Source organism: Tachysurus vachellii, chromosome 1, assembly GCF_030014155.1.
Source record: "Tachysurus vachellii isolate PV-2020 chromosome 1, HZAU_Pvac_v1, whole genome shotgun sequence".
Lineage (NCBI taxonomy): Eukaryota > Metazoa > Chordata > Actinopteri > Siluriformes > Bagridae > Tachysurus > Tachysurus vachellii.
This window is the reverse complement of record NC_083460.1, coordinates 35114720-35186808: the sequence shown is the minus strand read 5'-3', so window position 1 is coordinate 35186808 and position 72089 is coordinate 35114720. Positions and strand designations below refer to the sequence as shown.

General features: G+C 36.0%; 3 protein-coding genes across 3 annotated transcripts in view; 1 reads left to right on the top strand and 2 right to left on the bottom strand.

Annotated features, from left to right (window-relative positions):
- Nucleotides 1-8201, bottom strand: part of ntrk3b (neurotrophic tyrosine kinase, receptor, type 3b) — a 126039-nt gene extending 117838 nt beyond the window's left edge. The window contains exon 1 of the mRNA XM_060884619.1: nucleotides 7714-8201. Coding sequence (XP_060740602.1) covers nucleotides 7714-7952 — 239 coding nt within the window. The 5' untranslated portion in view covers nucleotides 7953-8201. The remainder of the gene's footprint in view (nucleotides 1-7713) is intronic.
- Nucleotides 8202-50474: 42273 nt separating this feature from the next.
- mrpl46 (mitochondrial ribosomal protein L46) lies at nucleotides 50475-57191 on the bottom strand. The gene is made up of 4 exons (XM_060884606.1): nucleotides 56923-57191; nucleotides 56145-56346; nucleotides 52985-53155; nucleotides 50475-51585 (listed from the first exon to the last, which is right to left on the bottom strand). The coding sequence occupies exons 1-4, from the start codon at nucleotides 57151-57153 to the stop codon at nucleotides 51338-51340; spliced, it is 852 nt and encodes a 283-aa protein (XP_060740589.1). The 5' UTR covers nucleotides 57154-57191; the 3' UTR covers nucleotides 50475-51337.
- Nucleotides 57192-57598: 407 nt separating this feature from the next.
- Nucleotides 57599-69930, top strand: mrps11 (mitochondrial ribosomal protein S11). Its single transcript, XM_060884591.1, has 6 exons — nucleotides 57599-57783; nucleotides 58838-58954; nucleotides 60034-60132; nucleotides 61215-61344; nucleotides 63737-63802; nucleotides 69612-69930. The coding sequence occupies exons 1-6, from the start codon at nucleotides 57695-57697 to the stop codon at nucleotides 69717-69719; spliced, it is 609 nt and encodes a 202-aa protein (XP_060740574.1). The 5' UTR covers nucleotides 57599-57694; the 3' UTR covers nucleotides 69720-69930.
- Nucleotides 69931-72089: the final 2159 nt, after the last annotated feature.

Below are 72089 nucleotides of genomic sequence, written 5' to 3'. Positions count from 1 at the left end.
AAGCAAGAATAGGGAATGCATCTCCCATTTCATATCTGTTCGTGTAAAAGACTGCATGTAACATGACAATATGATCATTTTTCCAAATGGGTCCATCATCTCACCTTTTTTTGTTATGACTAAGAGAAAATCTATGTTAACCATTATAACTATATGTTTATGCCAAATAAATACTGAAAATGTAGTTATTAGAGGACATTGTATATTGCCATGTATATTGCAGGGACTTAACACTCTGTGGTTAAAAATAAAAGCTGCTCGGCTTATGTAACATTTTTCAAATTCATTTGGAACAAATTAATGTGTTTTCCTGTACACTGACAGCTTGTGATTTTTTTGTACACCCACCTAGTCTTACAATAACCCTCACCAAGTGATTATTACTTTGGAGCTTAGAAATGTCAAGGCAAACCAAACAAATTTTCATAATTAAAAAGTGTCCCATCACACCTATTTGTAGTCCACAATATATCACTTATGCTACCTGTAGAGATTTACTTCCTGAAGATATTGCTAACATCAACACGTTATAATATTGGGTAAGGGTTGCTTAGATAGGCAGCATTTTTTGGTGGCAACAGTTCTTCTGAGATAAAGTATGCTCAGGGTAAATACCGCACATAATACCGTTACATAACACACTAGACCATCTATAGTTTATTCTTAAATGTTGCTATAAGAAGAATCAAATGAAACCTGACTAGAACGAAACAACATGATGAATTAATAGTATTTTGGGCAATGTTTTAAAATTTGGGGGGCATGGATTGGAGTTTGAATCCTGAATCTGCCCTGTGCTGCGAGCTTAGAAGGATTGGCCAGAGGCAACAGAAGTGGAATCCATATGTGGACTTCATTACAAAAGGCAAACAAACAAATCCAAACAACAGGCTGAGGCAAAATCGAGAAACGGGCAGAAATGTCCAAAACACTAAAGACAGTCCACATGGTAAACAAATCCAAATTGCAAATCCATACAGATAAGAAACAGGAAATAAAATAGCAATAATCAATACACAGAAAAATCAACAATGGAAATGAAAGACTTGGTAAGCAGATCATTACAATACTTTGCACCAACATGTGGCATGAATGTGGTTAAAATGGCCACTAAATCGGAAGTTTCCTGCGAGAAATAGATCAATATTACGGTGAGGGTTCTCTCTGGTGGAAAGGAGGGGGAAGTGCAGGTGGAGTCATGACAGAGGGTTTCCTCTAGTTACTCTGGTTTTCTCCCTCAGTCCAAAGGAATACATTTTCAGTTTATTGTCATATCTAAGTTGTCTATAGTGTGTGAGTGGATTATGTGTGATTGTATCCAGCGATGGTTTGGCACCCTGTCCAGGGTGTCCACTGCCTTGTGCCCTGATTCAAGCTCATTTTCTTATCCATTATTCGAAGAGATATGCAATGAAAGCATTCTCTTGTACTGAACAGTACAGTGGATACCCTTAATAGTGATATAAACCAAAATAAAAATGAAAATAACAAATTACAACAAGCAGATTGTATTTGTGTGAATCTCTCCTCACCAGTTCTTTGTTAAAGCACCTTTTACTTGTAATACAGCATTCCGTTTTTTTTTTTTTTCGTTAAGAGTCTACCAACAGCATATACTGCTTCAGTAATTTTATTTCACTCTTCCTTGATCCAGACCAATCAAATTGCAAAGGGATCTCCTGATACCCCAGCCTTCTTTCAAGTCATTCCACAGGTTTTCAATAGAATTTAGACTAGGCCATTCCAAAACAATGATCCTCTTCTTCTGAAGTCATTCCTTTGTAGACTTGGATTTGTGCTTGGGGTCATTAGGTGAAATTTCTAATCTTAGCTGTCTAATAGAGACCTGCAGAGACGTTTTATGGCAAAATAGTCTGGTATTTGGAGCTTTTCAAGATTCCTTCTTCTTGACTAAGCCCAGCTGAAAATAAGAAGCTTCAGCAACAAACTTTTAGAATTATGACCAAAAAGTTCTACCAGAGGGGGCACGGTGGCTTAGTGGTTAGCACGTTTGCCTCACACCTCCAGAGTTGGGGGTTTGATTCCCGCCTCTGCCTGGTGTGTGTGGAGTTTGCATGTTCTCCCCGTGCCCCGGGGGTTTCCTCCGGGTACTCCGGTTTCCTCCCCGGTCCAAAGACATGCATGGTAGGTTGATTGGCATCTCTGGAAAATTGTCCGTAGTGTGTGATGAGTGAATGAGAGTGTGTGTGTGCCCTGCGATGGGTTGGCACTCCGTCCAGGGTGTATCCTGCCTTGATACCCGATGACGCCTGAGATAGGCACAGGCTCCCCGTGACCCGAGGTAGTTTGGATAAGTGGTAGAAGATGAATGAGTGAGTGAGAAGTTCAACCAGATGGTTTTGGTTCTTGGAATTTTTTTCTATGAGACTTAGCTTCTGTTTAGTGATCCTACACCTTAGCCCAAATATCTGAAGATTATTAGATATTACAGTCACATGCAAGAGGTCCCAGATATAGGTTTCTATATACTGTATTCTTTTTGTCAATTTTGTCACAGTGGTGCCCCACTGTCTTCACTTCTTTATGATGGCAGTCAGTGTGTTTTTAGTACATATAATGTTTGGGAAATTCCCTTCTCCTAATTGATGACTTTTGTACATCCCGTACATGATTTGTAAGATCTTTGCAGATAATGAAAATGAATGTGAATGTGTATTTATTTCTAAACATACCCACATGCTCCATTATGTGGAGTGTGCACAGCTATGCAACCATATTATTGTAATATATTTTACTTTTCATTTTTCCCACACTGAAATGTTTCTATGTGTTTTTCATCTGGTAGAAACAAAATAATCTGACAAGATTTGGCTTGATTTCATTTTTTTAGTTCACAAATACAGTGGTGTGTATATCCACTGCATGTATATAATGACAGTCATTTGACACACAGTTTTATTACTTCAAAACCTCCGGCCTCATTCTCTGACCATAATCCCTTCCCTCTCAGATTGTGGTTGCTTCCCCTCCACACAGGTTATCAATGTGTCTTTTGATTGTTGCCTAAGAAGGTTCTTCATTTATATTCCTGAGTAAAAGTGGAGCCTCTGCAGATGGCTCATAGAAGGTCTTTCATACTGACGTAGGAGCAGCTTCCACCAGCCACGCTGTTACTTCGGCCATTATAACTGAAAATGCTTCAAGGCTGGGTTCATGAAGGCAACTTCTACCAGCACTCTGCAGATGTGTGTGTGTTTGTGTGTGTGTGTGTGTGTGTGTGTGAGAGAGAGAGAGAGATAGAGAGAGAGAGAGAGAGAGAGAGAGAGAGAGAGAGAGAGATAGTGCAGGGGATAAGCGGGGTCACATGTACAGGCAGTTTTGCTGCAGCTTGGCTTACTGGGGAGTTGAGCCCAATGCTCCTCCTAATTCTCAGATGGCAGCCCTGACCTAGTTAGCAAGCTAACACAAGGATCGACTTGAACAAACTTTTACTTCTACAGACAGTAGCAGGAGAAGTAATTACTGAACTTGGGTCTGACTTTCTTTTTGAGTTTGACTGGGCTTGTCTCCTAAATTGAATACGTGATTAAACACTTAAGGTCTGAGCTGAAAATACTTAATTGACATGGGTTTCTCTAATGCTGCTTTGTGATAATGTGCATTGTTTAAAGTGATAAATAAATAAATAAATAAGACTTCATAAAATAATTTAACCATTCTAGTTACAAATATTATTCATTAATTACTACAGTTGAATATGAAGTGAAACTAATAAAAAGGTATGTAGCTTGTGGACCATACGTTTGGATTTACTAAGTTGTCCAGGGAAATAGATTTAAGGAAAATACACTTGTTATTTCCAATGTATAAAGTAAAACTTTTCTCACTGAAGTGTCTTCTTGAATCTGGATCATGACAGCGGCCATATTTGGGCTGGTGTCTAGAACCAAAATCAGTGTTAAGCACAGAAATGAATGATACTGCAACAACGAGATATAATTTTGAACTGAAAGATGATCATAAAGGATGTATTTTCCAACAGAAGAATTCTTAAAGTTGTATTTCTTCACACATTTAAATGTCCAGACAAGCGCATCATGAATTAACACATGAATAGGCAAAAGTAGACATCTGGGGATGGTGGCATACTTGCAGTTTTACAAATTGTTTTATAACTCGCAGGCTGTTGCGTACGATTGCACTCAGCCATGCCAACACGCCAGACTCTATAATTCTAACACATCGCTCTTTATTCTCAAATACAGCACGGTAGTCCAAACAAAGTGTGTTCACAAGTACATAACTTTCATCATGAAGTACTGTAAAGTAAGGCACTGTACAGAGATAGATAGATAGATAGATAGATAGATAGATAGATAGATAGATAGATAGATAGATAGATAGATAGATAGATAGATAGATAGATAGTCTCTGTATGGGGGAGCTGTCCATGGTGTTGAAAGTACAGGCAAGCTCTAATTCTAACCCAAAAGTGTGTGGCCATTTATTAAAGGATGATTAATTACAGGCAGATTTTCAAAGTTCCTTTGACATGTTCATATTAAAAGGCCTAAATTACTCAGGAGCCATTTTAGTGATTTGTCATGACATTCATCAAACCACTCAGGGAACGACACCCACATAGGACAACAGCACTGGTTTAAGTTTTAGCTGTGGTTTGTTTAAAACTCACTAAACATTGTCTGTACTGAAAGGTTATTTTGCCATCCAAATGATCAGCAAACTCCAATGACACTCTCTCAGTCGGAAACACATTGAAGTGGCTTTGATAATAAATAGATTAGTTACTTAATAAAATAATAATTTACAATAAAGAATCAGGCATTCTAGTGGATAGAACTGGAGCTCCCAGATTAATTATATGGCTAACAAGCAACAACACTAACATCATGTTTATACTAACATTATGTTTATAAGCCTGGACAGCATAGTTAGAGCTCAATTTTCAACCCAAATTCACTTAATGTGTAATCACAATCAAAGCTGGTCTGGTGAGAATTATATCTTGACTAAACCATGTTGGATTGGAAAATTACGCTTTTCTACACATGACCTCTTTCAATCCAGTTACCCATTAACACGAGAGGTCCTGTCCTGTACAAACTGTAGAAGTCTTATACAACTGGTGTCTTCCAATTTAGATATTACTTGATAAAATGTATATAGTCTGCCGTGTTTGTCTCAAATTAAATTATATATTAATGCCTTTGTGAACAGTTGGACAACTGTTTTCATCCTTAATGCTACAATAATCCAATCACAAAATTATATATGGTTGTTAAATCATATAAATGGTAAGTGTATTTTATGTTACTATGAATGTTCATTTAGATATATTGCATTGTGAACATTACAAGGCTTACATATTGCACTGTGTATGATTATGACAAATCAATGTTTTTATCTTTACTGGATGTACAAATACAGTACTGTGTTATGTGTTAAAAAATAGTCTTCACCAAGTTCCTTTATTTTCCACTTAGATTTACTTCCTGAATTTACTAGTCCACCTGTTTGTAGCTCATCAAATTATATTTGACCTTTTCCTACCTGCTGTGACAGTGATTATGGCTTCCTGTCACCCTGTGTTTTGACCGTAGCCAAGCACTATGGCTATACCTAAAAAATGGTTCCCAAATGGCTCAGAGCACCTTATTTAAGTGCATTACCTCAGGAATGAAATAATAGCTTCAATTCCATATGTAGTTGACAATATGTCCAAACAGGAGCCATTTGGGAAGCTATTTCCTTTACAAGACTGGAAAGAAGGACAAAGCAAAAAAACCTAAAATTTAATTATGCTACATGGTATTGCTGACTGACCAAAATATCCTGTTTCTTTGTAAGATACTATAGGATAAACCCTAATAAAGAGAAATAGCAGTTGTTTCTTTGCGACTGGTACAGCTAGATATCATATTAGAATACACTCAAGATCCATTTTTATCATGTGGAACTACACTGAACTGCAAATGTATGCAAAATCTTGTAGGATTTCCAGATTTCAAACCAACAATATCACAGGCTCTTTTCTGACTTATCAGGTATTCCTGGTAAAAACTATATTCAGACTTCTCATGTCTTAAACTAGGTACGTTTGTTTTTCTCGTCTTCTAATGTTGCCTACAATCCTCAAAGACAGCCTGCAAATTGAACTGCAGCTGAGAGTCCTGAATACAGCCGCAGCATAAACTGCTGCTTTCTGCTCTCTTGCTGGAGATATGGGACTTGTTGCAGATTGGAACAAAAGCAGTGTCTACATACAGACAATGAACATTATGTAATGCAGTGCAATTTACCCATCTCAAAGCACACATTTTCAGCAGATGGTTCTGTTGCGTTATGTATAAAGGCAGCATACAGGAATTATGGGTTACCATTAAAACAGACACTGACTAACAAAAGACGTGTCGTTAGTCAATTTTATCACATTGGATAAGATTGAACTTTTATTTGATACTTCTACAGATATATTCCTGTCTGTGTGGATACCAATGTGCTGATTTTAACATATGAAAATGCCTACATTCATCTAATGCAGATTGAATACTAAAAATATAGGAATAGAAAATATATGGAGATGTTTGTTTTGTTGTTATGCATAATAATAATAATAATAATAATAATAATAATAATAATAATAATAATAATAATAATAATAATAATAAGCTTTTTAAGGATGGGTAAAAATATGTACTGATTTTTTGTCACATTGATATGATACATAAGTGAAAGCACAGATAATGGATAGCCTGCTGTGGTCAGGCTAAAAGCCTAGTGTTAATTTAACACCTATAATCCCAGTTTGACCCAGACTTTTTGAGCAGCAATAATTGCCGAATTATCACATTGAATAAAATGGAATAAATATATATAATTCCCTTAGCAATACTTTGTACCTGATTTACAAATAGCCCCTACCTCTCTGTATGAGAGCATGAAGCAGGGCATGAAATAATGGTTACTGCATCCTGCCTACTGAATTATATGTGCAACAGACATTTGGGATTCAGCAGTGAAATCACTCCAGGTTTGTTCTCAGAAGAGATGAGTATTTTTCCGCAGTGAGGAGAAAAAAATTGCACGTAGCGTTTACTATTAACCCAAAAAATCTGTTTTTTTTTTTTGTACCAAACTGTTCAGTTAAGAAGCTGAGCACTAAGTGATTTAACCAAGCAACCATAATAGTATATATTCATAAAATAATACTAAATTATTGCCCACTTGCCCAAAAATAATACTCAATAATGCCTAATAGCACACTTATATTTAACTTATATTTGACTACTTATTGTTTATATAGTAAATGAATTGTTTTGACCGAGTTACTTTGTTTAACCTTTGCTTAACTAGATGCTAATGGTTAATGATGTTGCTAATTATTTTCCCCTCAACATCACTACATGATGTCGAAAACCGACCAAAACTCGCTGACGGTTTAAATGTGTTATTTCTCTGGTACCTTTTTTAAAACTAAATATTAAGTATAAGTGTTTTTAATTTCCTCCTGAATAAAAAGAGAAATAAACTACTTTATGTAAGTAATTTCACCGCTGGTGTAAATCACAGCAGCAACCTAAATGTGTTGCTATAGTGACCAACCTGTCAGAAAAAGGACGGAAGAGAAGTTAGCACGCGCAGTCAGAGGAACCGTAATAAAGCCCAATGGAGTTAGTTATGGTTTGTGCGCAAATGAGAATTTCGATGGAATGCAAAGGAAGGGATAATTACATGGTGGTGATGTTTCTGAACAGGTCTTCGATGTCTCCGCCGCCGCTGCTGCCGTTGCTGCTGTCCTGCAGAGCGAGCAGAGGGAAGAAATTCCCCCCGTCCGATTTATTGCAGTAAATATCGGTGGAGGAACAGGTGCAGGCCGGCGGGCAGTCGAGCACCGACAACACACAGCCATGAAGGACGCTGGAAAACAGAAAAATCCTCAAAAGCACTACGAAACACAGCCCAACATCCATGGTCCAAAACCGAGTTAATGAATCCGGGGGGAAAAATAGGGAGAAATGTGCGGCGTGTCTGATTGCGTTCTGGGCTACATAAGAGCGCCTGTGTACATGATGAGATGAGTGAAAAACACTAGTGGGGGAAAAAAATCCTTAATGTCTTTTAGAAAGTATTCCGTTATGAAGACAAGGTGAAAGAATAGCACCGGCTTTTCTCTCCACAGTCCATGACAGGAGGAGGCTGAGGAGTGCAGTGTTGCTGAGAGTACTGACAGCAAGCAAGAGCATAAAGACCCACCTCCCGACCAGAGTGAGAGAGAGAGAGAGAGAGAGAGAGAGAGAGAGAGGAGGGGGTGTGAGAGAGGGAGAAAGAGAGAGGGAGAGAGAGAGAGAGAGAGAGAGAGAGAGAGAGAGAGAGAGAGAGGAGGGGGTGTGAGAGAGGGAGAAAGAGAGAGGGAGAAAGAGAGAGAGAGAGAGAGAGAGAGAGAGAGAGAGAGAGAGAGAGAGAGAGAGTGAGAGAGAGAGGAGGGGGTGTGAGAGAGGGAGAAAGAGAGAGAGAGAGAGAGAGAGAGAGGGAGGGAGAGAGAGAGGAGGGGGGTGAGAGAGAGGGAGAAAGAGAGAGGGAGAGAGAGGCAGGGAGGAAGAGAGAGAGAGAGAGAGAGAGAGGGAGGGAGAGAGAGGGAGAGGGAGAGGGGGGGAGAGGGTGAGAGGGAGGAGAGTGAGGGGGGAGAGCAAGAGAGAGAAAGAGAAAGAGAGAGAGATGCAGGGGGAGGGGGGAGTGAGAGAAATGCAGGGAGGAGAGGGGGGAGGAGAGAGAGAGAGAGAGAGAGAGAGAGAGATGGAAGCAGGGGAAAGGAGGTATAGAGAGAGATCGTGTCGAGAAATAGAAAGAGAGGAAAGGAAGCAGAGAGAGCGAGAGAGACTGGGATCAAGATCACGACTAATGTCGTGAGGGTCTAAAATCAGAACCAAAGCAAAAAAAATCTTGTTGAATAAACACCTGCTGCATATATATATTTCACATAAGGACACCCACCAAGAAGCACAGACTAAACCGAATTCAGATATTCATTAAGAGTTTAGTTTCATCTTCATGCAGACTCAAAATTATTGATTATAACCTGATTAATATCGGTAATTATTAAAGCAACAGTTTACTTTTGAAATCAATAAGAGTAAAACTTAAATGTAATAATTGATCTTGTTTTTACAGGCACTTTTTAGCTCTCCTGCATCCCAACACATCCCTTGAAGGTGCTGTGCTTTATGCATGCCTTATAACATTAACTAAACATTCATTCATTACCCTTGATCACAGCTGTTGTCTACTGTTCGTTTGTATGCAGCAAGATGTACTACCGTTTTCCTGTCCTATCTTTCCTCAAATACAAACCAAAAATCTGGACATTTAATATGATTTTTTAAGTTAAATTAAGTTTGATTTTTTTTAAGAAATGAATCGTTTGTTTTCATAATACTGTCTTATTTGTTAAAGTAATATATGGTTTATTTCAAACTTTGGTTTAAAGTAAATGAGCAGAAAGATTATACTTAATCTAAATGTGTTGTCTAATTTTAGTAATACATTTTCTGCTAATATTTTATTTTGTCTTTCAGGTGGTACCAGCAAGGGTAGACCTTTTGTTTGCATAGCATGTACAGTATCGTATAAGGTGTATGTGGTGTATGCTTAGTTGGCTTTTAAAGTAAAGCTGGTTAAGCTTTAGATTTACATAGGTCCTTATGGTCCAATTACCTACCTTGAATTATTGTCAAAGGTATAAGATGCGTCCTGAAGGTAAAAAAATTGAACATCAGCAGGACAAAGAGAAGGACAGTTTATTACCTTATTTCTGAGAGTGAATGGTGCTTTATAAAACAATACTTTCATGAAATTTTGGTAATTTTTAACAAGGTTTAATCTTTAGTACAAGCCTCTCTATAGTATCAGTAAATGAACATTAAATTCATCATGATGAAAGATTACTTATAGTTTTTTTATGCTCCAATCAGACCTTTTTATGCACAAGGAATTGTCATGGTGGCACTTGTTTGAGAAGGCAAATTGTTATGCTACACTATAGAAGATATCCTACACAATTCTGTGAGACAAACAGAGGTAGTACTGTAGATTGGGTAGGAACCACATATGGTTGTGATGATCAGGTGTCCAGATGCTTTTGCCCATATAGTATATCACTGACCAAGATAGGCTTATTTAGGTACTTTTGCTAGTGATCCTATATTGCAGTCATGAATTACCGTCTATAAACCTATATCAGATTTAACAGTGATTATTATTATTATTATTATTATTATTATTATTATTATTATTATTATTATTATTATTATCTGTGCTATGTAATTTAAAAGGAAATATATGTGGGTGCTATAGTTACGGATAGTGTGTTCAGTAAGAATTGATTTTATATAAAATATGCATATACATGTTTTGTGTGTGTGTGTGTGTGTGTGTGTGTGTGTGCGTGTGTGTGTGTGTGTGTGTGTGTGTGTGTGTGTGTTTTCGCATGTTGCATATTCCATATGCTTTTACTATGTCCCTGAACAGAATACTGTTAATTGGGTATTTGGGGATTACAGATTTCGTTGTGTGAGGCAGGGAGAAAGAAAAGAGGAATTTAAGCGCTATATTAAAATAGAAGAATTTCCATTGTAGCTTGACAATGAAATTGTAGTCAGCATGGTGTCTTGCAGACTCCTACACACAGTGGGATTTTTTTTCCAGTCATTTTCTGCAATCCACAAGTTGGGCCTGTCGGACTGACACCGAGGTTGTCTCTACAGCCTATAAATAAATCATCATGAATACATTTGCTGCTTTTAGGATATTCACACTCTAACTTACAGTAGAGCTGCAAAATTTCTGCAGAAGGGAATCCAAAGCTGCCAAACGTTATATGACATATTTCAAAATTGATAACTGCACACTATATAATGCTAACACAGTAGTATGTCGCTTATTTAGACTTTTCATGGCAAATGAATGTATTTACATCTCTGTTTCACGATAAATTTAACAAGTGGGACCATCCAATATGTGGCTGAAATGTTATCAGAATTATTAATGTTCAAAATATATTTCCTAACAAAAACACAATGTCACCTTCCAATAACTGAGTTTGAGTTTCAGTATTTTCAAATAAAATATCCATCAGAATTAAATTTCAGCATACCGTTTATAATTTGATAATATGAGAGAATTGGTCAGGGGTCTGAATACTTTTGCAAGGCACTGTATATCCTCCATATTATATATTAAAACCTTGTAATGCTTTATATGGATGGATCTATGACTCAAGAGCAGATTGACTATAAGTCATATTCAATAAAATGTACATTTTATTTTGTTTTATTTTTTATACCACATTGGCACAAAGCAGCTTTGCAGAACATCCCTAATATCCCTAATGAACAAGCCAACGGCAACACTAAGAAAGAATAAACTCCCTGAGATGGAATAAAGAAGAGCCCTTGAGAGAAACCAGACTCAAAAGAGAACGATCCTCTTATGACTAATGCCAGATGGTGAGATTTTAATAACTACTGCAAACAGTGATATAGTCAAAAGACAAGTACAAAATTTACTGAACGGGCAAAAAAGTATGAAACACCTTAAAATAAGTCTTTTTTAGAATGCTAATTATAAATACAATTGGCAAGTGTCTAATGCACCAAAGTAAATTTAAACTTCATCAGGTCATCAAGAAAGCAAAAAAAAAAAAAAAAAGCCATGGTCATGATTAATTGTGCTACCCTAACTATATTTTAGAAGCTGTACATGGACTTAGTTAATACTTTTTCAATCAGTATTCAAAGACTTGTTCATTAAGAAATGTGTGTTTATGGTGTATATCTGATCAAATGTATTTAGATCAAAACAAAGCATTTGTTCTGAAGAAAGACTGGATCATATACCTGAGCACAGCTCTATTGCCTCCTTTAGGTCACTCAGCACAGTGGTAGAAGTTTGGAATTGAGAGGTCCAGTTCATACAAACACAGTGAAAGAACAAAACTGAGCTTTTGATTTGGAAATAAACCCAGCCCCAGAAAGCTGAAAACCCAAAACCATCCTGTTTTCTTTATCATTTTATGGAAAGCTTGAATACACCTTCGATTTGACTTTTCAGCAATACCTGGTGTACGAGTTGATTTAAAAATGCCAATCACAAACTAGCAGGTTTGCTGATGCAATCTCTTGATAAGAACGTGAAAATAGCGAAGACTCTATCAGCCAATGCACCAGCTTGCTGAGAATGACATTGCACTTCTGGAGACTAAGGTAAAAGTGTTATTTTAGGGATGGTTCTACAGGAAATCTCACTTATATAACATAAAGAAAACACAATAGCATTGTAACAATCCTGGTCTTAAAAAGCGAGCAGGTCAGAATCAGCAGTGTCAATATTTCTGTTGGCGACCTACTGACACACGTATGGAATCCAGAGTAGGTTCCCCACCTTAGGTTGAATTGGAGTTATGACCACTGTGAAATATTCAGGCCTTATTCAACCAAGCCTTAAGGTGCACAGTGATAGCTTGGTCCTGGCTATAGTCTATCACACCTGCCAAACACGAGCAATAAGGTACGCATGCATGACACGGCAGCTGCTAACAACATGGCCTGGAGGTAATGTTCACACTTGGAAGAATCCCTTGCTGCTTATTTGGCACCCTCCATTAACTTGACTAACACTCCCGATGGTGTTGCCCATGTGCACGATTCGCTAACCTGACTGAATTCAAAAAAACCTTGTTGGTTTTTACCCTGCTGTATACTCAGTAAAATGTTTATATTGACTGTAAATACAGAGTTTAAATAAACAGGTTGTTTGCTTTTTTCACCTTGACATAAACAGGTATATGGTATGCAGTTAAAACCTGTAAGTGTTATAGGCAAGTATTATAGTCATGTAATTAAACAAATGTATGTAATATGACTAAGATGAAAAGTTTTTTTCTGGAACATCAATTCTGCTATTGTGTGGACTGAATGTTTATGGACATACATATTTTTCTGCTAGGCGCACATTGTAGTTTCCACCCCCATATTAACTCATTCAGCTACTATCAAAAATCGAGAGTAAACAACTGCAGCTGTTTGAGTCAATAACACATTGTACACACACTGCCATTTGGGTGTTGCTACTCTGATAAGCAGAGGATGATATTAGGATATGTTTCATTTCTTCTTTACATACCTGAGGCAACAGAAAACCTCGGGGAAATTACAGGAAATTGTTAAAACATCCGTCAGAAACATGGGCAAGTTTAAGTTGTTGAATAGTGACAGCATAGTGCCATGCTCCATTTACCAATGTTTATGAGACCTCAGAGTCAAGCTGAGACTGGAAATATGAGGTAATTGATAAAAATTGCATTTTCTGTTCCTCTGTTTGTAGCCAATTACAAGATGTGTGCAATTTATATGGCCACATTCAGTCTTATATTTAAGCCTTTGCAACCTTAAGCTTGCAACCAACATGTTGTCCAAACTGAGATGCATTTCAAGGAAGGTAAAGAAAGGTTATTTGAGTTATTGTAGTCTTCTTCAACTCCATTTTCTGCATTTTCTCTTGCAGACCTGCCACTCACTTGATCCTTTTTTTTCTTGCATCATTCTGTGTAATCTGTAATCTATAAACTGTTGTGTTTAAAAATCCCAGGAGATTTAGAAATACTCAAAACAACCCATCAGGCACCAACATTCACACCACAATCGAATTCACTGTTCACAGATCACTTTCCCACTTTCTAGTATATAATGTGAACATTAACTAAAGCTCCTGTTATAATTATATGGATTATGCCGCTACCATATAATTAGCTGAATGTATAATTGCATGAATGAACAGGCATGCAGGTGTTCTTAATAAAGTGGACACTATCTTTATGAGTATCACAGACTAAGATTTCCTTGTTATGTTATGAATTAACACAACAGTATTCCTTTATATTGTTGATCATTTAAAATGGAACTAAATGAAGGCATCTTTTAGACTGGTTTATTCTTTTCCCACAGGAGTATGGTACTCCTAGGTATGGTTTCATTACAATCACTGTTTTGTTCATCAGTTTAATTTCCTATTGTTCAGTCATTTATTATGGCATGTAATTATTTCTGTAAACATTTTTTATCACAATGCACCAAGGCACTCAACACTATAACATTGATCTCAGATTTTTGTACATTTGTATGCTATAGATCGTTCATTATATATATAGCGGGGGACATAACTCAAAAGCAGTAGTAAAATCAGCAATAACAATGCACAAAGCCCCAAAACAATATACCATTGATCTCAGATTTTTGCTGAATCTCTAACTAGATCCTATTTGTGCCTTAAAACAGCAGAGTTCTGATTCATAATAATAAAAGAATCACACATCTATTGTGTAAGTAAATGAATCAATGATTAATGATCAATACATCTTTAAACTGTTAACATTTAGTCTGGTGATTGTCAGACGTCAGTCAACCTATTCTTTCTAAGCAATATGTTAACGGTTCACGATTGCTGGTGTTTAATACATAATGTTTTCACACTCTAAAAAAATCAGCATCTTTTTTCCTTTTATTTACTTTGATGTTCATACTGTAGGTCTCGGGGCTATAAAATTCTACTGACTTTCCTTAAGCCTTTAGAGGAGAGATGTAAATCATTGTAACATTTGCATGGATTCTACAAGCCTGTTGGAATTGCCCTAGAAGAAGACAACCAATATTGAGTTTTGATGACGGTGTATAAAATAGCTGTTCAAAATCTCCCTTATTAAGAGATCCCAACTAGGTTGAGAGCTGGTGATTCTGGTGATTCAGTGACATCTTGAACCCTGCATTTGGGGACGGGGTCATCCTGTAAATGCCACTGCCGTTGGGTTATAAATGTTTCATCATAGGATAATGGTGATCAGTAAGGGAGAACTTTGTGAACTTAGAAAACAAGTGGAGCCAAAGTAGAACAATAAAACTCTTCCACAACACAACAAATCCACCTGCTTTCATTTGGCCAGCTATCTATATGTAAAGTATATAAACTGTGTTAGAAACAGAAGTTGAACCTGACATGGTCTTCTGCTGTTGTAGTCAATCCACCTCAAGGTTTGACATTTTGTTCATTCTGAGATTCTTAACTGCTGAACAAATTTGTATAGAATGGTTATCTGAGTTACTGTAACCTTTCTGACAGCTTGAATCAGGCCATTCTTCATTGTCCTCATCAAGTTTCAGTGCACAGAGCTGTTGCTCATTAAATGTGTTGTTATTATTGCAATATACTAGTAAACTCTAGAAGGAAATCAGTGTCTGCCAATATCTGCATGATTTTTACACATGCACTGCTGCTACATGATTGGCTGATTAGATAATTGAATGAATAAGTAGGTGTACAAGTAATAACATATATACTAACAATATTCCTCTGGTGTACGGATGATATTTTTGGCATTTTTACCTGTTCACTTGAAGACCCCGGTGTTCATTTCTCCTTCCTCCACATTTCACCAAGCCCTGGCACATACAGTACTGTACATGTACTGTAGCACCACAGACACTAGCTACAGCAAACATAAGTCTTCTGGACATGCATGCGAATACCTCTTTGAAAAGCTCCATTTATTATACATCTACAGGCTTCTGAAGCTGTGAAAACACTGCAAAAATTCCTTTCCTTGTTAATAACTACTAAGACTTAAACACATTGAAACTTATTTCTGTAAAGTGAGCAAATGCATGTATTTTTAATATATCCACAGTCCAGTAATTGATAATAGATGCATTAACCTTTCCTATGAATTGCACACTTACTGTATCATTATACAGATTATAACACTTGCACATTTAATAATAAAAGTGCAAGAATAAAATGGTTCCTACATCAGAACAAATCCACCAGTATTTTCTTTGGTCACCCATATACAGGTACAGTATATCTATATAAACTCAACAGCAGGGAAATTCAGGTTTAACCTATTACTGAAGGCATCACATTGGTTCTTTCAAATGTAATAACCCAGAAATCACATGAATGCATTTATGGTTTCTTAAATCATAACTTAAATGATGATAAGTAGGATTAACCCATCAGGAATTTTTCCCATTTTTTGTTTAAAAGCTGCTTCATCAGATAACTACATTAATGATTTAATGTACAGCAAATATAATAAATGTGTGAATTGAATGTGTGATTGTGGTCATTAATCGAGAGGACAAGAGAACAGAAATGTTAGTGGGTTCTATGCAACGTCATTGGAATATGGTTCCATATGCAACGTCATTTTTGTGCAATATATATCTTTGCCATGTTCTTCTTTATTTATAGTGTAATAGTTCTGTTCAGAGCAAACATGATACAATACCAGTGTAGTCCATATCCTTACTTTAGTTATTGTAATCTGTAAAGATTGTAAGCACAGCAAGAGGACAAGAAGAGCTCAACCACATTGTATACATTAGTGCACTTGCCATGATTCTGATTCTGACACTGACAAAATCATGACTATACTTTGACCTAAATGTACAGTGGAAAGGTGAAAGTTTTCAGCCACACCGGATAAATCATGGCTAGTTTCTAAACATCAGCACCCCAAAAGCATGAGCGTGTCACACTGTGCTATTTAATTTTACAGATCACCCAGTGATTTTATTTAGCATATTTCCTAATCCCCCTGAAATGAATTCCTGGCTACACCACTGCCATGAATCACAGCAGGAGTTGTTTATTTTCTCATTCTCCTCTTCTGCATCATCTGTACACTGGAGAAACCAAAAGGAGACTGGCTGATTGTGTTGTTGAGCACTTTCTTTCTATTAGAATGAAGGATTTCTCTTTTCCACTGGTGAGACACATCCAAGGACATACTGTTAATGCCACCTCTGTTTGCATTGCTGAGGAAAGTTAAGGAAATGAGCTCATGCCTTGACAACAACCGTTACATTATCAACCATTTTGAATAGTCACTGTTTTTTCCTTCTATGTAATTACCTCCTACTTTGCTGGCAGAGCTAACAGACGATCTTTGTCACAAAACAAAACTGTTTTTTTTTTTTTTTTTGTCAAAACATTTCGATTTTTAACTTTAAAAGCTTTTTCAAAAGATATTTTGATCCTTTATGCAGACCAAGACTATCTTTCTTTGGCTCTTTTGATGACTTAGACTGTGATACATGCTCATATTTTTTTTCATTTATAAAGTTTAAAAATTATATTATCTAATAAATCACTAGCAGCCATGTTAAAAGGGAATTCAAATGAAGAAAATATCACTGTGAATATCTAATTACTCTGTGTTCTTTTCTCTTATTCAGTTTCTCAGTGTTCTTAAATGAACTTTTCCCTTAGTGTTCAGCTGTCCATCCTACATACAAATGAAAATTATATATAGAATGTGGTTTGATGTGAACATCAAGCAGTGTATCACAATATGGATTTCCCACCGTTGCTTGGAAAGACAGTGTTCTGCACAAACCAATCTTTTTTTATAACTGTGCGAGATCTGTCCATCTCTCTCTGTCACTGTAGTCTGTCTTCTTTCATCTATAGAGCTTTATTCTGTATCTGAATGATCTACTGCAACTGCAGAAACTGAAGAGTAATGCTCTAAAAATTTTGCATTTTTTTGGTTTGTTTTATAAATAGTGGCATTTCACTTTATTTAGGTTGGCCCTTTCCTGTAGGATGTGAAAAGGAATGAACTGGATTAATAAGGAGGAAAAAACTGTAACATGCACTTTTACTTAAAAATGCACCTTACTGTACCATACCATTACATAATGAATGTGAATGTGACATGCGGTGAATTATACAGTTTTAAATAATAAATTAGGATATGTATGGGGATCATTTACAAGAAGTAAAACCAGACATTAAAAAAAGGTTCATCAAAAGTACTGTATACTTGAGCTGCATTTTAAATCAATTTAATGTTGTTGTTGTTGCTGTTCTTTCAGCCTCTCCCTGTTTGGGGTCACCACAGCAGATCATCTGGTCCGCATATTTGATTTGGCACAGGTTTTACACTGGTGCCCTTCTTGACACAACCCTCCCATTTTATCCAGGCTTGGGACCGGCACTGAGAGTTAGCTCCTCACTGGCTGGATTAGCTATCTGCACAGGATTTTTTTCCCAGGCTGCGTAATCAGAGCACTAGATCCTGCGGCTTGACCCCCAGAATCATTTTCAATAAATGTAATAAATTTTAACATTTTAACAACCAAATACATCTAGAATTATCTGTTACTGTATCTAATCTTCCAAAAATTTGATTTAAATTATTCCTAATATAAAGTACCAAATTTAAGTGAATTTATTTCCAAATTGGGGGCATGGTGGCTTAGTGGTTAGCACGTTTGCCTCACACCTTCAGGGTTGGGGGTTCGATTCCCGCCTCCACCTTGTGTGTGTGGAGTTTGCATGTTCTCCCTGTGCCTCGGGGGTTTCCTACGGGTTCTCCGGTTTCCTCCCCAGGTCCAAAGACATGCATGGTAGGTTGATTGGCATCTCTGGAGAATTGTCCGTAGTGTGTGATTGCATGAGTGAATGAGAGTGTGTGTGTGCCCTGTGATGGGTTGGCACTCCGTCCAGGGTGTATCCTGCCTTGATGCCCGATGAAGCCTGAGATAGGCACAGGCTCCCCGTGACCCGAGGTAGTTCGGATAAGCAGTAGAATATGAGTGAGTGAGTATTTCCAAATTTCTAAATTCTAGCTATAAAATTAAGCCATGCAACAATACAATTCTAAATATCGTATGCTATGATATACTTCAATGATGTCATCTAACTAAATATTTAAATATACCAATCGAATCTATAAATCTATGATTTACAAAATGCGTATCTGTAAATAGAATAATTTTAGGCAGTATTTTGAGGCAAGTTCCCATATCCCAGTGTCAGAAAATAGAAGAATAGAATAGGCCAAGGGAATTTTTTTTATGTCATACATAACAACTAGGGTTTTTGCACTTTTCCTTTGTTAAATGGAATTTTCATATTTGAAACATCAACCTGTGCTTGCTTTCATTCAAAATTAAATCAACCCCACCCTTTTAATGCAATATGAGATATATGTTTTAATTAAAGATAGACATTTACATTGAACATTCCTTAAAGCACATTCCTGTCTTCTTTGCCACTGTGTCTGCTAAAATTCATTTCCTGCATCATTGGTCCACCTGTTACTATGGTACAGCTCATGACCAGTGTTATCTATAAAAAACAGAAATGGTCAATGACATCCTCTTCATAACTGAGCCAAATAATTTTTCTGTGTCAAGGTTCTAAAAAAAACACGGGTTCCTGCCTGTATTTTTTGTATATTCTCTCCATGTCCATTTGAGTTTCCTCGGGGATCGCTGGTTTCCTCCAACATCCCTTATGAGCAAGCTGTTAAGTGGATCGTCTAACCTAAATTGCCCTAAGGGTAAATAATTATGTAAATGTATGCACACCTCATGCCCAGTGATCCCAAGACAAGCTCTGCATTCACCGTGACCCTGACCAAAGTGGTTACTGAGTGGTTATTTTACTGCATAAAATAAAAGTGGAATAATACATTATAAAAGGAAAAGCCATATCGCCTTCACAAATGAAATGTAGAATTTTATGTGGACCTCTTTCACTAAGAACAGCTTTGACAGTAGTCTTATATGAGCGTTCTAATCCATTATCATTTCTATAGTAACAGGAAATTCACAGGGACAAGTAAAAACACTCAATGTAGTTTTAGCCTGAAATATAAATTTATTAAAAAATAATCCAATGAAAATACAAAATTGCAATTTTTGGCAAATTGCTTCATCCCACCATCTTGATTTAATTTTCCGATTTGCCCTATCATTTGTTATTGCCTTCATGAAAAGTGTAGTACAATAGTCTTTTGAAATTACATAATTCGTATAAATGTATACTGTGTTTAATATTTAGATTTATGGGGTTTTTTTTATATATTATGGTAGCATTGCCTGTCCTGACTTCAAAATCTGAACAAATCCAAAGTTCTTTTTATGCTGTTGGAATAAAAAGTTCATAAATCAATACCAAATAACAATTACAGCATCCAATAAGGGACATTTGACATAACATTTAACAAAAATTCCTGAATCTGAAACACAAGTCTTGTATTTCCAGAAAATCTCCATAAGTCACCATTTTGGAGTGATTTCAAAACTCCTCCAATATTGGACTCAGTAAGACACAGTAACTTCCCTGTGAAGAGTATTTTCTTCCCTGAGCCTGACACCAGAAAATGGAGTCTGCTAGAAAACAAAATTACAATTGAGTGTCTTTACAGTATTTGTGCTTTTTATGCCCTTCCAGTTGGTGACCCATTTTACAGACAGAGAGAGAGAGAGAGAGACAGAGAAAGAAGAGCAGTGTTGGATGAAACATCCAGATTTTCAATGTGTCACCCTTAATTAAATATGGATTAATCAGAACTAGGTGGAGAATAAGTCCGAGGGGAAAGAAGAGTGGAGATCTTCAATTCATCATCCCAGTCTGTCTGATAAGTAATTATATAACAGTTCTCTTGTTCGCCCGAGGTCTGGGACTTCACATAACTGAAATGAGCTCCAGAAAGAAGCAAACCTTTTTGTGTGGTTGTGCTTTTTTTACAAAACAAAAAATACAAACACTTTTTTTTTTATCATCCATTCAGCGTTTCCATTTCATTAAGTACATTCTCAGAAACACTGAGTTGAAAGCATGAGCTTGTGTAGGCTTTTTACTAAACTTAGAAAAGTGCAGGCTGTTATGTAATGCTTGTAAGAGATTGCAGTATTGCGGTATCTTTCGCTTGGAATATTCATTTTTGTTGATGTTAACCATTGTTTTAATAAAAGTGCTGCGAGGAGGTCTGGCAGCAGATATGGGGCTGCTTCACATATCCGCTCCCACACAGCGGTTTAGAGAGCAGTGCTTTCTGGGAGTGGGCGTAGGGCTCTCTGCCGGAGGCCGCTGATTTCAGTGCCAGGAAGTACAGAATGCACTGAATGCTTAAAGGCTTATGTCAGAAGAGAGGATGCACAGATATGGCAATGTCATTTAATAGACATTGTTGGTTGTGGTAACTGAGACAAGTACATAAGTACATTGGAAAGGTGGAGCAGATCAGTTCTACAAGTATTAATCTTCATAAACTCCTCATTAACAACTGCATACAAGACTGTGTTACAATGATTAAAAAAAAAAAAAAAGAAAGATGTTCCCCTTGTCATCTTGCATTTCTAGATGTTTCCCAATTACTTCCATTGCTCCATTTTTCTCAAGTATTTTATTAGCATGATTATTGCCAAAACAATGAGATAGCTATAAAGTGATGCTCTTCATACCCAAATAAAATACTAGAACCACCTAGTGAGAATGTTGCATTAGTGCATATTATATAGAATTTAGTATTATTTTTTCTTTTTAACTAAGCTTAGCTTCTGGGAAGTGCATTTCAATGACTGTGTGATCTTTTTTTTTCTATTTTGTTTCTAAGGAGACTGCTAAAAGTAGAGCCCTTAAATATCAAAAGGGCCTTTGAGAAACACTTTTATTTTTCCAACAGGGCTAAGAATACAGCATGCAGTGTATAATTTGAGACAAAGCCAGTGACATGCCCTCCTACCTGTGTATGTTTTTTCTACATTCAATTACATATATACTTACTTTTTAAGGATAATGATTTCTGAGGTTTGTGTGTGTCAAGCCTCAACGACCCCATGCATTTTGGCATGATTGTTTCACACACACACACACACACACACACACACACACACACACACACACACACACACACACACACACACACACACACACACACACACACACTCTGAGAGAATTCTTTCAAAAAGTCAGGAAATCTTCAATATCCAACTACAATGTACTTTTCACAATTAGTTAAAATGTATGTTCATTCTAAGGGGGCACGGTGGCTTAGTGGTTAGTACGTTCGCCTCACACCTCCAGGGTTGGGGGTTCGATTCCCGCCTCCGCCTTGTGTGTGTGGAGTTTGCATGTTCTCCCCGTGCCTCGGGGGTTTCCTCCGGGTACTCCGGTTTCCTCCCCCGGTCCAAAGACATGCATGGTAGGTTGATTGGCATCTCTGGAAAAATTGTCCGTAGTGTGTGATTGCGTGAGTGAAGGAGAGTGTGTGTGTGCCCTGCGATGGGTTGGCACTCCGTCCAGGGTGTATCCTGCCTTGATGCCCGATGACGCCTGAGATAGGCACAGGCTCCCCGTGACCCGAGGTAGTTCGGATAAAGCGGTAGAAAATGAGTGAGTGAGAGAGTATGTTCATTCTGTTGGTCTGTATTGAAAAACATGTATTTCAGTCCTGGTCATCTCATAATGTTCTGCTGTTTAGTTATATAAATAAAATATATGCTTCAGGCCTTATTATTATTATTATTATTATTATTATTATTATTATTTCCAAAATGACATTCACTAAAAAAAATTGGCAAATATAGACTCTTTCTGGGATTGAGAAAAATTTGATAATCTATTACATATAATAGTACCCATCTGTTTTTGAGTACATTATTTCATATCAGTTTTTTGTCCATTACACAATATGTTTTAGTCTAATATTTTTTGCATGGCCACACGATACCTGTCTGAACATTTGTAGACCATGGGTCATATTCAGAGTCAGAACCTTACATCAGTATTTATGCAGAAGAAGTTGTTTCAATGTGTTTAATAGCATCTAAACTATAGTTTTTAAACACATGCACCTTTAGAAATTGAAAAAATCAGAGATATAAAATACAGAATAAAAAAGCATATAGATTTTTTCTTTGGTGTACGTATAATAACCTAATTCTAAATGCAACCTTATTTGAGAATGTAATTTTTATTACGACTCTAAGCATTAAAACATAAGAAGTTTGTGACAACTTTAACATGAAAAATTCGAAAATTTAAGAGAGAAAAATGTTCGAACATCTACCTCCATCTTGAGTCCTAGCATTAGAGACAGCCAGATTGTAGAGGATCAGCACTCGAACCATTTGTGACAGCTAAAGGTCACTTACAGTACTTGTCGCAATTGAGAACGCCAGACTTCATTTGTTATGTCTCTCTCAAACCATGCCCTGCAGAGAGCCACAGAGGAAAGACAACAAGGTTCCATGAGAAGATCCTGACTAAGTGCAGCTGGAGAGTCTTTCTCAATTTCTCTCAGCTTTTAAACTAACCACAATTTGTGCCACTTCAGCCAATTGAGAAGAGAGGTGCAAATGTTCCACCTATATTCCACTCTGAAATAAGCTGATCAAAGTGGGTACAAGATCGCCCTTGAAATGAGGGCTAGGACGTGTTCTGGGTTTAAAAGGCAAGCTGCAACCAACTGACTCTCTAATTTACAAGAATCACTATGTTCTCTTAGTCATTACATCCAGCAGCTTTCATTCATTTGCAGTAGAAACTGTTGAAGCGTTCACAGTGACTTTGTTCATTTGTTTAAAAAAAGAAACCAAAAGTAAATACTATTTTCAGTTAGAAGAAAAGCATTACTCTGATAAAATAAAAAAGTTGTATTTAAAAAGATTACTCATTCATTTCCATTTTCCTGCTATTGAAGAAAAATACAATTTTGTTTGTTTTTCTTACAGACAGAACACTTTCACTAGGTTTTTGGAGAATCATTGGGTACACTTGTGTTAGGAGGGAGTTCATGTGAGTTTTATTTTCCACTACTCTATTTCCACACATGCACTTTCAAGGGTCAGCAGAGCAGCTAGAGGAGACAGATAAAAGCTTCAGTCCCATTCTGTAAGCTTTGTACATACATACGGTACTCTCTCTCTCTCTCTCTCTCTCTCTCTCTCTCTCTCTCTCTCTATATATATATATATATATATATATATATATATATATATATATATATATATATATATATATGTGTATGTATATATACATATATATATATATATATATGTATATATACATACACATATATATATATATATATATATATATATATAGAGAGAGAGAGAGAGAGAGAGAGAGAGAGAGAGAGAGAGAGAGAGAAAGAGAGAGAGAGACGCGTACACAGTACTTTTAGTGATGAACCAGAAAACATGGTGCTGAACTCAAGAAGGTCAAGAGATTAGATATCTTAGAATTTATTCTGTTGAGTCACAACATGTGAGTGCAAGTCTTTATATCTAAACATGCCATTAATGTTATTTTTGTTACATGTCGTACAAAACAACCAGTTGGTAAAGGCAAATATTACTGATTCTTATTCAGTTTTCTGTCATTATATTATGGCTTTCAACTACTTACTGCTACTTGGAATTGCTATCTGATTGGATAACAATCTGCTGTACGGTTCTACATGTAATTCACATAATATATATAAATCAGCAATACATTCATCATTTAAAAGAAATAAGAGGGATCTTTTAAGTTGCAGTTTGTTTTTTATTTAGTTCTGCAATGAATAGGCTATTTCATATAACAGATGTTCACAAAATATTTACACAAATTAACTAGTTCAAAAGCTAATTTTGTAATTTAACTAATTAAGGTCATGGTTACAAATATATCTGGTCATATCTGCCCACATCAGCAAACGCCTCTTTAGAGCTATAAATTATATCAAATTATATAGAAAAAAATGCCCCCAGAAAATAAATTCCATATTGTCATGTAATTGTCTTCTCTTTCTTTCTTTCTTTCTTTCTTTCTTTCTTTCTTTCTTTCTTTCTTTCTTTCTTTCTTTCTTTCTTTCTTTCTTTCTTTCTTTCTTTCTTTCTTTCTTTCTTTCTTTCTTTCTTTCTTTTCACTTATTTTTTTGGTATTGGTGATATAAGGTGTTATGAACATTACCTATATATGCATTATAACTATTGTTGCATAATGTAATGCATTGTCAACATAATGCCTCATAAATCTATTATAAGCTCTTAGAAATGTATTCATAGGTCATTATAGTTCCTTTATAGAAAGCATTAATAACAATTCACTTAATCTCTAAATTTCTATTCATCTGTTTTCAATGTCTACATAATTGTTTTTAGTTCAAATAGAACTACAAAACCTTCATCATTTTATCAAGCGTGATAAAACTAGAACAGCTTATTTTCCTGTACCAGAGATGACATTTGAAACAGCAGCTTTTCAGGTGGCACTGTCAGGTTCTTTTTAATCAAATTGGGTATCAAACAGAGATTAAAGGGACTTAAAGTTGTCAGTTAATTGCTTTCCTTCAATATATTTTTTTTATCTTTTCCATTTGAAAGGAACCTGTAAAATTGTAGCAGTAACAGGAGGAAAAACTGTTTCTAATATCAGCAGATTTAGGTGTTGACACTGTTAGTGGCCCATTAGGAGCACTGTTCCATGTGGGATTATTTTTCCAGTATCTGTGCAACATTATAGGAAAGGTTAAGCATATTCATTAGGGTAAAGGTTAAAGGTTACATTTGAATACTGACATATGAATACAATACACAGCTGAGAAGCACTGGACTCTATGAAGCAATGCCCCTTGGTAAGCCAGTGACAATGAGATCATTTTGAATAGATGAATGCTTGGTGTGCATGAATTATGTATTTCGTAAAATGAACATTAAGCATTATGAACAGGAACGTACATCCTCTTAATTAAAGTGAAACAATTTTTTTTTTATCCGCCTTCATTGAGCACTTCAGCATCATCAATGCTAGATGTTGCATAACTGTGGATGAGTCAGAAGCTCAAGGCTGGTGCTTAATTCCTCTTTCAGACAGATCTCTCTGTGTATCTCAAATCTGTGATCAGAACTTAATACAGGCAGGTTGTGCTGGCGAAGGCTACATTTTCACCTTTCATTCACTCCCAGTCTTTAATTCGGAACAGTTCCAAGGACAGCATCCAAGTCTGCCACAGTTACTGCATCAGACTTGAGAAATTAGGCACTGAGGCATTTCTGGTGTGGTAAAGTCATGGCCATAAAAACAGAATGCTCCTTGATTTGCCAAGGAACTGTGACATAATGACAAAATCAATAACACTGAACAAAATAAAGGAAACAACGACTTGAGTGCACCAGAACCTATATTTTAGGTATAATGATGTAAAAGAGACATATATCACATATAGAATAAAAATGATTTCTTGGCATAGAAAGATGGTGTCAGAGAGACCACTTCTAAAGACTAGAGTCAACTAATAAACGCTTCATTTTTTTGTGAAAAGCGTTAGATTACACAGCTCATGCATGTACATGCTCCTGCTGGGTGAAAAGAAATAACTTTCTACCAACAGGGGCAGTAGCTTGTATTCCTGTGGGAACCCAGCAAATGATCTAGTTGAACAAATGGGAGCTGAGAAGAGCTTACTTGTGTCACTGAAGAGGAAATACTGCATGATGCCACTTGGTGTGTCAGAACCCTAACATTTAAGCCACCAGTATGCAGTCTATAGTTCTGATATGAAGTAAAACTTATCTAGTGTGTAATTTAAGTGTTCATCAGAAAAGGCACAGTACTCACTGCAAAAAAAATGTGTATCTCAGTGAGTTAAAATATAGTGAATGATCTAGTATTTCCTTTTAGATGATTACAAGACAGTAGGGGGTCACGGTGGCTTAGTGGTTAGCACGTTCGCCTCACACCTCCAGGGTTGGGGGTTCGATTCCCGCCTCCGCCTTGTGTGTGGAGTGTGCATGTTCTCCCCGTGCCTTGGGGGTTTCCTCTGGGGACTCCCCCAGCCTGAAGACATGCATGGTAGGTTGATTGGCATCTCTGGAAAATTGTCCGTAGTGTGTGATTGCGTGAGTGAATGAGAGTGTGTGTGTGCCCTGCGATGGGTTGGCACTCCGTCCAGGGTGTATCCTGCCTTGATGCTCTATGACGCCTGAGATAGGCACAGGCTCCCCGTGACCCGAGGTAGTTCGGATAAGCGGTAGAAAATGAGTGGGAGTGAATGATTACAAGACAACAAATCTATTATATTAAACCTTTATTTAGAAAGTGTTCTCATTTCAAGCTTGGAATAGTCTTCGCCTATTTGCAGATCATTTTGTTAATATTATGTAGAAGTTTATGTCTAGAAAGAAACAAAATGAAAAAAAAGTTTTTTGCCGTGCTCTGGAGTAATCTTTATAGCCTACTATGGCATGCAGATTACTATTTTATTCTAGGCTAATGTGACATACTACCAGTCTTCAAGGTGCTCTCCACTGTTCATTTTGGGGTTTGACCAATCTGTCATATCTCATCTTGGCAATAACCTTATTATATGAATCTGCTGTATTAGAGCAGGAAATTGGGTCATCAAGGATGGGATTGAAAAGTGCTACTCTACATTCTGTTCACAAAAAAACCAAATGACTAATACAACTGAAAGTTGCTAAAAAGTTAGTATAACCCTATGTGTAAAAGGATGCAGAGGGGAAATAGAGCTATAAAACAGAAACATTATTAGAAGCAATGGGAAATAAAGTCATGACAGCCATTGGCGCCAGGTCTGTGCAGAAGGATTTTCTTTGTACTTTTTCATTTTTATGGTATAGCTGTATATTATCTCCAGGGTTGCGATAAGTCTTGCCGTTTGCTTTCCTCCATCACAGCACATAGGCTCCACCTCCAGAAGAAAATGAGGAGAAAATCTCCTTCACAGCAACAAGAGTGGAGTTCAATTAGAACTCTATACTATATGCAAGTAAGGTCAGAACCTTGGCAGAGATTAGCGTGTGCAGGCAAACCGCAGTTCATCAGTGTCAAGCAGCTGAGTGGGATTAGGATGGAGGAAATGCTGAGTAGACAGAAATAACCTTCTGTCATTTAGGTGTCAGGGAGCAGCCCGTTTCAAATACATCATCTGCTCAGGGAGATATTAAGAAGCAAGGGTGCTGAGCCAGCCAAGAGATGATTATCATATTTCTGCATTAAGAGCTACATTCTTCCTTTGCTAAACATGTAATTTCCTGAGGGCATTTGACACATGGACGCTCTGTAGGTATTGGCTGAAAAGGAATGGGCATTAAAAGGTCTATTTCAACTATTTTTACACTACTTATATCTGAATTAAGAAAAAGTGCCAGTAGCAGAATGTGTGTTCGGAATGGCACATACAATATCAATACAATCCTTACCAAGGTGTATACGTTGGTACCCACATTATGTTGCATACCAGGACTAATTTAAACTATACATTGTTTAAGTCTCCTAATTAAAGCCGTTTATTATTATTAGCTTATTAGCTGTTACTCTGGATAACATGATCCCAATTAAACCTCACAAAAGATTCTGCTAGATTATAAGATTACAATCCTAAATTGCTAAGATGTACAATTCTAGACAAATTAATATGACCTGCTTACATCATCAATCAGCACAATCTAGTTTTTTGCAGAAAATGAGGACTTATATGCTGGAACATTCTACGTAGCCTGTATTTATGTATGTTTTGCTATTGCTGCTATTGTATTTGTTGATGTTCAGTGAATGGCACACAGTCCTATATCATTGTTACTGTATATGTCACTGCCAGAACTTTGTCATTGGTTATCTCTGATTGCCATGGCATTAAATTGGATGCAGATGATCATGTCAGGTAATGTACTCAATGGGTGTATTTTATTCTTGTAAACTCATCTTTAGCATATTGCATAGAGCTTCTAAATTGATTTGACACCCATGCTAGGAACACGTGTATCATGCACATGTATGTACAATAAAGGAAACAGTACACTGGAAACTAACCATCTATTCTACTTCCATCAAGTTATGAGTTAAAAGCATTTTAGATGTAGGGATGAGTCAGATGCCCAAGCCTTGTGCTTAGTTTCTCCCTCAAGCAAATCTCTCTCTGGATCTCAAATCTGTTATCAAAAACTTTATTCAGTCAAGTTAAACTGGCAAAGTATCCCCATTTATTCACTCCCAGTCTTTAAGCCTGGACAGCTCCAGGGACAGCAGTCAACTCTGCCACAGTTAGACTGCATCTAAGAAAGAAAAGAAAAGCAGACAGTGAGGCATTTCTGGTACGTTAGATCCACACCATTGACTCTTTTCAAAGGTTTGCATCTACCTTTATTCCTAAACTCTTTGTTCTAATGCTGCCAGATGCTTGACAATATTTGCCTCTCCTTCCTAAAATATCTGTTATATCTGCTAAGTCTTAAACACTAGCTTGTTTATTTTAAAATTATGGAATTACTTGTCTCTGGGGTGGAACCCTTATATTTGTACCTTCAAAATGGAAGGGAATGTGAATCTAACGGCCCATTAAAAAATGCAATGTACTTAATTGAACATGAATTTCCTTTCAGATTAAAGCATGATCTAATGTATCTGTCTAAGTAAATAAAATCCATACAACAGAGTCAATTCTCCAAATAAGTCTCACTTTAATATTGGTTGAATTCAGTGTTGTTTGAATTCAACCTATTTTTCAAAGCTCCTTATTAATCTAAGTTCATTTTGCATTTTACAACACAACATACTTTTCTTCAGAGAATGGAAGTTTTTGGTGTTAATTGCAAGGGATCAAATCCACTTCAACACTAATCATGAGCCACCAGAACATACAGCAGCAGAATGTGTGAGTGCATCATAATGACAGATGACTTGACCCAGGGGTTAGAAACTTGTGTTGATTGCTATAGTAAGTGGAAAACAAGATAATATCAAGGCTAACAAGGGTCAAACGTGGCATCCCACACATCATCAGCTGGGTTTGGCCTTAGGTGTGATTTCCACATGGACAGAATTTAATCCTGTTCTCCCAGTTGCTCTCTCTCTCTCTCTCTCTCTCTCTCTCTCTCTCCCCCGCCCTTTACATGCTCTCTCACGCACACTTTGAGGCCCTGCCAAATTCCTGAGGCCCATTTATTCCATCCTGCTTCCACCCCTCTGACCACCTGCACTCTTTATTGGGGAAAACAATGTTTACACAGGAAGTGAGTAAAAACCTCTTAATTGAGCATCAATTATAAAAGATTCAATTAACAATCCTGGCGCTGAGAGCACCACTGCATGCATCACGTGCATCCCTAATTAGGGAGTTTAGAGAACTCCTCCTTATAACGCACTGTCTCGTTATGGAATAATATTCATTGCTTAACGGTCGCCTATTAGGATACATCAATGAATATGACACTTTCAGTATAACATGCTTTTATAATAATGCAGCAAGCCATTTCCCAGAGCAATACACAACAAATGAGAAAGAGTTAAGATCTTAAATGCTTTCTTTATGAAAATTAAAGGTCATTTAGGAAACACAGTTTTAATTCCCTCTCTGATAGATTAAGCAATCGTTAGTAACGGCATCTTGAAAAATGTGACCCGAGCAAAATAGCATTTCTGTGGCTGACTTAATACTTATGACCTCTCTCAACCTGTAGCAGTGGTGCACTACAGGAGAAACACCATGAGTGTGTGGGAAGTAGTACACTAATGAGACATCACATGGCGTAGGAGCCTGAGGGTTGAAATTACACTGTAAGGGTACATGGGAATGCTATAAATACAAGCCCAGTTTCCAGATCCAGCAGGCTCACCAGAGCCTTTTTTCCACAGCTGAGTCATCTATGGTACTAAGAATAAAGCCTTGTTAATTCACTTTCATCACTGTAATATAATAATGTGGATTACTTTTGTTAGAAGAGGATGTGAATTAGTTATCTTTATTCCAGTTTATGAATATAAATCATGGCAGAATGATTTACATCTTGGACTGTCTGTAAAATTTATTTTATTAACAGGCAACCAAGATTTTTTTAGAAAACACTTTAAATGGGTGGGGGAAGAATGACCTTGTTAAAAAGAAAAGAAAAAAAAATCCATGCAAACAGTTCAACTAATCCTACAACACCAAAACTGTGGTATGGGAGGAAATTTAGAATTAATCCTGGTCAGGAGAAAACAAAGGAGGTAAAGAGAAAGAGAGAAATAGACCATAAGTGAGGCGAACGGTGCAGTGGATAATTAGCGCTGAATTGCCTTGTCAGAATGTGACCCAAGAGGTCAAGCACATGATGTGTTGAAAAACACCCAACAGTGCGCTAAATCTGGGCAGACAAGGGCCAAGAGACGAATCACGAGAGTTCCCATAAGCTCCCTGCCACTGTGAGCGGCAAGAAATGAATACCTTGCCCCTGTCTGAGCTTGATTACATGATGAATTCTAACACTAATTGCTTTGCCTTGTGAGATGCTCTCTGTGGTGGCCACACCTAACTGATAATGGGTAAAAACCTCCCTCGTCAGCACTTCAGTCTAATCAAATGCAGTATTCCGTTGTATTTTGCATTTCGGTTTATTGAGCACGTCAGGAAGGATGAGACTTTATCAGATTATCTAGTGAAATCTATTTGCTGCTTGTTTATTTTTCCCATTCTAACATGGCATGGCCAGAATAATGCACTTTACAGCGCTTAGTCAGTGATTTTAGTTGATGCTTAAACAGATTATAAATGTATTTTCTTGCTCTTTAGCAATTAGTGGTCATTCATGATAGTCAAGTTGGTCAGCTAGCCAATAACGATGCGTTTACCTCATGGACAAGGCTTTGTCTACATCAAATTTATATGTTGTTTAACAAATTTAACAAATTAACATTATGAAATATGACTCATGAAGTTATAATGACATTAGGGTGGAATACATTTCTGATAGTTGGTAATGGATGAACACCCTTGTGATTTTAAAATACAACTTGGTGCGTTTGCTATACATCTAAGGAAAGTACTAGGTTCAAATTGAACACTACAAAGACACTAAACCTGACCTCAGAAAGAAAGTCTTAAATGTAGTTATGTCATTAAATATCTACATTTGCTAAACATTTTAACTATACAATTTCAGAGCTTCTGTGTGATTTTCAGTTAATCAGATAAAATGCACCAATTCTGTCTATTTTGGTTAGAACATAGGGAGTGAATGGAAATTGCTCATTCACAGCACGCACATCCGTACTGGCACTGGAGAATCAATCTAGCGTAGGACAAAAATGGAATTCAGATTATTGCTCTCTGAATTATTTGACTTTACTTCTGCTCGAGATAACAAAGACCCACATACACCGATCAGGATCCTATGTTGAGTAGATTATATTTTTTTAAATTATATTTTTTTCATTGAAGAAATACTGTATGATCTCATTTCAGATTATATGGTTAAATATAATTTAAATATAGGTTAAATATGATCAGTAATTTTTTTTTTGTTAATATTATATTAAGTTTTGTCGCAGAAATACTGTCACATACTGTATGTGCACGATCATCTGCACATGCAAATGGATAAATGTCTTCTAAGCAGAATATCCAGTGAATAATAACAAATTTTCTGTCCAAACAACCTATAGCATGCACAAACGTTTTGAAATATACTTATTTAGACAACTATAGTACTTTTTCTTGTGTAGAACTAATTTCCTATTTTTATTCTTCCATTCTGATACTTTTTTTGTGAGGCTCTGAGGCTTTTGCTGGTCTGATGGATTTGAGTTGTTAAATGTCAGGAAAATGTATTCGTCAAGATCCAGCCTCCTTTTATGAGAAAACAAATGAAAGAACATTATGAACAAATGACAGACACAATGCCTGGTTGCTGTGTAGCATTTTGTACATAAAACGAAGAATCTAAAATACTCGACTTTGGGGTACACAGAAACAATATAAAGTCCTATCAAGCCTGGCTGAGTAAGACTGCATTCACAATGTTTTACAGTTATCACCAAACAATATTAACGATAACCTACATTTTCTAAAGAAACAGAGTTTATATTAAGTAATGACAGGCATATATGAAATCTCTGAGCACTCGGTTCCTTTTCAGAAAACTGAAAGGACCTTCAGTTTTATTAGTTTGTAACCTTTTTTTCTGCAAGGTCATGTCAGTCTTCGGATTCATCTTATTCCTGTTTAATTGAAGAAAGACATCAACAGGAGCAAAACCAAAGAATAAAGAAGAGTTTGAAATATTCTGCTAGAGAAAGGGTAAAGAAATAAAGGGATAAAGAAAAAAATCTCAGTGCTATTATTCTTTCCAGTTGCGGCATCACCCGGTATTAATTGTAAGGCTGCCGATAAATTTTAAACTATTGTATTTAGATGCCTTATATTTAAGCTAAATATATTACACTCATTTTTGCACATTATTGGAGGATTTGCTTTAAATGGGCAGAGGGAGCCTCCTTAGGTATATTTTACACAGGTTGGATAAATCTGAGCTCTCATAAAGTGGAATTATACAGTTTTCTTCAAAGCTACACAGTATTTTCTTCTGTTTCTCGGGTTTTCCGATGTTTATTTCTTAATCGATTCGTTCAAACCCAGAGATTTCAACAATTCAAAGAAGTTTAACAAGAAAAGATAACAAGTAAGAAAAGTAAGTAAATAGCTCCTCTTTTGAGATACATTATAGCAACTATCAATGAATATTCCCACATTAACTTACAAAAGTTTCCTTCTCTTTAAGTTAACCAGAAAGTCCTCTGTCCTAGAGACTTTCCTGTGGCAAAAAAAAAAAAAATCCTGATTCTTACAAAGAGCTGGGATCCGAGACTCCTTACAGAGAGCTCCGTCATATCAACAATTATATATTTTTTCTTAGTTAAATCTCAGCATGCTTTTTAATTCTGTTACTTTTAACCTTAGATTAAGTGCCTGTTATACAAGTCTCTGTGAATGAGCTGTGACTATAGAAACAATAACATGTAATCAGCACAGAAACCTGTAAATTGAATTACAGCCAGCACTGAAAAAATACATTAACAGCCTCTGAGCAATTAGAATTTCGATTTCACAAAAGTGTGGTTTAATAACGTTTAGCAGGCACAATGTCAGAGGTACCTCAAACCCATAACTACAAGGTCAATGGTTCAAATTTCTGCACTGTGACCAAATAAACGCCAAAGATGATGAGGTTATAAGATTCCTGTCCTTCTACTGTACTGTGTTATTGTATGCAATGAAAGCTTGAGTTATGAAAGGAAATAAGGTTGCTCCCTGGCAAGGACAAACCAAAGAATACGCTTTCAACTGAAGATTTCATTGAAGTCAGATTAAATATTCGCAAGACATCCATAATTTGATCATTCAAGCGGTGATATAGATGACTCATTTGGATTCATGAGTAATAACGAACGCTTCCGCAGCAAAGACACTCAACAATGACATGCTTTGGTTATGGGAATTTAGCATTTGCATAATGTCCTTCATCATAGTACACTGATGTCAGTTGAGGCATCTAACAGGGACACGAGGTGATGTCAAATTGACACACAGAAAAGCCTTTAGAGTTTTGCTCAACGTGGCTGGTGTGAGCGCCAGATGAATTCCGCAGACTTTGACATTTAAGTGAAATTCTTGAACGAGTGAAAATACCCAACGGAGTACTTGTGAGGTAAAAATAGTCCGTCTGGAGTGTTAAAACAATAATTACAGTGCCAATACAGACGACGAGGAGGAACTGAGAAAGAACCTGTGACACTTTCATTAACTGCTTTATTAATTATTATTTCACAGGATACAGTATGTGACAGCAGCTCTGTGCTTTGCAAACACACATTAGTTAAAATGTATTTGTTCTCAGATTTTTCATTCAATAATAAGGGCTACATTTTTTCCTTGATTACATTGAGGGTTTATATATATATATATATATATATATATATATATATGTATACATATATATATATATGTATACATATATATATATACATATATATATATATGTATACACATATATATATATATATATATATATATATATATATATATATATATATATATATATATATAGCAGTCAAGCAGTCAGTGTAACAGAGTACTAAAGTTTATTATAAAGTCCATTACAATTGGTAACTTTACTTACTGTATTTTATAGTTCAAGTTAATTGGCCTGTTCTTTCCACTCAGAGGCTTAGTCCATGGCATATGCATGTAATTGTATTTCAAATACATACAGTATCCCATAATAAAAAATCTGGAATGACTTAGACATGTTCTGACTGTGTTATGATTAATAAATTTAAATCATTGTAAAGTATTTGGGATTTGATTAAATGAGTTGCTGGATTGCTGTTTATTGGCATTCAGGTAGTTAGTGTAAATAACATTTACAGCATTATACTGTAATGTTTATTTGCAGTAATGGCACAGTGCTCTATAATTTTAATAAAAGTATAAAAATGAATCATTACATGGCTACATGTTGATAACAGTGTATTAATGTAAAAAAAAATATATTAATTAATAAATCCCCTGGGGGGGGCACGGTGGCTTAGTGGTTAGCACGTTCGCCTCACACCTCCAGGGTTGGGGGTTCGATTCCCGCCTCCGCCTTGTGTGTGTGGAGTTTGCATGTTCTCCCTGTTTCCATGAATTAAAAAATTTCCTAGTATGTGCATCCGCGCAGACACGATCTACAAAGGTTTGTGTAAAAGCCAAAGATACATATTAAATCAATTTCAATGGAGTTTCATCAATGGAATGGATAAGACTCAAGGAAAATCTGAGTTAACTTAGTCAGTATCACAAATTGGATTAAGTTTAAATGCTGACTTAAAATTACTTATGTCCATTAGGGTAATGTTATCCTACTGTGTCCACTTTTCTCTGTAAATAGTTTGTGCAGTATAACAAACAGTCATGTATCCTTGTTTCTCATAAATGTCTTATTGGGCATTCATGTTGTCCAGTCAGAATTCCTTAGTGCTTAAGTTCCTGGGCCGTGATTATTTCCATGTTTTAACCCTCATCTGTGTTCTTTATCTTACAATTATGGATCATTTCAGTTTATTGTTGTTTATCTGTGCCCTGACCACTGCTTTGATTTTTGACAATGTTTAATGGATTGCCTTTAACCCATTTCATGAGCCAGGACAGAAATGATAAATCCTTTCTTAAGCATACAAAGCCTAAATGTGTCTACACATGCAGCATAGCAGAAGTACAGAAAAAAGCTCTGCTATAAGACCATTTCCATCTAAACAAAAGACAATTCCAACACCAAGTGGCTAAATGAACAAACAGTAAATATATGTAAATATTCCACACACAACTAAACTAACACAAGCAATCGTGCATGTTACACAATCCACTACATGCTCAATCCACTACATGTTACAAATACAACCAGATTCTGCAGATTCCAACGGTATAAGGACTTGGGTGTTTGCACAATTTGAAATTGCACAATAAGAAAATGTCTAAAATGAAGGAAAGTAATGAAATGTGACATAATTCTGACTACTGCATTAAAAAACAACAAGTAAATAAAGCTGTACATGCTTAAATTATTTATTTATGATATGCCTATATAATATGAACATTTAAAATTGAAAAGATTAAAATTATTTGTACTGCATATTTTATTCTCCACATTATTACTGTAGATATAAAATAAGGTTCTCTGATACACTGTAATCCATAAATATTTTCACAGAATACCATACTGGCTACAACGAACAATAAAACACAATATTAATGTATTAAGTTTGTTTCAACACAGCATTTTATTGTAGACGTACAACAATTATTTACAATGAATTACTAATGTCTTCTTTGCCAGGTTTCCTTTGCAAAAGAGATTTATATTTATCTGGGACCACTAGGGATTATTAACAATAAATGTAAATTTAAAATAGTAAGTGTTATTATAATATTCAAACTAGAATATGCTCCCTCTTTAGTGTCATATTTTATTCTCATATTATTCTGTTATGCACTAAGCCTGAACTCCATTTGTTCAATCCTTTACTCATGACAGATTTAATATTAAGGATAAAAGAATTATAAAAATCAATTTATATAAAATTGTGAACATGTTCCTTGTTTCACTAGTAGTTCTAGAGTCCTTTTGATAGTTAAGTGCTGACAGCTTTCTAAAAAAATACTGTTTGAAGCACCCTAGTGTGTTTCATGCATCAAGCCAACAAAATCCTATAGAGTATAGAGTCAATTTGACCTGTTACTTCACCTCAGTGTGTTTTTTAATTAAGGCCTTTTAGATCCTTCTCAATTCCTCTTTTTCTGATTTTACTGCTGTTCGTGTAGATCCCAATCCACTGGTTAGTTGAAACCAGTAATGTATTCCTTTCCTTTGATATGATGAAAAGCGTTTTGGGGAAATTGTGGCACAATTGGGGAACAAAGGCCCCACCTCAAATGTTTTATTCTCATCAGAAATCATTTATCTCTTATGTGGTCATCTGTCCTTTATATTCACTTCATAACATAACACAGGGTGTCAAGAGGCTGTTTTTATACATCCCTTTGTCAGCATATTGAAGTACATCATTTACCTCCACAGTATTTTGAGAGTTTTCGATGGTAGCAAGTAATTTAGAGTCAGTAGTTTTAAAGACTTGTGTTCCAAACAGTATAAGCAATTCCTCAAATCAATTGATCTATAATGTTTTTCTGATGAGTACAAGATTGGGAAGAAAAGAGAAAAACAACATTGTGAAATTGAAATTGAGGTCACAACACAGATAAAAAAATAAATATAATCTGTTCATTCTGCTCTGGTCTAAACTACTACTAAATCATCATCATCATCACCATCATCATCCATTTCCTTTAATGCTTATCCTACACAGGGTTGAGGGAAGCCTGGAGTTTATCCCATTGGACTCGGATGCCAAGCTATTGCAGGGCACAATTGCATACACACTCATAGAGCTATTTACAAATAATAGCTAATACAGAGATGTCATTTAGCAGACTGCACATGTGGGACAAAACCGAAATCCACAGAGGAAACCCCTAAAGCATAGGGACAACATGCAAGCTCTGCACATTGGGCAGAGGTGGTAAACGAACCCAACCACTAAGCCACTATGCTCATAATTCATAATAATAATAATAATAATAATAATAATAATAATAATAATAATAATAATAATAATAATAGTGGCCTTAAACTGCCCTTGAAATCAACCTTAAAAATCATGTGTCTTGACTTAAGTCCATAAGTCTAATAATGCAGCATATTATCCCATACCTTCAGAGAAGCAAAGTTCAATTTAGTCATCTTCGCCCACAGCCTCCAGTTTTGCATCATTAAAATGAATCCTCTCCCATGAAATATTGCAATATTGCACAGCTTAAGGTTAGAAACATTATGTGCTTTGATGTCTAATGATCCATGAAGTGCCCGTAATATCACCCTACCCAAGAAAATGCATTAACATTTGTAAGCCTACAAAGCCTTAAAGAAAAAAAACTTTTATTAATATCCACTGTCACACTGTTGATTATGTGATACCTTCTTAATAGCCCACTCATTTGAAGGGAGAATTAAATCATTATTTTATTCCTTTTTTTCATCCTATCTGAAGCTGGGAGAGACCGTCCCTTGCCATAATATGATTATATTTCTCTCTTTTTTAAAAATATGATCCAAAACTGAGCATCTAATCACTGTACTGAGAAAGAACAAACAGATTGTGCTGACAGATGTGGTTATGTTTAATCAGTGCCATGGAAGGATGTTAAGAGGCAGAAGGAGACCCAGAGAAATGAAGGATTAAAGGTAAATCAGTCACAGCTCAAGCCCATTGCAACTCCCACCTAAAAGAATTTCTCTCTGTCAGATGCAAAGACAAGAGCAATATTTATTGGACTTTAGTAAACACTTGTGCATGAATGATGGCGATGTCACACACGTTTATAAATCTGAATATATTTTTAGCTTGTGGCTATGCGTAGCAGTGTAGAGGTTTTGCAGCATGAGAAAGTCTTCAGGAAAGAGGAGCAGTTTGAAATTTCTGAAGTGTTTTTTTTTTTTGTCTTATTGACTTCTAAGGAAAGTACAAAAAAGAGACTGGTGAAGGAACGACTGTTGTGCTGCTGTAACATAAGTGATCACAGGAACTAACTAGATTTGTTGATGTTCCACAACATTAAATGTTACTATAAAAAAACTTGGTGTAAGTGCTAACAGTAACACTTCATCATATTTCCTAAAAGAGGAAACACCAAATAGATTTATTCCTTACATAAACAGTGAGACTTTTATATATACCAATGTATTACTAATTGTAGTTCTATTTAAGCAATATTGCAACGAGCAACGTGTCTTTTTCTGAATATCACAGGTGCCAGTTTTCAATGTTTATTTTTGTTCTGCTATGGAAATAGATACAGAAGAAGATGCAGCCACCAGTAGCCCATCAGCTAGCTGGCTATTTAGCTGCTGGTTGCACCTAGACTGATATGTACGTTCCTGTTAAAGGTATATCCAGTGAAATTGGCCTCATTTCTTCATTTTTGTAAGCATGAGGATTCAAGTCAAAAGATTTATTCATTGATAAAAATGTAACTTTTGCCCTGTCCGCTAATAGGTAAGGTAAGGTAAGGTAAGGTAAGGTAAGGTAAGGTAAGGTAAGGTAAGGTAAACTTTTATTGTCCCCAGTAGGGAAATTTGTCTTGGGCCATCTCCCATGCTGCAATCATACAGTACACACATTAAACAGATACAATTCATAAGATATTGAATACATAAAATAGCAACTATGTCCTTCCCCTATTTAACAACTTTACCGACACTGGGATAAAAGAGTTTTTAAATCTATTTAATCTGCAGCGAGGAACTCTGAACCTCCTGCCAGAAGGCAACAACTCATACTCCATATTCAAAACATGGGAAAAATCACAGACAATCCTCTCAGCGTGTCTTACAGTGGCATGTTCGTACATAGTTTGCAATGGTGTCAATTCTTTCACTCCTATAATTTTCCAAGCAATATGTATCATTCGTATCAGCTTTGATCTCGATTGCACAGATAGATTCCCAAACCATACTGTGATACAGTACCTGATTAAACTCTCAATTACTGCCTGGTAAAAGATTACCATAAATTTTTGGTCAACCCCATGGACTCTCAGACGACGTAAAAAATGCAATCTTTGTTGAATCTTACTACAAAGATTATCCACATGTATCTGCCATGTTAGTGAGTCATCAAAAAAGACACCAAGGTATTTGTTTGATGAGACCTGTACTACAATGATGTTACTAACTCTACTGCTGTAACAGTTTAAACGGGACTGATGCTAGAATTGAAATTTCCCGTTACAAAAAAGGCAAGCGGAGTGTTAGACACAGTGAAATGTCTCAGTGCAGTTATACTAAATTTAAGCCCTATTGGAATGGAGCTTGTCCAGTCAGATTAGTGATTAAATCGAATAATAACATAAAGTTTTAGCATCTTTACTGGAAATATGAGGCTAATATATGGATGTTTAAATTACAGTTATTAAGCTATACTGTGTGTATCATCTAAATCATATTTACAAATATTTACATAGTACAGTCCATAGATTTTTTGAGATAAACCACTCTTCATTTTTAGCAATTTTTAGCCACACAGCTCCAGTGCAAATTAAAGCAATATCAGAGACTCAACATGTTGCAGCTAATTGAAACTTTTGGAGTAGATGGAAAATTGTGTATATTTTTAATTTTCAGCAATTCATTTATAAAGCTGTGAAATGTTGTAAACACTGCTATGTGTGTAAAATCATATAAACTATTTAGAGGAAATGTTTTGAATCGAGCCTTTTAATCCTATTTCAAGTGATAGGCCCACAGAACAGCAGACCTTTGTTCTCATTAATCAAATTCCCACAGTAGTTCTCTCCAGCTGTCAGTTCAAAGATTGATGCTTAGACTTCCATCTCTCTGTGTTCACCAATAAAATCCGACCCCCCAGCAAACTCCCAGGTCAGGTGGTCCTGGGGAAGGAGCCACAAGCACCTCTGCTACTGCAAACAGGTGTGGATTTCACACACTATTTCATCTCCATGTTTTCAAGCATGGTGCGTGGTCGTCATTAATAATAAACGTCTCCATGGATGCTTGGCAACCCTCAGTTGGGGTGGCTCCTGGTGAGGGGATGTACAGATGGCAGCAGGTGAAGAAGCCATGGATCATGAGGGATTCATGGCACAGAGTTGACATCTACATCAGTCACATCCCGAGCCCACTACCCACTGTGGTTCACGCTGAGGACGTTTTCTCATTGTCAGATGCAAAGGGAAGCGCAATGTATCAATCTTTTATATTAAGTGCCCTATTGTTAGGCCTACAACATCCATGCTGGGAAGAACACACATTTATAAAACTTAACTTTTTGTCCTAATTTACTTTTTACACACACACAAAAAAAAACCCATAAAGGATTGAAACATGACCTTGTCTGTGAGTCATGTTGTAGTTCTTAAATCCAAAGCAAATGTGTAAAGCTCCAGTTACATAAAATTCCTTGCTTGACTTTCTTAAAATTACTGAATTTTGACACCAGTTACCTTTTATGCTTAACGATCTCATTCCATATACTATACTACTATACAACTGTTGCATAGCATCATAAATTTATACATTGTCCAGTCATCTTTTCTGTAAACAAGCCATGTTTTTAGGCTCGCCATTCAAACCACAGGGTAAACAATATAGTGTATTTCAAAAAAAAAATCTTTCAAATCGCTACCTCAACTCAGACCAAATATACCTACTGCAGATTACTGATGAGCTGCATTAAGCAAAAAAAATAATAAAAAATACTTTTTTTTTTCATATATTTATTGGCTCTGCTGCAAAATTTTCCACTTCTTTCCATCTGCTGAAATACTTTGCTGTTTCTGTATCCAGACTGTAGTCTGCCAGTTGATGACCCCTGCTCTAATAGTTGTGAAAGGATCAATGTTAGAGCGAGTGCTGTTGGGAACAAACAGTTCTTTCTCACAAACAAAATGAAGCATCCCCAAAGCCATTATAACTCATTTAATACAACTTTCCTAACACACATACTCTAAAACATGACAAACGTCTGTCTCTTAGTTTCTAAACCTACCAGAGATTTTAGCTTCCATGTAACCTGTTTCAGGTCAGCCAAGGGGCTCACTCCCCTGGCCCCTCACAGTGGCACACAATAAGTATAATTATGATAGATGGGACAATTTCTACTGGCCCTTTTTTTGCCAATAGCGTCATACTCATCTTGCTTCCCTGCAGCTGTAATGGCTTTCTGATGGACTTTTTAACTCACAAAATCATGGCAAGAGCACAGCAGACCTGTGGGGCTTCTAATATAAGAGGTAATAGCACCCAGTGACACTTCCAGGTTTGTCCCCAAGTAGTCAACCCTGCTTCTGCTTGGATTTATTTATTTATTTACTTAGAATGGTGCAACATGTTGTCTTAATGGCTCTCTTTATAGCACTGACACTTTTGTGCGAGACAATAATATCTCTTCTGACATCAGTATATGAGTAACACTGTCCTAAATATAACTGTGAAGCAATAAAAGTGCATGCTCACAACTAAAAAAAAAAATGCAAAGTTCTGGCACCAAACTAAGGTTTTCTTCATCTTCAGTGCTAACAGAGACAGTTAGATGTTTGATATATGTAAAATAATATAATAAGGGTCTAATGGAATGCCACATTCAGAAACACTGATACTACTACTAAACAAATAAGAAAATATGATAATGTATATCTTGACTAAAAGTTTGAGTTTGCATCAAGTTGTCATCCGTCTTCAATTCCCTCATGGTGTGTCTGAGTCCTGCACTATTTGTAACTATAAAGCCACAACAGAGACCAAAAAAAGTATTTCTACAAAACCTTTGCTGAATGACCAGAAAAACCTCATTGGGATAAAAGTTCATTGCTTCTGGATAAAGTCAATATTTTTAAAAAATATACAGCGCATTTGTCATATGGAAGAATTTCTAACCTTTAACAAAGGTTAACAATCTGAGACTAGCGCTTCAGAGCCAGCTTTCCGTTCACATTTCTGGAGTTTTAATAGAATGCTTCTTTAAGAGGCAGGTTGTCACTTTTAGAACTATTTGGTGCCATGGATTAAAACGTTCTAATGTTTAAAATAGTTTGTTTCCAACCATGGGTGTCCGTCCATGTTAAACATAAAAGGGCAAGGCTAAAATATGATTGCGTTAAACCTACATTTACAGTTGCATTTTCCTTTTCACAAACAGTGCAGATAATTCTGAAGCTGTCGTTATTGAGGGATGCCTGGCAACCCTCAATCAATTCCACTGATTTTCCATTATGTGATACTGAGTAAAATGGGGTTAGCAAAAAAGTTGTTTTAGCCTTCGGCTGTCCCGTTCGGGGTCGCCACAACAGATCATTTCGCATAGGTTTTACGCCTCTGAGGGCTAAGATGAAGGTATTCAGTTCAGTTAATTTTTTTATAAAGCTACTGTATCACCCGGATGGGGATGTGTTCCCTTTAGAGTCTGGTTTCTCTTTTTTGTCCTAGTTTTTCCTTGCCACTGTTGCCTCTGGCTTGCTCATTAGAAACAAATTTGAAATTTATAAATGAAATAATTAGAATTTATATATTTTTGTAAAGCTGCTTTGGGACAATGTCTATTGCTAAAAGCGCTATGCAAATAAAAATGAAGTGAATTGTAGGTAGCGTTCTGGTACTCAAGGTCTTGATTTTAAGATCAGTTTTGTCAAAAACTCAATCCCAGCCTACAAAGACCATAAGATCATTTCCATGAACAAGTAATATTCCTTTTGCAGTACAAAATATAAATGTGTATCTCTGAGTGTGGAGTTGTGTAGTGCCTTTATATTTCACGTGACTGTTTCAAAATTCTTTATTTTCTATGTTCAAAATAATATATCACAAGTGCTTATAATGCACAGCTGTATTTTGTCTCAGAAATAGATACAAGCCAAAACAAATTCTAGCTTTTGATGCCTTTTATTTGCCTGCTAAGCAAGGAAATTTGCTTTCTTTACATATGCTGTTGTAGTTTTTGAAAAGAAAAATATATCTTATGTATTATTAGCAAGCTTGTTCATTTTATTTCACTCACACATGCTCCCTAAATCCCCCAAAGCAATGATATAAAATAGCATTAAACTGCAGCACTTGCTACTATGGACTATTCTTAACATCCTATGTATGTCCTTTGTACAAAACAATAATAAATTGTTAAAACTGAAATTTCAAATTTCATGTCAGGATGGGAGGATACTACAACCAGAATAATGCAACAAACATACTACAACACAATTGACTATGGCCTTGCTCTTGAACCCAACACCTCTTTTACGTTGTGGAGGTATTTTCTTATCTTCATTTGGATCTGTTTATCTCCATTTCCAAAGTGAATTGGGTCCAGAAAGATGTGTCCTTCAATTCAACACAAGGTTATTCTGAATGATGATTTCATCTTATGATGAAATAGTTATATCTTGATGGGAGTGGTCTTTTTTTCAGGATGACTCCACACCCAAGTTCAGGGCAAATGACAAGGCAAAAATGATGTAAGTCATGCTATGCCTTTACTACAGTACAACACCATCTTCAAAACACCAATTCTCGTCACTACAATACAACATGGAGTGAAGTATTCCACATATACATATAATATATAGAATATATTTAAGATTGATAATTGGCATTGGCAGTAACATTTGCTTGATTGACTCTAAATTGCCCATACAGTAGGTGTAAATGAATGTATGAGTGATGAGTGTATGGCTGTTTGTATGTGTGTGTGTGTGTGTGTGTGTGTGTGTGTGTGTGTGTGTGTGTGTGTGTGTGTGTCTCTGATGCTGTGCTGAATTGGTGCCCTGCACTGAACTGATGGAATACAGCGTTTATTCCTGCCTTATGCCACAGTGGTCGCTGAGAAAAGCTCAGGAACATATTAAGATAAATCAGTTACTGAAAATAATGAATGAATAAATATTGTAAATATATGTCTTAGCATGAAATGGACAAAAGGTTCATTCAGTTTTTAATCACAGCAGTGTAATTCTTACTTCTAAAACAACAGCAGGTATTTTTAAATGAATCAAGGCTCTGATCTGAACTGAGAATCTGATTATGCTTCTACTGCGTTTATAATACACTGTATAGATAATGATCTTAAAAAAACACTTTGCTCTCAGACACCATAGCAAGGAACATAAGGATGAGAGTGGATTGGTTTACCGGTCAGCTAATTGCTGTAGTCTCTCAGTAGCCCCACTTGATCTCATCCTGCTGATTTCAGCACCTGTGGTTTTTAAAGTGCAGAATGGTACAACCTCATAGCCCATTTATTACATTCTGGGCCCATTTACTTGCCTCTTAAGACCTATAATGCTATGGGTTACCTCTCAATTACAAAGTAAGCTTTCAGGTTTTACAGTGTTTATGAGCCAAGGCCGTCATTGAATTTAATTTGAAATGGGATTCTGGTCAAAGTATATAGTGCCTACATCTCTAACATAGTGCTACAAACAATGTACAGTATTTCCCTACATAGACTACAACTTTCTTTTTTTTTAAAAAGGAGACTAAAAATTGTGTATACAGCTGTATGACTGTATACAGCCAAAATGAATCTTATGGTAGCTGTAACTAATAAGCTGGCTATTGACTTTATTGCATATATAATGATGTAATTTCATAAACTGAATAACATTAAATATCAGAATTCTAATATGGTAACATCAAAAACACCTTACAAAGCTCATAAGCACCACTGGTAGCTTATACCTGCATTGTACAGCAGATTGTAGAGATGGAAATCAATGAAGAATTTATCATAGTTGCATGCAAACCACAACAGAGCTGCTTTTTCGCTACAAACCAAGAGGGGCCAGTCATAAACCTGCTGCGTGTAATGCTACAGCCATCTGTGACCAGGAAACCATGAGGGTACAGTTGGCTGTAGTCTTATTAGATGGAAAGGATGGCTTCCTTTTGAGCACAGACTGGCCTGAGACATCCATTAGTGGACCAGTTTGGCCTATAAAAGATATTGTTAACAGTGCTTTGGTCAAGAAGTAAATGCATATAATTTTTCGAACATAAATTGGCAGTTGATTGTTTTGGACAGGTTTGGTGTCTGAAATTTGAGTTGTGCTAAAATTCTGATTTTACTGTTGCCAGAAATTAAGGAAATCTTATGTAAGCTATAAAAATAATGTAATAAAACATTAGAATACATTCTTATTAAAAATATACAATTCAAATTTCCATTGTTTATCCTATTTTGTTCCAATTTGCTAGTTCCAACCTATTAACTAGCTTTTCATTTTACACTACAGCTAACAACTATGGAGGCCATGCTACAAACTGCTGGTCATGCTATGTTACAAGACATATAAACACAATTTAAAGAAATTGCAATCTTCTGTGTACACGAGCTTCCAGACATCCACATTTGTCTAGTATTGCTGTATTGGTATTGGCAGACACCCTGATCCAGAGGTACTTATGGAAGTGCTTTTAAAGACTCTATCAATGAATACATTAATACTGTTTCATTGGGTCAGGGACCAAGAATACCATCGGTCTTAGAACACTTTAGGGAAGTAACACCTGATTTGACAAGGTTGGCGTGGAAGAACATGAGCCGAAACAGGGCCCTGACCTCAATCCAACTGAAAACATTTGAGATCAGCTGGAATGCTAACAGTCCCAGGCCTATTTGCCCAACATCAGTGCCTGAACTCACTAATGCTCTTCTGGCTGAATAAGCAAACTGCAAAATCTAGTGAAAATCCTTCCCAGATGAGTGGAGGTTATTATATAAGCAAAAGGAGGGACTAAATCTTAATTCGGATGTTCACACGTGGGTGTGATGAGCAGGTGCCCACAGACGTTTGGTAATACTGTAGCTATTACTACCATAGCATGAAACCTTCTAATATCTATGAATTTGCCATTATGTTCACCAGATACACCACTCTGATGATCTCACTTTGTATCAGATCCTTTCCTTAACAGTTTGCCCTAGTAAGATTTTCAGCTAAGCTCCTTCTCAGTTTAAAGCCATGAGCCATGAACCAAGGATGTGTTATATATAAGATAGTGAAGTTGGATTTTCATCTATTGCAAGTCTGATCTTACTTAGTCAAGGATGAAGGCAATATCTGCATTCGAGCACAGGGTTGTTTATTCAATCATTTAAGGCAAAAATAAAAAACCAAGGCATTCTGGTCTGCCAGAATTTTTTGACTCCGTCCTAATAGAAGATTACAGCCAAGTGTGAGGTGCTTTCAATAACCAATTATCTTTAACCCTGTACATCATTTGGACAGTGTATAAGAATAGCAAGCTATCCAGCTAGCTATAAGGCAACCAAACAAGCCAAAGCTTGTACCCTCCATCAAACTGGGGCCCAGGAAAATGATCAATTTTATTCACTTAAGACATGTTAATGGAAGCTTTTCTGACTCTGATGTTCTGCTTTTTTCAAATATTGCCTCAATAACAAAAGAAAGAAATCCACAAACAAATCCTCTTATATCTTTATATCTCTTATCATCTGTCTATTGAAGCATTTTCTAAACTTTAAAATGGAATGACCTTAATGTAGATAAAAGGCTGAAACATACACATTTTATGTTGTATATTATTTTCATATGATTTTTATATATGTTTTTGCTTTTGAATTGAACTTGCGTGCCAGCTAAGTTCTCTGGAAACTAGCTTTAAACTGTATTTGTGTTTTGTATTTTATACAAAAGTGATGAATCCTTGGCAGACGTTATGAGCTCTTGTAGCTTGTTTAATCCTGATCTTATTTTATTAAATTCAGATTTTTAACAGTACAAAAGTGGCTCTCTGGTAGTTCTGAAAGTCGAACTGAAAACCTTCTAGATGCTAGAACAGAACCATAAAGAACTATCTCTATACATGGCTGACAGATGAGCTCCTGTTGCCTCACCACAGAAGACAACAGTGGGTCATCAGTTACGCAACAGGAGCTTCACAAAGACTGACGATGAACGATCTGTACTAGTCAGGGGGAAAAAAATAATTACTCCATACCAGGAGGTGGTATTAGACTGTATAATTTTCATAATGCAAAAAAAGACACTTGGAAGGCCTCAATTTCAAAGTCTACTTCTTGAGCCACAGACTATAGCACTAATATATCAAAATAGAACAGGATTTCCAGCATCATTATCTATAGTGACAATAGGTATGTTGACTTAATGTGACAATATTTAGTAAAGTTTGGGATGGACCAAGCTAGTCCATCATCTGGCTGATAATATGGAGCAAAACTTTCTTATCACTTGCCCCTGATGCTGATTAAATTGTGCCAAAGTGCACTGACATGGACCAATTAGTGCCATTGGTGTGGGATTCAATATCACAAAAACTGAAGGTGACAGTCAGCTTGGTGTGTAAGGACCCTGGTGCGAAATCAGGTAGAAGGTGGAAGTGAAACAAATAATTTAAACTTTTGCCATTTCAGAAAGAAAACCTTCTGGAATTCAAAGTATTAATTTCTCGATTCTCATCTCGATTAATTTCTCAATGCAATTTAATTTACGGGAAGCATCCATCTATTTCTTCTTATTAGCTGTGATAACCAACATCCATAGTCACCATGACTGCACACAAACCTAAAGGTTGGTGAGTCTACCAAAAAGTGAGGGAGAAATAACAGCAGATTGTTGTGCGTGAGTAAAATTAAATGCTTCCTTGTTGTAAGAAGGAACAGATTTGTCCCAAGCAAATGTTTAATATTATGTACTGAAAATGAAATTCCCATAGACAAACGATGACTAAAAGTATGAAATGAACAAATGTGGTGAGTGAGTCATGGCTGCACATGGTGCTTATTTTTTGCTCCGGATTTAGGCTCTTGCAATACAAATGTGCCAGTAAGTCAGTAATTCATGCAAAATGCAGATGAACAGTCATTTATAAACATCTGCTAGGGAAATTTAGCTATCACGGTCTATTAATTTAGGAATGCAATAAATATAATATTGGTCAAAGAATCTATATCACCTCAAATCCAAATTTTCATCAAGAATTGTTTAGCCTTACCTCCTCCTCCTGAATTTATTTTTACATCAGCCTGCAGTTGATTTTATTGACTAAGTCTTTGACCTTGGGTTTGTTTATTTAATTCTTGAATATGGCTTGCATTAAAGCCAGAGTGCACTCGGGTGTGTTCTTCTGTTGTCGACTGCCTGCTCCGTTGTGGTTTAAGCAATTTATGAGTGAAAAACCTCAGTGGAAAATGGAGATATTGGAGTTTGGAATGATGTTCCTACACACAAGAGCTATATCAAACTTATCTGTCACATACATACCCACTCACATACACACACTCACAAAGGCTGACACAAATCATAACATACTGTTTTATTGTTTGTGTGTGGTTTTGAAGACGTATAGTTAATATATACTACAACAGCCTGTCCCGGAACACTGTGTAAAATATGTCAAGCTCCGGGTTCTGACACCTATACAATCGAATTGTCCAATAAGTCATAGCTTGACTAATCCCTGTTTGTGCACATTCAGCGCAAAAAAGCCATTGAATGTTTGATGCTTCGGTGTGAGCTATATTAAAAGCATGTTCTCTAGGTGTTTGATGAGGGAGGAATTTACTGTCTGGGTGGTAAGAAATAATAAAATATCACTCTTACTTCCTCAAAATGCCTTTCCTTAATTCTGCAACTCACTACTGCCTCCCAGTGGGGTTTTGTACAGGGAACAGATTAAATCAGGCACATATTCAAGAACATCCAACCCTGCCTTTGAGGGAGAATATGAACATTTGGGTGAAACCCTGGTGAAACCCTTTACATGGTGGACAACTTTGACAATCTATATGTTGTTTTATCCGTATCTCAACCATGAGTAAACGTAATGTTTTAGATTCTGATGAGCCCCTAATGGGAAAGAGAAAATAAATGCATTTAAAGATTCCAATCCAAGGTTGGGGATTCGACCCCTTCCCCGCCGTGTCTGCGTTCGTGCCTTTTGTATGCTCTCCCCATGCTTCAGGGGTTTCTTCTGAGCACTCCACCAGTGTAGCCTGATTGGCATCTCTAAATTGTTCATAGTGTAGGAGTGTGTGTGGTCTGGGATGGTTTGGCACCCAGTATAAGAATAAGCAGTACAAAAAATAGAAGGATTCTGACTGTGGTTCAGGAGCATGACTGACATTTTGACAGCAAGTATCTGATTTCAAACCAAACTGATTAGGCTTATGTCAGCTTCTGTTATATTCACTGTGTGAGCAAATCATAGCAAGGTTTTAGTCTACATATACATTCAGGCCTATAGATATTTGGACATTGAGAACCGGCTAGCCTGAGTATTTTCAGAAAAACAGATCTCTCAGGGGTTTTCACTCACTGGTGTCTCTAGAGTTTACACAGGTACCTGAAAAAAAATAAATGTCTAGTATGTGAGATGGAAACACCTAGGAGATGTGAAAGGAGAATAGCCAGACTGAGCTGACAGGAAGCTACAGGCAGCTTAACCCATGCTGAGCAGAAAAGCATCTGTTCGGGCCATTTGAGTTCTTCCACACCAACCTTGGCAAACCACATGGACCTTGTTTTGTGCACAGGGGCATCATCATGCTGGAACATTAACAATGTTGGGCTCATTAACTCCATTGAAGAAAAATTGTTACACCAACTAAATAGACATTTTTAGGTTAATATATGGGTAGGATGGTACGATGTCCACAATATTTTTGCCATACCGAGTACATATTTATATCAAGTATGAATTATGTTACAGGCACAATAACCACACTGTAGTCCAAACCTCTCTTTTTTTTTTGTCATCTTCTTTTTTCCTTTTACTATTTATTTTCAAGAATAAAAAATACTGACATTCAGCATGTTGAACATGACAAATCTTTTAAGAACTTGCATATTCGTTACAGAGGTGATGTTTAAGGTCTGAGCTGTGGGAAACAAGGTGAAATGAAATTATGATTGAATTTAATTCAAATTAAATGTCCAAATTTACATTTCCACACATAGCTGTAAGAGAACCCACTCAAGCTTGGTCGGGTTATAGGTGCTCCATTTCCATCAGTATTATTAATATTGATGATCAGTGACACAAAAATGACATAAAACATCTTGTAAAATCTAAAAAAAGGTGGACTGAGTCAACAGGACAGAACATCTGAAGGTTGAGGGTCATCTTCGTGTGGGTTGGGCTACATGAACAAAAAAATAAATAAACTATGACATTCTCTTTATTTGTCAAGACATGACAACGAAATATAAGTGAACGAATTTCGAACGTTATTTTTCAAATTTGAAATGCACATGTATAATATGAAAGTTTAGTCTTGTGTCTCATCTGTGGTTGTGAAACTGGAACAGAATTCAATCAAGCTTGAGACCCCCACCACACTCCAACACACACAGTGCCCATCACACCTGATACATTTAATCAACTCATCTGGAAATCTAGATTTATTTAGTCAGCTATGTCATGCTTGGTCACAGAGCCATAACTGATTATGGCGTGGAAATGGAGCTCCAAAAAAATGAACATTATTTTCTGATCAGCAGAGACGAGGCATCTGATCTGACACGATCCCACTACACCAGAGTCAGAGCAAGTGTCTTACATAAATGTGTATGACATTTCTACGTGAGGTCCAGTGTCTCAGCAGGTCACAGATTCAAAATAAATCGCTTGACCTGTTTCAGGTATTCTGGCATGAGATAATCCTGGAGCTCATCCTTTCTCACCCACACGCAGGAGTCTTTCTTCGGTGGCAGATTGTCGCTACCAGAGAGCAGGGCTTTGAAGAAAAACACCTTGGCTCCTGTTCTGTTCTCAGTCCGGATGCTTTTGGGGAATCTGTATTTGTAAAATCCGCAAGGGGTATTGCCGAGGAAGGTGGCGTTCAGTTTTGTGCCTAAGTGCAGAACCAAACAAACAAAAGCAATAAATATTGTATTTTTATATATCCACATACATATAAAAGCTAGTACAGCTGTACATTATTATTATTATTATTATTATTATTATTATTCAGTCCATCCAGGAGTTTTTTTAGCAATTGTCGGCCAAAAATGCTTGAATTTGCTGCAGTTTTTTTTTTCCCCAAAACTTGTGAAACAACTTGCAGAGTATATTCTTTTTTTTTTTTTTGCAGAAAACTACTTAAACTAGTGAAACTGCAAGCACAGAATTCTTGTTTTAAACTCTTACCAGTGAAAACACATATGTAATTATAATGGCTGTACTCATGCTTGATGCACATGAATCTAAGAAAGCTTTGGCTGAATGTGCATAGTGATGATATCACACGACATGTCTTAACTCAAATCTGAGAAAAACCAGTAGTAATTTTGAATCATTGCAAGCGTCTCTGAACATCACAGACAGCTCTTTAAGTGAGTGTCATGAAGATAGATAGATAAAATGCCCATCCATCCATCCATCCCTCCCTCCCTCCCTCCCTACCTTCCTTTGGAGCAGTGAGGAATCATAACTGTAGACATTAGGAGACATTTTGACATCTGAACCATTTTATGTTTGAACATTTTTAAACAAAACAGAGAACTATGCTGTTTTATAGATCTATATCTGGGCAAAAAAAAAATCCTCTCTACAGTAAGTTTAACTAGTCAATATATTGGCTTAGGCCAATGAATGTAGCTAGATACTAGATACATAAAACTGTATACTAAAACTGATACTGAAACCCATCTGTTTTATTACACACTCATTAAAAACATCCAATAAAAAAAAAAAAAAAAAAAAAAAAAAAAAAAGAGTAAAAGACATAAGAAATGAAATCATGCACCTAATTAACACGCTTGAAAACAAACTGTTTCCACGTGTAGGTGAATCATCTCCTACACATCATCTGCTGCTGGTCAACAGAATACAGTTGGATCAGGTAACAGAAAGTATTTACACACCCGAAAAGAAAATGTGCATATAAATGTTGTGTAATTAGCACGTAATTGTCCCAGTTATATAACGGAGGATTGATTACTATGTTGATTGCTTAGAAGTTTTTTTTTAGTGAAGCATATATTACAGAATCAGAGAAAACTGATTTAGTATGATTGACCGCTTACAACCGGCTCCCTGCATCTGTTATACAGCAGCTCATGTGGATCGGATTACATATTTGCCTCCTTTTTTGAGCCGGCACAAATGTTTGTACTCTCGTCTGAATATATTTTCTGGATGTTATTTTGCACTTGGAACGAGTAAAACCCATTATAAAGTTCATATCAATATGAGGGAGTTAAATCTTCCTCTTGGCACACACACAGTGTAAAGGGAAGTGGGCACATTACCTGGCAGACTGGCGAGGGCACGCTCTGCGGTCTGCCTCAGCGTCTCTCCTGCCTCCCATGGCAGCTGAGGCAGAAGCCAAACCTTCTGAGAGCCAACATCCTGCTTCACCAGTAGCACCAAGCTGTCTCCCAGGCAGCGCTCAGCCGAGCTCACATCTGTGGTGTCAGTAGCTACAAAATGTTTGGAGATCACTGACTCAGTATGACATGCTTAACACAAATTGTGCTTACTAGTATTTATCCTCTGAATGGTTTTAGTGTGGGAAGAAGAACAAATCCATCTGTGACCCGTGACATGACTGTTGTAGTTCAGATTATTTCGGGAAGAAAACAATTCCAGTGTAGCTATTTTAGCAGGACGCCTGCTACTTATGGATCAGATATGGCTTTGGGCTGCATGGCAAGATTTACATAACTCTATTAATATAAGGTGAAAGACTCAAGTAAGCTAGTTTTTTTTCCCTGCAGGATTGTATTTCCAGACCTCTTTTATTTCCTGGTTATATTTCCAGACCTCCTGACTTTTATGCTTTTTGCACAAAAGCATCACATCCAGCATGAATTATTACTCAAAAGGCAGATTATTATCATATTAATCTGGAACGATCTACACAGGTGATTAGAATGAATGACACCACCTGGAAGCCCCACCCCTTTCTCCAATCTCAAATGACTGGGGATCTTTTTCTCCTCAATAAAACAGAAGATGAGCAAATCAATGAACTGGGACTGGAGAATTGATAAGTGTGACAATCTTTTAGGCTGATATTTTTCTCTGTTGATCTGCTGCTCAAACTGTTTAAGCGTATCAGAGAACCAAAAAAACAGTCGTTTTTTTGGTTCTCTGATACGCTTAAACAGTTTGAGCAGCAGATCAACAGAGAAAAATATCAGCCGTGTGGACGTTAGAAACCTGGGCCCATATTCATGAGAATTCTTAGCGCAAAGAGTTTCTCTGAGTGACAAAATTCTAAGAAAATTCTTAGATATGTGGGTGTTTCCAGTTCATTTTAAAGAGAAGATCCTAGTAAAGATGAAAGTTATTCAAAAGCCTCTTAACCCTTTAAAGAGCTCTTAAGGTCAAAAAGTGTTAATAGTAGTGAGGAGAACTTTTAAGAGACTTAAGAGTTTCTTTATGACCGCAAAATGACCGGGAGAAGAAATTTTGTTTACAAAATTTAATAATGATAGTGAGTTAATAAGATGCTACAGATTAGATCGTTTAGGGATTATTTTTGTGACCAATCATATTAGAGATATCTCTTACACAGTGCAGAAATGCCATAACGGCAAAAATAATAGAATTTGTTGCTATGACATTTCTGCGCTGTGTCAGAGATGTTTACGTTTACATTACACTTATTATTTATATTGTGTATATATATATATATATATAATATATTTATATTAGATTTATTTATATTTATTTGTAACATCCAGATGTTAGAGCATCTCTAATATGATCCGTCACGAACGTAATCTCTACATGATATAGCCTGAAATATCTTAACATAGAGACAAGGTAAAGGCTCATAATAAACCTTTGTTTTTACTGGATAACCAATCACAGTCTTCAAAAGAATGTGTCATACATAGTAGTGTTTAGCCCCGCCTCCTCTCTAAGATAAAAGCTTTTGTATTTTCCTTGCTCAGAGTTGCTCTGAGATTGAGTCACTTATGCCAAGATTCCTAGTTAGAAATATTTAGACTAAATTAGGAGCCCTATGAGGTCATTCTTAGAATCTTTATGAATAAGGGCCTTGGTTTATAAAAGGATTGTATTGAAATTATAACGCCAATTTTTTTTGTTACTCAAAATGTTACTAAAACTAATTCACCATCAAGTTGAGGTTTTTGCCATCCAGGAGTTCCCGAATACACAGCTAATAATATTACGTTGTGTCCGAGGCAAAATAATGTGTAATTCCCAGCCAACCGCCAGTTCCCCTCAAATTTTACCTTTCCTTGTGGTCTTCTTCACTATCTGTTCATTTTGAGATTTTAGTGACATCAAATCAACATGTCTGCACACAGCACTTGCTTAAATGGCTATGCTAATCACTGTTTTGAGCATCATTAGAGTTATGCGTAAAAGTTATGCTAGTTGTTGCTAAAACGATTCGCTGTTGTTCACCATCTAACTTGCGGCTAAGCTACTCACTATTGCCCACTGGCTAACTTCTTGCTAAAACTATGTGCTATTATTCACTGTTGATTCAATTTAAAGTCCGAAATGTGACAAAATATGCAATTTATTACATTATTACAACCTGCAATTTGCAGAGCTTGTAATATTTTTACTCCTCCCTCACTCTCCTTAGACTGGAAATAGGGCTGGAAATAAAATTTTGCAATATTTTTACATGGAAAAAATCACAAACAGGGAAAAAAAAACAACTGACAAGCTTACAAAAAAAGCCATAATAAATTACACTTAGATGCTTCTCCTTTAATTGATCTGAAAAACAAAATAAACAAATTCTGAATAAGCTCTAAACTTAATTTAAACCTTGTTGGTGAGAGACTAAGAATCGTGTCAGGCACAAACGGCATGAATGACAATTTTCCTAGTGTATAAACTCAAGACATCAAACTTAGGATCATTGCTTCCAGTTGTAAATCATCCATTCATCTGAAACAAAAAAATTAACTAAAATACACCAACTACCAAGTACACCATCAATAAGCCAGTCGATCAGCCAAGAAATGTGCTTTTTTTGCACGGAATGATTTCAAAGACAAAAGTAAATAGAAAAAAAAGAAAGAAAAAAGGGGTGGGGAGGGGCAACTTGTACTCTGTTCTCTGATACCTTTCATCTACCAAATGCTGGTGAAATGCAAACTTTTGTATGGAACTACAACATGTACCTGTATGTATATAAAGGCAAACTTCCAGCATAAAGCTTTATGAATACATTTGGGGGAAAATCTGAACTTCTTTAACGTCTAAATTGTTTCATCGGCACGTCCACCAATAACCAGAGTATAATGGCAAACAGAGTGTTCACACTGCAATAATCAGGAGATTCTTAAAGATTATTATACTGGTTATAAAATGTAATACACAGATTATTAAAGTGAAATCCATGACTATTTCACTGCATCTCAATTAATTTCTGAATAAATGAAATCACTTTAATTCATTAAAGATTCTACAAACCTTTCGTCCTAGGAGCAGGTTGTAAAAGCTTGAACTTCTGCTCCCACATGTCCTCCAAATCCTGTGCTGTGACGATCTCTTGACCTCCATAGGCCTCTTCGTCATCCGAATCATAATCAGCATCCTGTTTGCGGCTCATGCGCTCGGCGTCCTCCAACAGCCGCAACTCATGGTCCGAGAGCAGACTTCTCTCCAGCTCCATCTGCAAGATCCACAGCACAATGTTCAAATGTTTAACAACATAAAGCTACTGTTGGTTGAAATCTGGATAGATCTATGTACTGATCGCTGGAACCTTGGACAGCGACCCTTTAAAACTGAAGAGAAAACAGCATGATGTACAACATGTGCAGCATTTCTGTACCTTCTCACCACTAAGTTTCTGTTTTTTTTTCCCACATAACTTGTGTCTGCTCTGTTAGTATTAAATAAATATTGTGTATTGACATGGCATTCATATCAAATAAATAAATAAACACACTTTAAGTTGTGATTCCAGTATTTATTACAAAGTGATGCATTCCTCAGGATTTGGGTAGTTGGTCTAAAAGGATTAATCCCAAAGGGAAACAAGTGTATTGGATTCAGCAACCTTTTATTTCACTGCACTATTACACTATAATAGGATTTAAAATAAAAAGCCAAACCTTGCAGTAAACCGAGTAACCAATTAATAAAAGATAGGATAGGAAGAAAAGCCGTTATCTGGGGATGTAGCTACATTGTACATCTCAATATGGGCGGGTTGTCAGTCTAAAATGAGGGTTTTGAAGATGACCTGGCGCATGAGCTCCATGAACTTCTCCTCAATCGGGCTCAAGTCCTGAGAGATGACCGGAAGCCTCTGTAAACACACGGCGCCGTGTAGAACCCACGGTGACGGTGGGCTTCCAATCTTGACTTTCGGAGCGCTGTTAGAAACATAACGCACTGCAGGTTTTAACCGTCCTGGTCCTGAAATAATTTGCCTTAGAGGTCTCCAAGCATACCTCCAACAGGGCGCCGCCATTTTTGAAAGTACCCACAATGCAAGAGTGAGCGAGCGCACGGGGACTTACGGTATAAAAAAATTAAGCAGATGATGGGTGAGCCAAATCATACAAGTAGTTGTGAGCTAATATATTAAATACATAAATTACTCTTTTATATAATATACATATATAATAACAGCTAATAATTAACTTTAGTGTAAACGTCAAGTGTAGTGCTGTCTGCATTTGCGAAATATACTAAAGACCGTGACCTTTTAATAACGACCACCCCTCTGATTTTACCAAATGGGACATTCCTGATACACGCGACCCCGCAATGTCATGCGGTTCGGTTATATTTTCAACCCGTATTCTGGCAAACTACTCGGCTATGATTGGTTAATACAGATACACTTCCCCCGAATTCATGAAACTAGCCAATCCTTATCCAGAAATCCGGAGCGTAAAGCCAATCATAAGCAGGGAGGCGGGATTTCTGTGAAAACGGTTAGGGATAAACTAAAGCGCCCTGTCAGTCGTAGCTAGTTTTAGGTAGTCAATAAATGGCCTAAAGACAAAATGTATAAAATTAATTTTGCATTAACGTCGTTTATAAGAGGGGCATGTCAGCAGCTTCTTGAGCCTTTGAATGTATCCGGAAAAACGATGTAAGTTGTGTGTGTGGATGTGTGTGTGTGTGTGTGTGTGTTTGGCTAACTAGCATTAGATATACTTCATGTGTATTTGGTAATTGGATAATGGCATAGGTTGTGTTTTCAAAGCAAACATGTAGTGATGTAAAATGATTTAACTTTTCGGTTAATAAAAAAAAAAAAAACAGTAAAAAAAAAAAAAAAACATTTCCACTAACTGGCCATGTAATATAAACGCATGATATTGTTTTTCCCCATCAAAAACTTGAGATTTACTTTAAAATCTGAGTAGATAGTAAAATAACCTCTAGTTACTATAAGAGCGAACAGGGAACCTGGAATGGGATGAATATTTAGCTATATAGCATATACAATATATAGTAATAATATATATATATATATATATATATATATATATATATATATATATATATACGTATATGTATATATATATATATATATATATATATATATATATATATATATATATATGTATATATATATACGTATATATATATATATATATATATCTATATATATAGCATTGAGACATTGAGAAGAAGGAGAAGTCTCTCTCCATCTACACTGTTTTTATGCACACCTCTTTTTTTGCATTGAACACTTCAACTCTGGTCTGTCACTGTTACTTTAACTCTGGACTTGCACAGCACAGTGCCACTTTATACACACCATACTGCACCTGGACACTTTAAGGACACTTCTTTAAAAAACCATACACATTTATGTATATGTATATTTATGCATATGTATATACATTATTTCTCAACATATATTTTCAGATTTTATATGGTTTTTTTATATAGTTTATACTTTTTTATTTATCTATCTCCTTTTGGTTTATTTTTTATTATTTTTTACCTTAAATTGCATTTCTTTTTTTTCTTTTTTTTTTTATGCTTATAAACCGAACTGTTGCAAAAAGCATTTCACTACATGTCGTACCTTGTATGTATGTGTATGTGACAAATAAAATTTGATTTGATTTGATTGAGTTTAACATCAATTATATGGTCAGTATTAATTGTCTGGCTTTTGTTTTTTGATGCAGAGGAGGACATGTCTTGCGCCCACTATACACAAGTTCTGCAAGATTCCAAGAGGCCGAAGTTCAATCTCAAGAGCTCACATCCAGCACGACTTCTCCAAAAAGCTCTAGAGAGTTCAGGTAGGTCATCAGACCAGAGTTACTTTCTTTGACTGCTTACGTTACCATGGTGACACTCCATTAGAAATAACAAAAGGTAGATATGGCTCAAAAAGTCCAAATGCTGCTGAGAATATAAAAGAGCTTGGAAATGGTTTTTATGGGTGGAAACCTGTGGTGAAACTAGAGAATATATATATATATATATATATATATATATATATATATATATATATATATATATTCTGTTGTTACTATTAATTAAATTTCACTTCTCCGCTCTGAATGTCGATTAAATTGTGTTCCAGATGTTGAACCTAAACAGATTTTTAAAATTTGTATAATCGTTAATATGGTGAAGTTTGCTGTGAATAGACATTTATTTAACATTTATTTTGCTGGGACTTTAGTGTTCTTATTTTGTAATAGTTAGAGAGGGAAATCTGTTCTTTTATCATGGCCACAGAATGTGATTCTTAAGGAAAGAGCGCTTTGTGTACAGAAACATAACAAACTGAATTGTTTTTGGCTTCTTATTTTCAAGCGAGAAAAATAGAAACTGGTGCAGCTCAGCAATGCAGCTCATATCTTGCTTACTTGCTAATTTGCTGACATGCTAAATTTGTTACTTTTAACGATGATGCTGGAACATTAGTAACACATGAACATTACTAAACAACGTGGTCCCTATAGTAAAAAAAAAAAGGACAATACATTTTAACAGGGGGAAAAATATTTTATCTATGCAAGTTGTATTTATTTAATTAATGTGTGAATCTGTATAAAGAAATGAAAGTAACCATTTGTGTTAAATTACACAGTCTCTCCAAGGTTTAAAAAAAAATTTCTGCAAAAACGTTTTCTGCAAAATAAAGTAAAATAAAACCTCCTCAAGCTGATTCACAAATTTTGAAATAAGCTACAACAAAATAAAGCATTTTTGGCCAGAACAGTAAAAAAAGAAACAACAAATCAGAAATCTTGGAGGGACTAGATATCAATGATAGAAAATGTCTAATTTTGTTAATGTGGTACAATATGCATGAGTTTTTATTGCATTCCTAGATAATCACAGTTATTATTTCTTTTCTTTCCTTCAGTTTTTATCCTCCCTTACCAGGCCAGGATAGCAGTTTAAGATGGGGTGGCAAAACGTTTGAAGAATTACCCATAGTTCACATTAATGCCACTTATAACAAGTAAGTTACTGCAAAGGATTTGAGTACGTTTAATTTGTGTAGAACGTTTGCAAAAGTGTTTGGGTTTTAGGGGTGTTATGATGGGCTGTAATAAAAACTGCTAAAATCTGGGCATTAGATTTAAAATATGCTACATGATGTTTGAGGAGTGTGTCAAGTAAAAAAAAAAAAAAAAAAACAATGATACATACTTCCTATTGAAACCACATTGATTATTTGGCTGGGAATAATTTATTTAATGGGATCTGATTTGCTTGTAAAAGCAAAAATGCAACTCTCCATTGTCAACCATACCTCAAAATTGCTTAGAAAGGCTCAATTTAAATGTAAAATTTAAATATCCCGAATCTATATATTTCTGTAAAGCTGAAACCATTTTAAATGCTATGCAAATAAAATTCATGCCTGAGAATATTCTCTGCATTCTAGTGTTTGATTAGTTAGACAGAAATTTTTATGTTCAAAAATCTGAAGGATGTAAGTTTTTGAAAACCTTCTCTCTTTGTTAAATGCTCCTGCAAGCTGCCTTAAAGAGCATTTCATAGGACTGATTGTGCATCTCTGTCTTGGGTCATTTACGTTAGAAATATATTAAAGGAACATCATATATGTTGTTCCCTGTTTCAATAATAATTAATAAAAAAAATCCTTCTGTAGCTATAAGCATTGAATACAGATCCTCTGACAATGGATCTAACTAACAAGGTTGAAATGGTATTTTTTCAATAGAGGCTGTGTTCTAAACATTCAAAAGCAAACTGTTTCTATAAAGTCTAAAAGCAACATGTGTATGAAAAGATGAAATAAAACTCCTGTTGAATGTGAGCTCAAGGACACAGGCACTGAAATAGAGCTCATAATCAGAAGAGTGTAAGCTCAAATCCCCGAGCTGTCAGGAAGCCCTTCACGCCAAGACCCTTAACCCACAACTGCTCGGCTGTATCCTTGTATCAGTTTGGATGAAATCATCTGTTAAATTTGTTAATGTAAACTGAATAAGTGAATGATAGATCCCTGGGGTCTATCACAGAAGCCAGGGTGTGAAAGAGAACGACTGATCAGATTCCTCTTCTTTTCTGCAGTACTCACATCCAGGTGACGGACAACGACGGTCAGTCCATGGCCAGAACCTCGTGTGGGACAGAAGGCTTCCGTAATATAAAGAAATCCACTCCGATTGCTGCCCAGACCACTGGCATCGCAGCAGCTGCTGTAAGATGTTCAATATAGACGTAATTTGTTACATAAAGCACATTTAGTATCCACTTTAATTAACACAATGTGCAGATCACAAGTAGGTCAGAGATATGTTCAGCCTGGTGAAGATGAGGGGTATAAAAGTGAAAAAATAAATATATTTCAAAGGATTCAGAGAGGAAATACTTTTACATGCTGGAGATTGATCACGCATTAGGAGTTCTCACCAGTGTAGTATAGTGATCGGCAATACATAAAGAGGAAATGACAACAAAGAGAATACACCTAAATCCTTTATTTAACTGTAACTATAACCAGCATGCAGTTCAGATGAAGATTCACTTTAAATTAACAAACAAATTATTGTACGTCCTTTAAATGATAATATAATCTGTTGCCTCGACACTATCTTTTTTTTACTATCTATTTGTCACTTAGTGTTTGTGAACATGTTTCATTGTAAGGTTTGTTTTAATTAGTTAGTGTGATTGTTCGACAAAAATGCCCTCAGACAACAACAAAAAAATCTTGCATACTGAAATGTAGTCTTTTTATTAAAAGAAAAAAACAGGAAGTAGTAGTTTTCACTCTTAGATCATTCGGCAATCTCCAAAGGATTAATTAAAAAAATACATTTTTATGATAATGTAAGTGACTTTTAATATGCATGCTGTCCACTGGATGGCACCACTGTTCCTTTTAGTAGTGTACTGTGGGCATGTGCTTTTTATAGTCACTTAAAAAAAAGAAATTTCACATAGTCCATCTAAATTATTTGTTTACGGTTAGTTATTATTAGCCAGGTAGTGCATTAAAATCACAGTAGGTGTTGTAATGAGTTGCATATTATGGATGGAAAGCGCATATGTTGATTATGATGCTCTGGGTGGCAGGCACAATCTTCTTTGCACTGTGCAGAAAATAAGAGTAAAGGTCATGGTAGAAGGTGTGAGAGAAACAAAAGCGAAAAGAGATTAACGAGATGAGAAAAGAGACTGATGAAGATGGAAAGGCAGAATAGGAAAGAGGGAGAACGAGAGAGAAGTAGAACAGGAGGGAAATGTAACAGAAAGAGGAAAAAGAAATCCTGTGAAATAAGCAGGTAGGAAGAAAACGTGAAGAAGAAAAAACAAAGTGAGAAAGAAGGTGGGAAGAATAATGAAGAGGAGAGAATGGGTGAGAGAAGGTCTTACTGTGCCGCTGTGCTGAGTGTAAAGCAGAGCTGCTGATTGGTCAGATGTGGAGCTCATGTGAATATCACCAGTAGCAGCAGAGTTCAAACTGTATGATATTTTGTTCATTTATTTCAAAGGGAAACACTCCAACCTAAAGAAAATCTATTTTATATCATGTCTAAAATTGATCAATTCCAACCTTCTCTGTTCTTCCTGGAAAAAATGTTCACAGTATGATAAATATAAGCATACGCAATTTTAATTCATTACAAATTGCATATCCTTAATTGCATATCCTTATATTGATCATATTGTAGCTTAATGTTGCAGATCCCTCACCAGTCTCTCTTTTATATATTTTTTTCTAATTAGACAGTGCAGCTTGTTATTTTACACAGGAAGTGGGAAGTGTAAAATCCTCACCTGGAGATTTCTTTCTTACTGTGCGTCTGTTACAAAGTGCTGGCTATGGAGGTATCTTCCAGAAATGCTAAATAAACGTCTCCTCACAGAAAACTTACACCGTTTTTACAAAAAAATTAGTTTTGATCTATTTATATAACTTATCTTCCATACTGAAATTTTTAGCATTTAAGAAATAATGTATTAGAAAATCAATCAGCGCCTTGTGATTATTCAGAACTTCGACCTAAACAGCGCTGTGGTACAAATAAAATTGCCCGAAATATATTGCGCAGCAACGACACTGAACTTTCTGATTAAGGCTTGTTATTCTTTTTTACCTCCGTGTGAGATGTGTTTCTCCGTCTATTATCACCAGTATGATTTTCCTCTCAGAGAAGTACCTCAGACACTTTTTTTCCAAATGCACGTTTTTTTTTTATTGTTTATTTTATTTTTTTAATTGAAAACTTTTGTGTACATTGAGTTTATTCGCTCATAAAACAGGCTATTAGGCCAATGGACAGAAATATCATTCAGTTATATTTATCCTTCACCTTCTATGCTACCTCAGTGGCATGATGGTAATTTCATCACCGTCTGCCGTGGGGGAGTTAATGAGAACCCCACACTGCAGCTCCGCAGATAATAACTGCATGACTTTATTCTTACAGCCCTTCATTTACTGTGCAGACACAAGCAGCATTGTCTAAATCAGTCTTTTTCCCCAAGCCCTCACATCACACCTCCCATGGTTTTGTTTTGCTCCTGTCATTTATTAGCCTTTAATAGAACAAGTGCCTTACTTTGTGATTGTTTCCTTGAAACAGAAGGCACAGGCGAAGGGAGTGACGTTTGTGCGTGTCCTAGTCAAAGGACTCGGTCCTGGGCGCTTGGTGAGTATTGTTAATTATGGACTTTACTGAGATGTGCATATACAGATTTAACGGTGTATATTTTATTTGCATATAACTCAATAAGTATAGAGTTGTCCTTAGGAATGGTTAATTTTGAGTTACCATGGTAACAGCTGCCAGTGATGGTTAAAACTTGTGTAACATCTTTTTTTCTGATTTAAATCTAATTTAATTCATGTAAATTGGAGGAAGACACCAATTAGTATTCCGATATGTGAATGATTTTTAAACGTGTTGCGTGGTGTGATGGCATAAATTAATATTTTGCCTAGCATAGATCAAATAGAAATGTTGTAGTCATACCTAGCCTACACACAGAATCCTATCTTCTTAAGTAGCCTAGGTTATATAAATAACCATCCACAGCATTGTCTTATTGTGTTGACCTGATAAGGTGCATCAGTGAACATGGTCGTTAAAAATGACAAACAATATGCTGTGAATTACACACTCACAAGTATTTACAGGCTTGATATGCCTGCTTGAGTATCCTTTCTTTACTAGAGCCTATACTTTGCTTGCAATTCATGTTAATAAATGTAAAGCAGAAAAGGCTTTAAGCTAAAAAAAAAAAAAATTAAGTAAGTAAGTTAGCTTTTTTTTGTGGTATTCTGACAGTTCTTTAAATCGTTGAGTAAAATATTTTAACTGAACAGTGGCTGAGAAAATGCAAGGAGCATAAGGGTCAATGTGTAGAGCATATATGGTGTAAATAATAAGTACAAAACTACGTATATGGTTGGTTTCTGACTATTTGGACATTCTGTATATACGGTCAGTTGAAAGGGCACCCAGCATATGATCTGAGTCTAGAAAAATGTAGCTAGATAACTGTGTAGAGATCAGACTTTTGCTTGAAACCAAAACAAATTGGACTATAAGGGAAAGAATCAGGGTGTAGAAATAAGCAACATACTGTCTAACACACCAGAAATGCAGCGGTTGCTTGTGAAATGAAGGACACGGTGTATGAAGACTGGTTTCATTTGGTGGATAGAAGAGGGAAAAAAACGTACAGTAGTCACAGCAACACAATATGAGCCGAGGGGTGGCATGTACATCAGTTTATGGCCTTGAAAATGTAAGGAGAGCTCAATAGTAGTTAGATGCTTTATTTGAGTGGCGGGGATTTGTGGAGAGGTGAAATGTGTGCGTGGGAGGGGTGTTTTAAGTAAAAGAAATGAATAAACAGAGGGATCAAGAGGAAAGATATGAAATGTACATTGTTTGGTATTAGATTGACAAATATTTGGACAAGAATTCTTTCAAGAGTTCTGGAAAACTGAAATGATTCAATGACCCCTTTAAATTAAAGCAGTTGTGTTTATATTGAAAAAGCGCTTTCAATAGAAGAAATTAGAAATTATTCATGTTCTTATGATGTTTTTATCAGTCAGGTGTGTTTTTGCTGCGCTTGGCATTCACAGTGTGCATGAGTCAGTACCAACCACAAGCGTGTTTTCTGGCTCTGTTGTTGATGTTCAACATCAGATAATGTTTGCATATTTTGTTGCCAGTAACTCATTTCCATTAAAGTGAATTTTTTCAAAAAACCTGCCAATTGTGAGGTCAAAAACATGTTTCTGGGGGTAAAGCAGAACATGGTTAGAATCAGAATAAATTAATAGCAGAAATTGTGATAACAGGTTTTTAGAGCTGAATGTTCAAAGTGAAAGGATTCACTAAGGAAGCAAAAAAGGCTCCAGTGGTTGACCACAGTAATTAATCTTCTAGAGTAGGAGTCATCAATTAGATCTGACCTGAGCCACATAATTATGTCTTTTAAATGAGTAGCAACATTCAGTGCAGGATTATTATTCTGCGTTTTTACATTTTTTTTTTTTTTATTTCAAAAATAATGCTCTATCTGGGGTACCACATGGATATCTTGTACATCCATAATAGAAAAAAACACATACATTATACACATGCATCTGTCTTTACTACTTGATTAAAACAATGTAAAAACATGACATTTTATTTATTTATTTATTTATTTATTTATTTATTTATTTATTTATTTATTTAGAGAAGCTAGTTTATCCTGATTAACATCAGAACCACTAGTAATTCTGCTTCGCATCACCAACTACTCCTGAATTTCTCACTCCTTGCTGTTTTTGCACTTTGTGTTTCTTGGCTTGTCTGTCCATCTGTCTGTCCAATATTCTCATTATTGTGATATCTCCTGAGCTAGTGGTTAAATGTTTGAAATGATATAGTTTTTCCTCAAACTCAAACTACAAAGTGCTTTATAACTCTATATAATGTTACTGATTTTCCCCAACGTGGGTCCAGGAGATTTCACTCAATTTGGCAGATGATCCTGATTTTAGTTAGAAATAGCACTGATCCATTACCCAGGATTGTTTTCGTTCTGATACTAGCAAGAAATGCTGAAGAAAGAAGAATTAAATCCATATGTTGTAGTAAGCTGAATTTTATTCAACTAAAAATGTTTACATATGAACAGAGTTAATTTGTTGTTTTTTTGTTAGGATTGTTATTAGATATATTCCTTTATTATTATATATTTATTATATTTATATTGTAAGGGATTTTTGTGTGGAGGATTTTAAATAAATCGAACAAAAAAGGTGATTTTTAGTCTGTCAAGTGCTTCAGTAAATACTACTACTACTAACAATAATAATAATAATAATAATAATAATGATTATTGTTAGTAGTAGTAGTAGTATTATATATTAATAATAACAACAATAATAGTACTACTACTAAATAATAATAATAATAATAATAATAATAATGATAGTAGTAGTAATAATAATAATAATAATAATAATAATGTATTATTATTATTATTATTATTATTATTATTATTATAAACCTAAATAAACACTTAGCAGTTTTAATAGAAGCCTATCTATCATCCAATACTCAGAGATTCAGTATCTAAGTGGTATCCTACGATCTCTAGTGGTCTAGCAGAAAAGCTCCTTCATACAGTAATTCAGTGCATCAGGATCTGAGCTGTTTGGCAAGACCAAATGGAAGCATTTTTTAAATCACAGCAGCCTGATTACCATCTCTTAAAAAGAGCCCTGTGTAGGATCCGGAAACTTACGGCTGTATTAGGATGATGGGGAAACTGAAGGTTTTAGGCAGGGGGAAACAAGTGAACTCCCTCTGATCCAAAGTGTACCACCATCTGTGAAACATTGCTTGGGCATGTGTAGCTGCCAGTGGAGTTGGCTTGTGACAGTGACAGCAGGGTGAATTCTGGAGTGTATGGGAAAAAAAGCTTGTCTGCTCATGCAACAGGCCTGCGATCCAAAATGAGTCCCGGAAAAAGAACCAAAGGTGTGCAGCTTTCTTCATTCTGTAGATGCTTATTGTTATTTGATTTGAATAAATATGTTTGTGCATTAATTTATTTCTCAGCTGTTCAAAATATTTGAGATGCATTAAATGCAGCAAGGGTTTTTGTCTGTGGTGGTAAAAGGAATTATTCGAAAATTAAGTGGCCTGGATGTGAAACATGGATGTGAAACACACATTTAATACCTATTAGAGATAAAACATATGATATCAACATGTTATTCTGTGTTGAAATCTGTTTTCTGTCTAAAATGAGTGAGTGAGAATGTGAAAGAACAGAAAAATTCTAATATAATCCATCCTTTCAGTCTATGTCAGGGGTGTCCGATCTTATCCGGAAAGGTTTTCATTCCAAGCAAGTCTTCCTTTAATTTTTAAAAATATAAAAGGATCAAAATGCTAGATAAAGTAACAAATTGAGAAATGCAAGTGAATTAAATGAACAGGAGCTAAACAGCCATTTGATTTGATAAATTAGCCAAAAAGTGGTGATAAATGATTATCACAACTGCACTGTTTTAATCAGAATTTTAAACCACAAAACAAGAAAGGATTGAGGTCAAGTTTGATTTTAAAGAAAAAATCAAATCATAATTCTTAGAATTATGAACAGATCATTTATCATTTGTTTATATTCAGTAAGGTTTTTTATATTCGGCAAGCAATCTTGTTTTTTGTCATAATCTGTCCAAGACGTTCTTTTTCCATGCTCATGCCTTGTAAGGCAAAATAATTTTTTGTGAATGCTAATTTTCCAATAAATAATATGAGCCTGACCGTCGACCTGATTGCCCGCAGCAGGTTCCCTGGCTCTTGAGTGTAAGCTGGGGGGGTGAACATTAAGGCAGGGTGAGAATATAATGAGCTCCTTCAGAGCCACAGGCAACCACAGGCTTTTAAGACTTCCATGCGTCCATTTTTTCACCCCAGAATATTCAAGAAGCATTGAGAATCACAATGTATTACAGCTAATGTTAGCCTGGACAAGCCAGTATGGGGCATACAGTAACAGCTAATATGGACCCGAACCTCAGGGGGTATGGTTAGTGTGATGACGCTATCTTGTAGGTCAGATGTGAAAAGGATGATGCTTGAAATCAACCAGTGAATGAGCATTCATTCATTCATTAATGCATCATTCATTCAGTAACCATTTTTGTCGTAGTTAAGATCTGGAGTATATGAACAGTATATAAGGTATGAGGCAGAAATACACCTAGGATGCAACATGATTCGCACACAGGGCAAATTTGAGTCGCCAATCCACAGGGAAGGCTTTTGGTTTGAGGATGCCTGAGAACTATGAAGATTCAAGATTTAATCTGTCATATAATCAGTTTAATCTTTAATCAGTTATATACAGTACAACAAGCAGTGAAGGGAAAATCTGACCAGCTCCTTCTTGGACTGTGCATAAGTAAACTTGATTTAAAAATATTTAAATGAAAAATAAGAATGAACAGAAGTAAGAATATGATCTATCATTAAATTTAATGTGTAGTTATGTTACATGTAGTGACAGTACAAAATGTGAAGACACTACACAATGGGAAAAAGGGATGTACCAGATGTGCAGATGTGTTGCATGTCATAAAAGTAAAAGCACTGAGTGTTGATGGAATCATATAAAGACATGGGGAGAACATACAAAGCACTGCACAGAGAGAAACCCAAGCTCAAGATAAAACCAGAGACCCTGGTGAGTTTTTGGGCAAATTAATGTCTACTTGCATTTATATCACACCATAAGAGTAGCTCCAAGTACAATTCTTATATTCATATACAGTATGTTGGCAATTTCTGGCAAGGTAGCGATGTCTCAACAGGAATCAACTCTCATGTTCAGGCAGTTAAATTAAAGGTTGAGAATTTAATTTGCAGCACCACCAGATTGCCACTGTTGTTCGCAGCTAGCCTTTAACTCTCAAATAGACTCCAAATCCTGGATTAGCCATTTTTCTTTTCTTTTATTTTAGTTGTCCCATTAAAGAATTTTATTCCTGAATTTTTATGCATCTTGATCAACTTTAAAAATAAACTTTAAACAGTAACTATATATATAGTTATATTTATATAGTTTTATATATCTATATATATCTATATATATCTATATATATATATATATATATATATATATATATATGAGTAGCTTTTATATATATATATATATATAGTGTATGTGTATATGTGTGTGTATATATGTATGTATATGTGTGTGTGTATATATATGCCATCTTTGTAAGGGCTCCCTAGTAGTTGGGATGACCTGAAATATGTCTTTCGTTGGGTGAATCCCAATTATTACATTTTATTGCCAAATTGGTGGGCTTGTATACAGAGTAGGAAGGTAATTTCAGGCTGGTCCTACTTGATAGTAAATATGACTTGAAAAGCACTGTTACTGTAAAGGTTTACCAGCTGGTTCATTCTTTTTTGTTTTTGTGTTCAGTCTGCCATTAAAGGGTTAACCATGGGAGGACTGGAGATTGTGTCCATCACCGACAACACGCCTGTTCCACACAATGGCTGTCGGCCTCGTAAAGCTCGGAGGATGTAAACCCCAGTAATCCAGTCCGTCTGTGCCGAAAGCATCAACAGCTGAGCCTGCAGTCTGAGCGGAGGAGCTGAACACATTGCTCATTTCCTTCGCACACTATGACGTATCACACTTCATGTAACTATATGGGGTATTTTGGAAGATTTGTTCTGTGGCTTCTTTGTTGTATTTTTATGTATTAAATCAGTGGAAATAAAGAGATAATTTTTGTCTTTTTTTTTTTACACTATCACATATTTTCTGCAGCTATTATTTTGTGCATGATAAAGACCGTCATCACTGCCATAAGAAGGTGCTAGTTATGGAAAATGGGCGAAAGGCACATTTTGATGCTTGTTCAGTTTGAACAATGGTACCCATCAGTCTAATGCACACTTAAGAATGTCACTTTTTTGTCATCACTGGTATTAGATATGTCAGATCCGCCTCTCAAGTCCGTTTTCCCAGTTCTGAGTGAGAGGCACAGTGCAGAATAGCTCCCTATAAATAAATGGACTGTTGTAAGGTTATTGCCCTTTCCTAGTGTTACATCAGGTGCTTTGTTGCCATAGCGACAGCAATTAGCAAGGACTCGGGCGGGCGGTTGAATACGAGCCTGTCCCTCGTACCCATGGCAACCAAGGTCAGGCCCGCAACACACATCTGCTTTTCATTGCTAACCCGCTTTCAGCGTGCACTAAAGCTAGAGGGTTAAGGGAGCATTAGGCTGTGTGGGAGGCCATTTCCAAAATGTTGTGGCACAGTGAGGCTTATGGCTTCTATTTAGACCCCGATTAAAGCGGTAATTAGAAAACAAAGTGGTAGTCTTCTTATCATTGAAGGAAGGGCCTTAAGCTCATACTGCCATCTTCAAATTAATAGCATTATTAGGAAGGTAAGAACCAATTGCAAGTGACCTTATTAACCACTTCAACAACAGCTGGCATTGTTACAGACTGTTGATTCTAACCTGTTGTATCCAATCGTGTGATATTTTGACTAGAATTCACAGGTGAAATGTAACCTGCTCATAAAATCAAAATGTCTGCTTCTTTATAAAGAAGCAGACATTTACAGGCTTTTACAGACTTTTGCCATTTTTAAGCTAATACTGTTTATAGCAGACCAACAGCACTAACACTCTAACAAAGTAACACTGACTCCACAGAACCACGTTAAATTTGCTCATATACTGTTGGTTTCCAAAGGTGGACTCATAAACGTGTGATATTTTAGTGAACAGTCATAGATTTACTCCATCATCAGTAGAATAATATGCTTAATAAAGTTTTTTCCGTGGTTATTAAGTCTTTAATAATAATCTTTATATTAAAATTTAGAAAAGAACATGTTTTGTGTGTGTGTGTGTGTATATATATATATATATATATATATATATATATATATATATATATATATATATATAAGCATACTCTTTCGTTTGTTTTTTTGTCATAGTTTTACTTTTTACACGTCATTGAGTATTCATGCTGCGAATACATATGGCTTTATAAATGGTCCATGTCCATGAGGCGTAATAATCGATCTGTGTTTTATGATTGGTTTGTTGTTTTTTTTTACTTATATGGTTATGGCTACGGTTTTCCTCCATCTTTATAACTGAAGTTATAATCTGGATGCATTCACAGGTTACTGCTTTTATCAAATAAATCACTTTCATTACATAAGGAAAGATCCAGCAGTCAATAACCTTTAACACATTAAAAGCTCAGTGGAAAAGACAGTGGAATCAAAAGTGTGATTTTTTTATATCAAGAATATCTCACAGCTCCATGATCCCTGTTTAGATTCATTCTGGTACTCGGATTACCGCCATTGTGGAGTTTCGCACGTCATCCCAATGTCTGAGAGGGTTTCCTGTGGGTTTTTCATAACACACTTGCCAAAATCAATGAAAGATAGGAGATGGATTAGCTATGCCAAATTGCCCCTAGGTGTGAATGAGTGTGTGACATGTATGCTAATATGTATGTATGGTGTCCCATCAACGGTGTTTTCCTGTCACACATTTAGTGTTCATATGGTGTAAAAAGTACATTCACCTTGATAAATGAATAATAATTTAAAAAATCCATGATCAGGACGTTAAGTAATAATAAGCCAGACTATTTTTTGTCTCTTATTTGTTTTTTTCAGTGATGAAATGCAAGCCCTGATGATCCGTGAACATGGCTTTAAGAAAAATAACTAATCTATTGATCGTACTTTTATGACATCAAAGTTTATTTGAATGTATGAACAAGCTACATATTATGCATGGCTATCTATCTCAGACTTTAAAAATAATAATTTATCAAAATTCTATAATGGTCAGTAGACAGATTAAGTCAAATATAAAATATTCTTACTTTGTATATTACTATTTTGTAT

Coding starts and splice junctions, on each gene's coding strand:
- mrpl46 (XM_060884606.1), bottom strand. CDS start 57,153: ATGGCGGCGCCCTGTTGGAGGTATGCTTGGAGACCTCTAAGGCAAATT. Junction 53,156..56,144: donor ACCTGCTCCTAGGACGAAAG/GTTTGTAGAATC, acceptor AACATTTTGTAG/CTACTGACACCACAGATGTG. Junction 51,586..52,984: donor TGCCCTCGCCAGTCTGCCAG/GTAATGTGCCCA, acceptor TTCTGCACTTAG/GCACAAAACTGAACGCCACC.
- mrps11 (XM_060884591.1), top strand. CDS start 57,695: ATGTATAAAATTAATTTTGCATTAACGTCGTTTATAAGAGGGGCATGT. Junction 61,345..63,736: donor CTGGCATCGCAGCAGCTGCT/GTAAGATGTTCA, acceptor TCCTTGAAACAG/AAGGCACAGGCGAAGGGAGT. Junction 63,803..69,611: donor GACTCGGTCCTGGGCGCTTG/GTGAGTATTGTT, acceptor TTTTGTGTTCAG/TCTGCCATTAAAGGGTTAAC.